The 60,948-nt window shown below is 46.9% G+C and overlaps 2 protein-coding genes and 1 long non-coding RNA gene across 4 annotated transcripts; 2 read left to right on the top strand and 1 right to left on the bottom strand.

Annotated features, from left to right (window-relative positions):
- Positions 1 to 12,378: 12,378 nt before the first annotated feature.
- LOC132654219 (uncharacterized) lies at positions 12,379 to 16,836 on the bottom strand. Its single transcript, XR_009591873.1, has 3 exons — positions 16,620 to 16,836; positions 16,141 to 16,346; positions 12,379 to 13,465 (listed from the first exon to the last, which is right to left on the bottom strand). It is a non-coding gene; the product is annotated as an uncharacterized LOC132654219 (long non-coding RNA).
- Positions 16,837 to 16,847: 11 nt separating this feature from the next.
- Copg1 (COPI coat complex subunit gamma 1) lies at positions 16,848 to 40,322 on the top strand. The gene is made up of 24 exons (XM_021638830.2): positions 16,848 to 17,019; positions 18,043 to 18,095; positions 18,434 to 18,514; positions 18,732 to 18,803; positions 18,966 to 19,045; positions 21,500 to 21,575; positions 21,750 to 21,842; positions 22,143 to 22,229; positions 23,272 to 23,429; positions 23,517 to 23,650; positions 25,215 to 25,282; positions 25,443 to 25,631; positions 27,726 to 27,821; positions 31,172 to 31,415; positions 32,205 to 32,280; positions 32,888 to 32,991; positions 33,747 to 33,872; positions 34,138 to 34,206; positions 35,308 to 35,450; positions 35,677 to 35,848; positions 36,412 to 36,509; positions 37,810 to 37,948; positions 38,228 to 38,326; positions 39,958 to 40,322. Exons 1-24 carry the CDS (start codon positions 16,983 to 16,985, stop codon positions 40,086 to 40,088), a joined length of 2,625 nt encoding a protein of 874 aa, XP_021494505.1. The 5' UTR covers positions 16,848 to 16,982; the 3' UTR covers positions 40,089 to 40,322.
- A 1,345-nt stretch (positions 40,323 to 41,667) lies between these two features.
- On the top strand, positions 41,668 to 59,413 carry Hmces (5-hydroxymethylcytosine binding, ES cell specific). Of its 2 annotated transcripts, none has more exons than XM_021638820.2 (7): positions 41,668 to 41,795; positions 42,442 to 42,645; positions 45,804 to 45,947; positions 49,244 to 49,369; positions 52,723 to 52,901; positions 56,485 to 56,677; positions 58,862 to 59,413. In XM_021638820.2, the coding sequence occupies exons 2-7, from the start codon at positions 42,463 to 42,465 to the stop codon at positions 59,096 to 59,098; spliced, it is 1,062 nt and encodes a 353-aa protein (XP_021494495.1). In that variant the 5' UTR covers positions 41,668 to 41,795; positions 42,442 to 42,462; the 3' UTR covers positions 59,099 to 59,413. The 2 variants fall into 2 exon arrangements, with proteins under 2 accessions (XP_021494495.1, XP_060239698.1); XM_060383715.1 differs by lacking the exon at positions 41,668 to 41,795 and adding an exon at positions 41,827 to 41,841.
- Positions 59,414 to 60,948: the final 1,535 nt, after the last annotated feature.

Raw genomic sequence — 60,948 nt, forward strand, 5'->3', positions numbered from 1 at the left:
ACGAGACCACTACCTGTCCCCTGGGACTTCGCACCCTCCTTCCTTTCTTACACGGCAGCCATTGTGACTTGCCTTCTGTTCAGAAGCGGAGTCTTTGTCAAGGTGACCTTTTACCTCCTTTTTGCCTTTGGCCTCTCTTCCTAGACATTCTTCCCAGGATCTCTGTGTGGCTAGCTTGCTCTCACCAGTTTGGCCTCAGCAAAGTTCTCTACTTGTGTTCCAGTGAACTGGTGGAGGTCCTTTGCTCTACTCAAATGGGAATTGTGGGGGGCTGAGGAGGTGGCTCAGCGGTTAAGAGCACTGGCCTTCCAAAGGTCCTGAGTTCAATTCCCAGCAACCACATGGTGGCTCACAACCATCTATAATGAGATCTGGTGCCCCTACTGGTGTGCAGGTGTACATGCAGGCAGAATACTGCACACATAATAAATAAATCTAAAAAAAAAAATGGGAATTGTGCACTCAATAAGAACAGCTCTTTTCTCTTGGGCAGTGGTGGTGCGCGCCTTTAATCCCAGCACTTGGGAGGCAGAGGCAGGGAGATCTTTAAGTTCAAGACCAGCCTAATCTACAGAGGGAGTTCCAGGACAGCCAGGACTACACAGAGAAACCCCATCTTGGAAAACAATGTCCCCCGCCCCGGCCAAAAAAAAGTAGCATTGTGAGCCCTTGAGTGCTGAAATCGTATGAAATACCGCCCTGCTGCAGCCAGCTGCCCAGATGCAGCCAGCATTGGCCTTCTCCATACTTCCAGAGTCCTTGGTTCTTGATCAGCTCTGCTGTTTTTGCTTCCTACCGCTTCCTGCCACTGCTGCTCCTTGGCGAGCTTCGGATGTGCTGTTATTTCAGTTCTTCTCATGATGCTCCATTGTATGTTACCAGCTCAACTGCTCTGCTATGGCTTATGATAAAACATTCGAATGGAAAGGTGAGTGGGAAGTTTCGGTTTCTTTGTAGGTTATGTGAATATGCTTTTGTTTTAATCCCAAGTGTGGGATTTTAGTTGGGTTATAGTTTGTCCACACCTGTTAATTATCTTGTGTGGAGCGGGGCTTTTGCCAACTGGTGAGGGCCTTCCACGTGCAGCACAGAGAGGGGCATGGTCTAGGGCTCCCAGAGTTCACCTCTTTCATTATATATATATAGCCATACATATATTACATGTGCTTGAGTCCAAGCACATGTGTAGCGGTCACAGGATAACTGGCAGGAATCAGTTCTTGAGAACCACTCTTTGGCATCTTTACAACACGGTGGGCTCACTTCCTCTTTGCTGATTTACAGCAGTTTATTTTTGTGTGGTAAAGGGTCTCCAGTGAAACACATTCTCTCAAGAAAGATGTACCCATTTTTGCTTCATGTGCATGAGTGTTTGCCTGCATGTATATCTGTGTACTGTGCCAGAAGAGGACACTGGATCCCTGGAACTGAAGTAATGGTGGAAGCTGCCATGTGGATGCTGAACTGAGGGGCAGGCCTCTGCAAGAGAAGCAAAGGCTTCTATCCACTGAGTCGTCTCTCTAGCCCCAGAGAGACTCTTGAAACAGTCCACTGGGGTCCTGAGTCACCTTGTAAAGATCTAGCTGTTACCATTGAGTTGGCTGGGCTTCCTCTGAGTGACTCAGACTGCAATCATGAGCATGCAAGCTAAAGCTCACCAGTGCTCTCAGTACTTGGGTCCTTGAGTGCCCAAGGCCTAGGGTTTGGGCCAGCAGAGGCAGAGGCTCACGGCCCAAGCCTAGAGAGCCAGCAGTCTATTGCTCCATACTTCAGTAGACCTCGTAGAAGTGAAACCAGGACCTGGCTCAGCAGCTGCAGCTGAAGTGGCCACTTCCACCTGTACAGGAGCAAAAGAGTATCTTTGTAATTTTTTTAACAACAAAAAAGAGGTACACATCCTTGGATGCCACTGTGAGGGTGACCGTTCTGTCCAAACTAACACTGAGTGAAATTGTGACTGCTACTTCTATCATGGATTTCAAGGTGGAACGTTTTGCACATTAGCATGTCACCTCTATGGGTGGGACAGAACAAGATCCAGTCTCACTGCTTCCATAACAGCCAAGGTTTTGGTTTTCACGGCAGACAGCAATGACAGAAGGCATAAGCCAAGGCCCACAAGGAGCTCCTAAAGATGCCGACTGGGGATGACCTCCGAGATGATGTCATTCTGGAAGAATGCCAACAAACAGCACTGTGAATATGGTTGGAGCCAGGGGCCACCTTGTCTGTGCTTCAGAGGCTGCGATGTCCAGGCCACCAATGCCATCATTAGGGACAGGGTCCATAAAATACTAGATAGGCTATTCAATCAACTCTGGAATTGGAACCAATTCCCCTACTCACACACCTCACTTCTCTAATTTGGCAAACATGAAACTCCTTTGGTCCTTGAGTGCCACAAGCTGTCTTCATGTATGAGTCAAAGTAAGGATGCATGAGTCATGGCACTGTGCTGGTACACGAGAAGACATAGCCTGCAGCCTGGTGTAGCAGAGGCAGACCTTGAACTCAGATCTTTAAGCCTGTACCTCTCAAGAATTTCCGTTTGTTTGTTTGTGTATCTATCTATCTATCTATCTATCTATCTATCTATTTATTTATTTATAGGTTTTTCAAGACAGGGTTTCTATGTATCCCTGGCCTCAAACTCAGAGATCTACCTGCCTCTGCTTCCTGAGTGCTGGAATTAAGGCGTGCCCCGCTGCCTCCTGGCAAGAGCTATCTTTTATTTTTTAATCTCTTTTTTAAAGATTGGTCTCATTCTTATTTGTGTGTGTGTGGGTATGGATTCCAGCAGAGGCCAGAAGAGGGTGTTGGAACTTTGGATCTGGGGTTACAGGCAGTTGTGGGCTACCCAACGTGGCTGCTTTGAGGCCCAAACTTGTATGTTCTTTAAGAGCAACAGCAAGTGCTCTTAACTGCTGAGCCATCTCTCTGGCCCCCTCCTCTCCCTGCCCCCCTTTTTTTTCCTGATGGGATCTCATGTGACCTGAGCCTGTCTCAAACTCATGGAGAAGGACTGAGAACTCTTGCTCTCTTCCTCTATACCCAAGTGTTGGGTTACAGGTATGTGCCACCATGGCTGGCACCGTTTTCTTCTTTAGTCCAAAAAATTCTGAGGAAGCTGTAGCTGTTAAATTTGCATTGGTGAAACCAGCCTCAGAACTATTTTATCTTACCGTTTCCCATACTTGAAAATAATCAGTCATTTTCTGAACGTTTTCAGCTTTGATCTTGAAAATCATTGTGCTTATAGCAATAAAAGATCTTTGACAGTTTGTTTGTTTTTTTGTTTGTTTGAGATAGGGGGTCACGTAGCCCAGGCTGGCCTCACACTGAGTGGGTAACCAGGGATGAAGGTTGAAATCCTGCTCCTCTTGCCTCCACCTCCCAAGTGCTGGGCTAACAGGCATGCACTGTCACAGCTGGATCGGGACAAACCATCTAAATGAAAAGGAGATGGAGGAGGAAGAGCCAGCAGGCGAAGCTTTACACGCTCAGGTCAGAGGCTCACTGCTTGTGGGTTTCCCCACCGTGGCCCTGCACTGGACAGCCAGCACAGCAAGCACTTGTGCTAACAGTGTGATTCATGTGAATGTCTGTCTTTGTTTTCCTGGAGCTTTGGGTGACGCAGGGTCTATTTAACCTATTGGGGACTGGGACTGGAGGCTCAGCAGCTAACCCAGCCCTTCTCTGTGGGTTATAGCACACCTGTGGTCTCACCTCTTTGCAAGGCGAAGGCAGGAGAATCACTTGAGATCAGGAGTTCTAGACCAGTTTGGACAACACGGTGAGTCCCTGGGTTTTGTTTTGGGTTCCTTTGGCTTTTTGAGACAGGAGTTGCTCTGTGTAGTCTTGGATGTCCTGGGACTCACTCTGTAGAACAGGGGAGATCTGCCTGCCCCTGCCCCCTGAGCGCTGGGATCACAGGTGTGCGCCACTACCACCTGGCTGGTAAGACTCTGATTTAAACATTACTTTATACCAAAACAGTGTGCCCCATCATACCCACAGCACCCTCACACATTTTGTGTTTATTGTATCTCTTAATTGCATTCTCAGGACTACAAAAAGCCTTACATAAAACAGAGAAAGAGGCCACGTCAAGTGAAGGACCTCCAGTTCCATCTGTATGAACACATTGCACGATGATCACACACACTGAAGGCCTCACCTAGCAAGGCACGCCCTTTGCCATTGTGATTTTACATGTCTTTGCTTGCCCGGGGTGACTGGAGTCATGTGGGCAAGGCGGTTGTGCTCTGAGTTGAGGAGGCCTGGACAGGAGCCAGCAGGGTAGAGGCTGCCTGCTAAAGTCCAGAAAAACAGCTGGCCATGTGGACTTTGTGTGTCCGGAAGAGGGAGGGCCGGGTGGATCCAGGTAAATGTGTAGGAAAAGGGCTCCTAGATATTATGGGGAAGGTTTTTACTGACCCACTTCCCACCTGAGGCTGTCCCAGGCTTCCGCACTCCAAAACTAATATTGCCATTCAAAGCCAGGAATATAGACAGCAGGCCTAGCAACACAAGCTTGTCATCGCAACACTCAGAGATGGAGGCAAAAGGATTGCTGTGAGTTTAAGGCCAGCCTGGAATACAGTGAAATGCAAACAACTACAAACCAAAAATAACCAAAATAAAAACCAGTGCTGGACTATTGACATGGCTCAGGCACTAAGGACACTGGCACTGCGGATGGGTGAGGTGGCACACACCTTTAATCCCAGCATTCAGGAGGCAAAGGCAGGCTGAGCAATATGAGTTTGAGACTCTACATAGTTCTGAAACTCTGGTCCCAGGGGACCCAGCACTCTCTTCTGGCCTTTCCAGGAACCAGGCATGCACATAGTGCACAAACATGTGTGCAAGCAAAACATAAATTTAAAAAATTAATAAAAAAGTAAAAAACAAAACAAAACAAAAAACAACAAAACAAAACAAAACTTTCTTCTGCGAATCCTCCTTGCGAATCCTTCACCCAGCAGACCACAGGCACTTCAGATCTTCTTTTTAGAGGAATCTCTTTCGGTGGCTTCTCTCTTTTCTTCCTTGTCTGTTTCACCCAGATTAAAGCCTTTAGCTTCTCCCTACCACACAGGGTTCGTCCCTTTTATACTCTCTCCAGAGAAGCCTTACCTGCCCATCCCACTGAGAAAAATTCCTAACCTCTACCATAAAATACTTTTTATCGTAACGGTTAATGTGCACAAGGTCTCACTATCTAGACCAGGCTGTCCTCGAACTCATAAAGATCCACCTGCCTGTGCCTCCCAAGTGCTGGTATTAGAGGCATGTGCCACCATGTCTGGCCCACATAGGGAAATATTTAAAATAACAGCATTAGCAGACTGTGGGCATTAATGAGGGCAGTGATCCTGTATGCACAGGTTGTTTCTGATCCTCATCATCCAGCACACAACCATGGTCCAGAGGAGGAATTCTGTGTCTATTTACCAAAGAAGAAAACAAGCCACACTAGTGTGTGTGAACACCAAGATACGATGTCCACAGTGCCACTCAGTCCTGGCTTAGGAGATTCGCATAGGCTGCAAGTAGGAGAACGGGTTTTCCATGTCTTCAAAGTCTCCAAGGCTGGAGCATGCCCTCCCTGCAGCTGAAGCTGCCAACCTTGGCATCTTGGAAGGATCTATCTCCAGGGAATCCCTGAGGAGTTGTGGATCTTCCTCCTCCAAAGAGCAGCAGGCCCCAGCCTCAGGAAGGCAACCGCAGCAGGACTCCGGCCAGAAGTCAGCATGTCTCCAGACTTTTCAGGCAGAGTCTAGCTAGCTGGGTGTGTGTGTGTAAATTAAGTGCAAGAGAAAGCACTTCCCTCCAGGCAGTGAAGGAGAAGAAGGTGCAGTCCTCAGGGCACCACAGTCTGCACTGGGCATCAGCAGCAGGGCTGCTGAGGTGACCTTGGCTTGGAGCCATCCTGCTGCCATGGCCCTTCTGAGATCACAGATGATCATGGGCTGTTCCAGATCATGGTTGTGGGCAGTCAAACACATTCTGTTCCTGGCTGCAGTTGCAGCTGGGAGTTTTCCCACACTGTTTATTTCCTCACTCCTTACTTCTGCATTGATGGCAGCTGAGAGCGCCTCCTAGCTCCTCTCATCAATCCTGTGCCGCAGTGAAGCCACTAAGTCTCTATACCCACCAAGGCAGCTACTTTCTTTTTAAAATATTTCTTTTTTCTTTTTCCCAGACAGGATCTCACTGTGTAGCTTTGGGTAGCTTGCTGTGTAGACACAACTGACCTTGAATTCACAGAGATCTGCTTTGTTTTGCCTCTCCACTGCTGGGATTAAAGGTTTGTGCCTCTCTGCCCAGCTTGCTGATTGATTGATATGCATATGTGTGCAGGTTTATGCACTGAGTTCAGAGACCCGCAGAGGCCAGAAGAGGGCATCAGGTCCTTTTTACAGCTGGAGTTACAGGCAGCTGTGAGCTGCCTGATGTGGGTGCTAGGAACTGAACCTGGATCCTCTGCAAAGGCAGTATATTGCCCTGTAGTAAAAATTCTGGAATTTTTGGTTTCTTTAAAAACACAGAAATGTAAGAGTTTGTCTTTATTTTAATCCCGGGTGCGGGGAAATGGGCTGCTTCATGGCAGCTGACGATGATTTGCCTCGTGCTCTAGCAGAAGCGTGGTTTTCTCCAGCTCTCAACTTTTTCCTAACTCTCCTGTGATCGTGGTCTTACCCAGCCCAGTGTGCTGGGCATCACACACCTGTACAGCATAATTCTCTCAGAAATGTCTGTCCTTCATTTTCTTTCAGTCCCTGGTATTCAGAGAGACCCCAGCCAGTAGTAACCCAGTGTTCTAATACTTCATATAAGCTAGGCCACCAGGGGCTGGCTTCTCATGCATTGCCTCAAATCATAAAACCCTAGAGAAGGCAGGGCATGAAAGAGAGAGAGAGACAGACAGACAGAGACAGACTGATCACTAAAAGGTTCACCGATGCATCCCTGAAGCTCCAGCCCCTCTGGGGAGTCTACTTTCTCACACGTTGTAACCTTGAGGAAGGACCTCCTAAATTTGTAAGTTAAAGGATATAGCAAAGTTGTACACTTCTTTTAATTTTATTAGATTTTATTGTTTGTTTGTGTGTATGAGTGTATTTGTGTGCACTCACTGGCACAGGAGCCTTGGCTCAAGTGTGGAGGTCAGAGGACTACTCTTGAGAATCTGTTCTCTCTTTCCACCATGTGGATTCCAGGGTTCGAACTCAGGTCATCAGGCTTGACTCACAGTCTCCTGTCTAGGTGAGCCCACATGTGTTGGCAAGCAAGGAGTGATAGAGGAAGATACCCAGTATCTTCTTCGGACCCAGTGCATGCGCAGGTATGTGCACAACCACACACGTGTGCATACACTCATACAGACACAAACACACATAAAGACACACACAAATTAATAAATCTTTAAAACAAAATCGCTCCTAATTAAGACATACCTTGCCTGAGCAAGGAAGGAGGCTCAGGTAGCTAATGGGTTTTAAAAGTCTCAGGAGGCTCAAAACGTTACAGGATTCCGGCTGGTAACATATCTCAATAGGTAAAGGCACTTGCCACCAAGCCTGGGGGCCTGCAAGTTGCCTCTGCCCTCCCCATGTCCCATCTTTACTTGCTTATTCTTTGAAGCAGAATACCCCCAAACCTCGGGCTGGCATTTTCTTGGCTAGGTTGGTTAGGTTGGAAGCCCCAGTGATTCTCCTGCCTCCACGGCCCTTGGAGCTGGGATCCCCTACATGCTGCTGGATGCCTGGATTGTCAGGTGGGGACTGGGTCCAAATTCCAGTGTTCTCGGCAACTGCTCCTGTCTGCTGGGCCATCTCTGGAACAACAGAATATCTGTTATTGTTTCTTCTTTCTTTCTTTCTTTTTTCTTTTCTTTTTCTTTTTTTTTTTTTTTTTTGAAACAAGGTCTATTGGCTGCATAGGCTGACCTCAAACTTGTGGCAATCCTCCTGCCTCAACCTCCTGAGTGGTAGAATTATAAATGTGTGCCACCATACACAGTTAATGTATAATTTTTTAATTATTTATTTATTCTATGTGTATGGGCCTTTTCCCTGTATGTATGTCTGTGTACCTTATGAGTGCCTTGGTGCCTGAGGAGGCCAGAAGAGGGCATCATATCCCCTGGGACCTGAGTTACAGAGGGTTGTGAGCCGCCATGTGGGCCCTGGGAGTCGAACCCAGGTCCTCTAGAAGAGCAGCCAGTGTTCTTTTAACCATCTCTCCAGCTTCTAATGTGTGCAGTTTCATGCAGCTACGTTAAGGACACTTTTTACTTATTATGTCATGAAGAGGTCTAATTTCATGTGGCGTGTTCCAAGGAGGGGGTGGTTGTTAGTTTCAAATACTTCGGAAAGGTGAAGCAAGAGAGATGACACAAAGTCCCACAGGATCACCACAGCCTGTGACCTGTGACAGAACAAGTCTCAGTGAGAACTGGGACAGGCATTGGCAGAAGAGAAAGAGGCAGGAACAGGGGACAAGAAAAAGCCAGCTATATTATCTTCAGGGATTGTCCTAAGTTCTTTGGCGGGGGGGGGGGGGATTGTGTTTATTTTTGTTGTTGTTGTTTAGTTTTTTGGTTTCGTTTTTTTTTTTGAGGTTTCTTTAAAAAAAACCCCAATTTGTTTTAAAAGATAGAAAAATAACCAGTTATTGGGGCTTAAGGAATGGCTCAGTGTAGAGCACTGGCTGCTCTTCCAAAAGACCTAGGTTCAATTGCCAGCACCCACACGGCAGGTCACAATTGTCTGTAATTCCAGTTCCAGGAGATCTGACACTCTCACACAGACATACATGGAGGCAGAACACCAAAGTATATAATTTTTTTTTTTTAATGAAAAGAAAAGAATAGAAAAAGGAAATAACCAGTCAGGTTTGAAATCCTGGGATGGGCTGGGCCTATAACCCAGACTAAAACAGATCCTAAGTTTATAAGGCCAGACACCCAGAATGCTTTAGTGGCTTCCCTAATTCAGAAACAAATTTTAAACTAAAGCTAGTAAGTTTAGCTACTGCTAATGGCACTACTTCTTATGGATAAGTAATCACAGCCACTGGGGAGGCTGAAGGAGGACGTTCTTTTGAATCCAGAAGTTGGAGACTAGTGTAGGCAACATAGCAAGACACAACTCTTTAAAAGAATTGAAACTAATATTGAGACAGATGGTTCCTGCTTTGAACCCTGTAGGGTTCTTGCACTGCCCTACCTTCTAAGAGTGAGGTGGACACATGCAGAAAAGGGCGAACAAACCCCAAAGTTGGGAGTCTGTAGAGAACAAGTTGCCTGTGAAAGTAAAAGCAGCCGATGGAGTAGGGACCAGTTTCCTGGCTCTAAGCAGCAGGTCACAGCTGAGGCAGGGATAACTTGCTCCACCTAGGAGTCTGTTGACAATGACCACTCTAGCCAGGGAGAGGCTGTGTGCCGGGCTTAGAAAGACTTTCATAGGCGAGCCCTCATTGGCTGCCTATGTGCAAGCAAAAAGGTGAAGGGTAAGGACCAATCAGTAAACGGCCTGTCAAAAGCAGGGTGGTGTGGGGAGAGTGTGCCCTGTATGAATGGGTCTAGCCATGTCAAGGACACCAGTGCCTCAGACTCAGTGTATGGATGCTGGCGATTGGCTCTTAGCGAAAACCAGTATGTGGAGAAAGTACCAACCACGGCTCCCTCATCCCCACAACTGCAGCCTGGGTCTGCCCCCCAGGAGAGATGAATGAACCCACCTCCTCATTTCTATGTCTGTAATAAGCCTGCTGGGTTTCTGGGCTGGTGTCTCCATCCCTATCCCAGCTTTACTTTACTTGTGCTGGTCATCAAGTGCCAAGGCCCTGAAGTTTGTGGCAGGGAATGTTCTTACTCAGAGCTGCTGTTCTGTCCTCTCAGCTCCCCTCCTTTGATGTTGGGAGAAAGGCAGGAACAAACCCTGCACTTTTTCACCTTCATTTCCAGCCAGCCCATGTTCCCTGCTGCTACTCAGGTAACAACCACGACCCCTCCCATACTTCCCAATACACCCGATACTGATTTCCTCCTGTCTTTGAAGAACAGGACCTCACTGAGGCCAAGCTGGCCTCAGCTGCCCGAGTGTTGGAATCACAGGAATGTACCGGAATGCCTGGCTCTGTTTTTCTTCTCTTGATGGCTACTTATGTCTTTTATGAAGGCTAAATCACCCTTTTTTTCTTCGATATTTTCCTTCTCTCCAGGCCCTTCTCTCTCCTTCCTTTCCTCTCTTCTAGTGCCATTTGGCTCAGATACAGACATAAATTTTTTGTCTTGTAGGCAATCTGTGTCTCTGTGTCTTCTCCCCAACGAATCCCATCAATTTATGTTGGTCTGTCTTTAGATCCACGGATGTCACATACAAGGCCTCTGATGGTGGTGGCGATAGTAGTTGTAATGAGAATTTTAGTTTTTACTTATTTTGATTTTATGAAACAGGGTTTCTCTGTGTAACCTGGCTGTCCTGGACTCCTTCTGTAGACTAGGCTGGCCTTGGACTCACAGAGATCCACCTGCCTCTGTCTCCCTGTGTGCTGAGATTATAGGCATGAGCCGCTGCATCTGGCAAATTTTGTTTTTAAAAACCCAGTTATGTGACTATGTTTTTGCTTTAGTCTCAGGTGTGGAATATGAGGCTGCTTCAGATTGTCCATAGCAGCTAACTATAATGTGTCTCCTGCTCTAGCGGGGGTGTGATTTTGCCAGCTAAGGCTAGTTGACATTTGGAATTCTGGAAATTTTTCAGAGGGGATAAATGCCAGAGCCCCAAAAGGAGCTTGAAGTGCTCTGAAGAGGCTGCCCCTGTTCCCCCTGCTGCTGTGGTTTGTTTTGGTTCGTCAAGTGGTCATGTGCAGAAGACTGGCTGTCCTGTCAGTGAAAATCAACTCAGTGCCCCTAGTCAGCAGGAAGTAGTCTAAAGAGATCTACATTCCCTTTCCCCTCCAACCTTCTTTCTCACTTACCTAGCGTTGGAGAACTGCAAAGGACTGGGGTGGAACAGGATGGTAGATACAGGAACCCAATAAAGTAGCCCAAAAAAGTAAGCCAAAAGGTGGCGGCAGCAGTGGTGTGTGTGTGCAAATTTGTACGTGTGTTTTCCCTCTATGCCTGTGTGTACACTATTTGTACACCCAGTGCTCTTGGAGGTCAGAGATGCTGTTGGATCCCCTGGAACTGGAATTACTAAGAGCTGTGAGCAGCCACGTGGGTGCTGAGAATGGAGGTCCTTTGGAAGAGTTAGCTGCTAAGTCAATGATGGCTCAGCAGTCACCACCTTTGCCAGTACACCCCAATACTTTTTGACTGAAAAACTAAAATCACCGCAGAGATTGACCTTTCACAGTATCTCCAAATCCAAGGCTCCTGCACAAACATCAGTGCCTCCCAGGAAGCTGACGGACCCGAGTCCTTGAAGAAGAAAATGTGCCCCTGCTCTGTCCACACGTCTGTGCACACCCCGGGGTTTCATGTATTTTTCTGAGGTGGGGTAGGGGGTGGGGGAGAGTAGGGGAACAACATCTGTCATGGGAAAGGCAGACTTGCTCCTGGAGGTCTTCTAACTATAAAACCCATGGACTCAGAGACAACCCAGTGTTGAAAGATCTCATGCCTGGTGAGCTTGGTGCGGGAGTGCCGTGAGCCTGGGAGACATAGTCATGTCACTCCCTTTAGTTTTATCTGACGTCCTGATTCTTCAGTTTGCTGTGGGCGGAGATGTTCCAAGCCCTTTCTACTTCACTGTCACCAGTTCCTGGTGAGTCACTAACAGCCCTTCCTACACCACCCCTCTTGCAGGGCAGAGGGAGGATCTTGCAGATGCTGCTTCTCCTCTGGTGGGTGCCATAGCAACAGGAAAGCAGCTCCCAGTAGCCAGCTCTGCTAACCAGCACACAGAAGAGGATGATGGGAGTGTTGGTGGGGGGGGGATTTCACTACTTACCATCTGAGGGCCCACAAAATACCCAGTTCAGGCTTCTTTAGATTTTATCATATGAAAGGAAACTCTCCATTTATGGAGATATTAATTTGACTTCTATGAATTTTTCCCTTCATGAAACTTCCCTTCTTTCCTTCTTTTTTTTTTTTCTTCCCAAGATAGGGTTTCTCTCTGTAGCCCTGGCTGTGCTGGAACTCACTCTGTAGACCAGGCTCGCCTCAGAGTTTCTCTTGCTCTGCCTCCTGAGTGCTGGGATGACAGGCATGTCCCACCACACCTGGCTTCTGAAGCAATTTCTCATTACAAAAATAAAATGGATAAATAAACCCTGGAGTTGTTTACCCCAGTGCTGGGATCTGGGTCCTGTCATTTAACTGCTATCTTTGGAATACCTACTGTGTGCCAGTTACTAGACACAGCACACACTCTGAAGGTGAGAGATGGCTTGCAATCGTTTATTTAAGATGCCAACTTAACTGAGCCCCGAGTGCGATATCTTTGGGCAAACATGATCTGGGTGTTTCTGTGACAGTGTTTCGGGATGAGGTTATTATTAACTTACGATACTGAGGAAGATGGGTGGGGCTTTCCCAGTGTAAGCTGGCTTCATCCCCTTAGGTCACTGAGGCATCATGGTTGTCCAACAAACAAAAATGATTTTCCACTTTGGAAAAACAAATCAGACTCCACTGAGATTTCATGTATGTATACTGGAGAAGAACATACAGGTCCTTAGTGGTGTGTAAACTGGGAGACTCACTTAGGAAAACTGTCAGCAACATCAGGAAGGATTGTAAACCTCTCAAAAACCCATCCTTGGGATGTGTATTTAAGAGGCAACACTGGGTATCTGCTTCAGAAGACAGCAGTCATATCAACACGGGTGTGTGTGTGTGTGTAAAAAGCTAGGAATAAGTTCCCAGCAGGACGGAGACAGGTGAGGGCATCTATGCTGTCAATTTCACTCTTTCATTTGTTTGCTTTTGTTTAATTTTAGAGTCTTACTCTTAGTCCTGTACTGTAGAATCCAGGCTGGTCTTGAACTCACAGCAACCCTTCTGCTTCAACCTTCCAATTTTATTTATAGGTGTGTATCACTATGCCCACCACACACATGCAGTTTCTGTGTATGTGTGTCTCTCTGTGTCTGTGTCTGTGTGTGGTTTTGTTTTGCTTGTTTTGTTTTAGAGAGACTTTCACATATTCCATGTTGGCCTCAAATTCACTACATAGCCAATGATGACCTAGACCTTCTAGTCCAGCCTTTGCCTCCTAGGTACTGGGGTTACAAGTGTGTTTCATCATGCCCAGCTTATGTGATAATGGGGATAAAATTCAGGGTTCCATGCCAAACAAGCATTTGTCTTAGGAGACTGGAGACTGCTCCTGAAGCAAGGCTGGCCCTGAGCCTCCTCGTTATACTGACAGGATGTTCAGGCTCTTTCCAGGTCGTTTTGGTGGACTGGCAGGGCCTAGCTTTCTATCTCATGTTCTGGCTTCTGAAAAACAAGACAGAAAGTATTGGTAGGGTTAGAGGAAGACATGAGATTCCTACAATACATTTTAGATTTTCTTTTTAAGTTGGAGACTATGGTGATAAAATATAACAATAACCATTACTTTTCTGACTTAATTTTTTTTATTTATGTATCTGTATGCACCTATGTGCACAAATGTGTGTGGGTGCACTGGAGGCCAGAAGAGAGTGTTAAATCCTCTGGAGTTGGGGTTAGAATCAGTGTGAGCCATACGGTGTTTGTCCTTTAGAAGAGAAGCGAGTGCTTGCTCTTAAGCCACTGAGCCATCTCTACAGCCCCTATTTTTTTTTACTTATTCTCTGACAATTTCATACAGGTATGCAATGTATTTTGACCATACCAAATCCTAATACTCCCCTCCCACTTCTTCCTGATTCCTCTCATATCTCCCCACATTTCATATCACACATCAAAACTACCCAAAACAGATCAAAGTATTAAACGTAAGAGACAAAAGTATAACGGAAGATGATCCTGACTTTAGCAGTGATTCTTGGATGTGACACTGAACGTTCTGCAATGAAAGAAGACATAAGTTGACAAATTTCCTTCCTTAAAAAAAAAAACTTTTACACGCTTACTCTTTCATTTATTAGAACTTTTAACTAATTAGAAAATTGAGTAATTTTTTCCCCAAGAGTCAGTTTCTCTGTGTGATAGCCCTGGCTGTCCGGGAGCTCACTTTGTAGACCAGGCTGGCCTCAGACTCACAGAGATGCTTCTCACCTCTGCCTCCTGAGTGCTGGGGTTAAAGGCGTGTGAGGACAAAAAATACACTTAAAAAACCCTGAATATTAAGGTAGAAGTAAAACAGTTTTTAAAAATCCAACATGTCTAATACAGACTGCAGAATGTCACAATTTAGAGATTCACATAGTATTTTATAGTACTAAGATGTTAATAGAATCAGTAATATTATCGATTAGTCCAAGATCTCCCAGTGTATAAAATGTCTAGGCTACTAGTTTAAGTTTTTGTTCTGTAAGGACAGCTATTTGTGATGGCGATTTGTGGTTGTCAACATAACTGTATCTAGAATGAACACAATCCAGAAATGGAGGGCACACCTGTGAGATTTTCTGCTTGATTTGAAGTGAGTGAATCCACTTTTCTAGTCTAGACCTTTGAAGTAGGAAGATTTTTTTAAAGATTTATTTATTCATACAGTATTCTGCCTGCATGTGTTCCTAAAGAGCAGAAGAGGGCACCAGATCTCATTATAGATGATTATGAGCCACCATGGGCTTGCTAGGAATTGAACCCAAGACCTTTGGAAGAACAGCCAGTGCTCTTAAGCTCTGAGCCTTCTCTCTAGCCCTGATATGGATCTTGAAGCTGAAAGATACACTCCTTTAATTCAAATTTGGAAGCACGGAGACTCATCTTTAAAATGGGCCATACCTCCTGTTGGAAGTCTAAATAAGGACACAGAACAAGGAAGCTTTTGCTCTTTGCCTGCTTGTCCTCCTCGCCTTGCTAGCACATTCATTCCTTCATTGGCACTGGAGCCTACTCCTTACTTCTTCAGGATACCAGCATATACAGAAGAGTAGCTGAGGCATCCATCCTCATGGACTGAGCAACTACTAGATACATGGACTTTCTGTTCACAGCTAGCCATTGATGGATTAGCTGTACTATAAGCCTGTATGTCATTCCAGTGTGTGTGTGTGTGTGTGTGTGTGTGTGTGTGTGTGTGCGCGCGTGTGTAGATAGTGAGAGAGAGATTCATTCCATAAGTTCTGTGACTCTAGAGAACCCTGACTAATATACTGCTATACAACTAAGTGGCTGTTGTTATGACAACGGAATCAGGAGGCAACTTTAAGGTTTCATCTGTACAGTTCTACAATGTAGCACTCATGTTTAAAAATCTACTTTGGGATATTTACTTCTCTACCTCCTTTCCACCAACCCCCCAACCCCAAGAAGGTTAGTGGGGAGAGAGTGTACAGACACCTTTATTTCTCCTGGGTCGGTGGGTCTTGGGGGATGTACCAATCTCCTATGTAGACCAGGCTGGCCTCAAACACAGACATCGCCTGCCTCTGTCTCCCTGAATGCTGGGATTATCTGCTTTTTTTTTTTTTTCCAAACTTTATTTTATGTGCATTAGTGTGAAGGTGTCAGATTCCTTGGAATGGGTATTACAGACAGTTGTGAGCTGCCATGTGGGTGTTGGGAATTGTACCAGGGTCCTTTGGATGAGCAGACAGTGCTTTCAACACTAAGCCATCTCTCCAGCCCCTATCTGCTTGTTTTTGAGACATAGTTTGACACCTAGACCAGGCTGGCCATTACTAACACCCACAATTCTCCTAGGTTTGTCTGGAGAATGCTGGGATTACAGGCTTTAACCAGCCAGGAAGGCAGCTAACATGATCCCCTCACCTTTTGTGGATTTTGTTTGTTTGAGACAGGGTTTCTCTGTGTAACATCCCTGACTATCATGGACTCACTTTGTAGACCAGGCTGGCCTTGAACTCACAGAGATCCCTCTTAAAGGATGTGGATGTGCCATAATTTCCTTTATCAAGCTGCAGCACTGAGCAATTTTGATTTCTTCTTTCGGTGCTTTCCTCTAGATAAGGAGTGCGGTCTGTATAGTAAGATAGTAAAACGGTAAACAGGCTTACTTGTTGGAGGATTTCACCTTGGCGCCAGACTCACCACCCTGCCTCAACCGCTGCCAAAGGCTGTAATCCATCACTCCAGCCTCGGCTGCCAACTGCGTTGCCGTCATGGAGCTGTGGAGTTTCACTCGAGTTTCTCTGAGCACACAGGGAGGCACAATCAAACACTCCATGTCCAAAAGCAGCGGCTAGGCAAATGCAGCCAATCTCTGCACAGGACGGGGCAGATGTGAATCTGGGAGCAATTCCATGCACTAATTCATTCAACAAGAACTTACTGAGCAACTACCAGGCCCTCCATCATCCACAGCAGTGCATGAAAATCAATAAAGCAAGAAATTAAAAATACAGGATGCTGGACGGTCCCTCAGACAGGAAGGAAAAACAGGAGAGGGGCTGACAAGAAGACCAGTTGGTGAGGCTTCCCGAAAATGACATCAAACTATGACAGGGACCTTTCATGGGGCCGGTATACCACTCACATCAGTGTCCTCTTTAAACTCTGCCAGGGGCAACTGCGAACACCGGGAACACGCGGTGGCGCAGAGGTGGAGCACCTTCAACTGCAGGTCCGAGTCCCCGCCCTCAATGCCAAGCCACTCCCCCTCGATCTCAGCCCTCCCCTTCCGCCCTGCTCCACGCAGCCAGGTTTCGGCAGGGTCCCGGCGCTGAGGGAGTAAAGTGGACGCGGTTGTGCGCAGGCTCAGACCACAGAGTGCGCAGGCGCAGTTTACAGCGCAGTGCTCAAGGCGACGTGGCGGGCGGAAGTACGGAAGCCGCTGGGAGAAGCTGCTCTCACCGCTACTCTGAGCATCTCCCTGCTGCGTGGAGCTTTTCCTGGCACCATGTTGAAGAAATTCGACAAAAAGGACGAGGAGTCGGGTGAGGGACCCTTGAAAGGCCTGGGAAGGTCAGGCCCTCGCGCAGATTCCCGGGACTTTCCTGGGCTTCCTTCTTCCGGGCTTCTGTCAGAACCAGAGCCGGGGCCCAAGAGGGGCAGGGGCTTATGCGCAGGTCCTTAGCTGTCCTCGGAGAGGACTGTTCTGCGTTCTCCAGCTCTGGCCAGGATTGCTGCGTGACCTTGTGTGGGTCACGCTCCTCTCTGGGCCTCACCTTCCCCATCTTGTCAGAGGAGGGTCCCAGGCTGGATGCTCCCTTGTGTTTCCATCCGACCTTTTAGTATTTGCCAGAGCTGCGTTGCCAATGTGTGTGTAACCAGTCCTGCAGCTAAAAACCCTGACCGTTTCATTCATTCAATAAATTGTATTTACCGAACATCAGTCACCTTACAGATCCTGACATTGCAGTATCTAAAGCAAGTAGGACACTCGAGGCCTGCAGTGGGAGTGTTAGAATGGTCATAAAGTGGAGGAGGAACCAGACAGTAACCATATAATCACACACATGTAACCTCTCTGTCAGGGAAACTCAGTCACAGGTTAGTCAGTGCTGGTCGTCCCTGGCACAGACTCACTTAATGAATGTGCGTGAATGAATGCAAACTGTGGCATCCTGAAAGGCACAGAAGGGGTGCTGACTGTGAGCAAATGGTCTGGGGAAGAGAGGAGTTCCCTTAGCAGGATTTATACACAGATTGTAGAACCTTGACTGCCGCTGATAGATGATGGAGACTTCTCTTCCCAGCGTTTGGCAGAATCTTGAATTTTAAGGTCACAGTTTGGAGAGTGCTTGCCTAGCATGCTTGAAGCCCTGTGTTTGATCCACAGCACCATATAAACCAGGAGGTGGAGGCAGGAAGATCGATCGTAGCTCAAGATCGTCCTCTGCTACATTCTGAGTTCAAGACCAGTCTCGGATACATGAGACTGTCTCAAAAAAAAAAAAAAAAGGAAAGAAATTAGTTCAGGATCAGAGCTTGTAATCAGTCTTCTCTGTTCATCATAGGTGGAGGCTCCAACCCCCTCCAGCACCTGGAGAAGAGTGCAGTACTCCAAGAGGCAAGTTCCATCACACCTGTTTGGTCAGGAATACCTGCCAGCCATGCTGTCAGAATATTAATGTACATAGAGTGCTGGTTTTAAAAGCTTGGGCCCAGAAGAAGAGACTTTGCTCATTATATTTGCTAAGTATAGCTAGTCAGTGGGGCAGCACAAGCAAAACTTTCAGGTGTGGCTGGTAGGTGAGTTAAAAATAATAAACTCTTCCCCTTTGAGAATATATGTATTTGGACTGAGTTATTAATGCACAACCTATGGTTCTCCATGCCCTTCATGAACTGAGGATGGCTATGGAAGGGAACTATACTGGGCTAGAGGTAATGGTTGGTTTTCTACAGGCTCGGGTCTTTAACGAAACTCCTATCAATCCTCGGAAATGTGCCCACATCCTCACCAAGATCCTTTACCTCATAAACCAGGTAACAAGATGAGGCTTGGCGGGAAGTACAGGGTGCTGTGTAAATGGGGATGGACGCTTAAGCCTTTGACAGCTGTGTGCTTGGAACCAGCAGTCCAGCTCTGTATACTCTCAAGTTTACAGTTCTCGTTTGTTGCCTGTGCTCAAGTCCCTGCATTCTTCCAAGGTCTAGCTTGTTGGCCTCCTGTCTAAAGCTGAGGCTTTTATGATTACCACAGGGGGAGCACCTGGGGACCACAGAAGCAACTGAAGCGTTCTTCGCCATGACCAAGCTCTTTCAGTCCAACGATGTAAGTTCACCAGTCCCTGCATTTTTGGAGATGTGACACCTGTGATAGGGTGGTGGGAGGACCAGCAGTCAGCATGGCCTGCCTGCCTCTGCAGGCTCCTCCTGACTCTGAACCTCTCCCACTGAGCAGGACTGATAGGGCCTTCTTCATGTTTTTTTTCAGCCCACACTCCGTCGCATGTGCTACTTGACCATCAAGGAGATGTCCTGCATTGCAGAGGATGTCATCATTGTTACCAGCAGGCAAGCCTTGGGCAGGGGTGGCTCCTCTGGTGGTATCCATTGGCAGAGGCCACATGTACAGCAAAGGGTCTTGGTATATGGCCAGTGCCCCTTCCTCCTAGGCCCACTCTGTACCAGCCTGTAGAGTGCTCTGCTGCCTTCTCACTGTTCTGGCCTTGCTTCTCTTCCTCCTCCTTAGATAACACAACCAGCATGGGACTTTTAGAAAGTCTTTAGTGAGTGCTAAGGGAAAGAAAACCAGAGTGCAAGAAGTTTATGAGCAAGTCTGCTGGCCAAGTACTGGTTTCTTCATTAGGCTAAGTAATTTAGGGACAGATGTCACTAATACATACTCTGTGTCCTTGAGTATGTATTATCAAACATGGTGTATGTTTGATACACCATGAGTATGAGTATCAAACATGGTGGTACACACGTGTACACCCAGCACATGGTAGAAACAGGAGAATTTCTGCTAGTTTGAACCTGACTGGGTTATATAACAAGATATCTCCAAAAATAAATGAACAAACAAATAAATAAAAGCACAACAACAACCCCCCCTGAGGCCCAGTTCTCTTATTTCTTCTTGACACTGCTATGCAAAGGGAGGCCTATGCAGCCATTTTCAGGTGCATTGTGATGACATTTACTGGGGCTGGCAAGATGGCTCATTGGTTAAGAGCGCTTGCTAGGAACCATACCCAGAGGACCTGAGTATGGTTCCTAGCACCCTCGTCAATAGGCACATCTCCAGGTGCCGAGGAAGCTGATGCATTGGAGGACACATGCAGACACAGACACCTGTATGTTACTAAAACTAATAAAAATAAATCTTAAACTTTATTTTAGAAAGATAATGCTGAACATTTATCAGTCCATGCATGGTTCTGGGAGTATGGTAGTGAATAAGGAAGCAATGGTGTGTGAGGAAACTTTTCCTGGGGAGACAAAACATACAATGTCTGCTCATCCCAGATAAGGAACTCACGACAAACCAAAGTACATATACCACCGAAGTCCACTTTGAGCCATGGCTTTTATTCGGGTTACTTACAGGAATATGGCTAAGGACTTAGAGTAGTAGAAGTGACTCAAAGACAGCTACGTCACCAAAGCTTACCCCAGCATGGGTGAGAGCTCACAAAGCTGGAAACTTGGAGCTCACTGCACAGCACACTGCAGGCAGCTCAATAGGGGGGAGAGTGTCCTTTCCAGTTGTCTCAGTTGGTTTAAACCTCTTCCAGGCAGCCTGGTAGGTCTCTGCTTCTTCCAGGCAGCCGGTCTGCTCTGAGGCTCTTTCGTACAACTAGGTTCTTGTTTTGAGAGTGACTCTCAGCTTTTATTGCTTACTCTGGCAGGGAAGGAGCCTAATGAATCTGGTCAGTTTCAGGTACTTCCCGAAGCTATTGTGAGTTGTTTACCTTCAGCTTAAGGGGCTTCCCTGCAGGAAGGAATGCTTCAATCCTGGAAGAAACTGTTAATACAACACATGCCTCTGCACCCTCAGGATTTATGAGCAAATGACAAGGCAGCTGGGCTGTAACATGGTTTATGGATGTGTAAGGGAGTGAAAGCAGAATGGAAGGACACTAAAAGGAATCAGTATTGGCTCAAGACCCCCAAGACCAAGTTCTCGCACAAGGGGATTTATTCATCCCAGAGGGACAGAGGGCAAAAAGTAAGAGACAAAGACAGGAGATAGAGGATGAGGGAAAAGAGGAAGGGAATAAGAAAGAAGGGAGGGAGTATTTGTCAAGTGGTGTGGACAAAAGACTGCCTCTGGACAGAGAGGAGACAGACATGACCTATAGAAATAGCAGTTTATAAAGGTAAAGGGGGAAAACCCATGTTAGGGTGAGGTGTTTACTTTTAGTCGAACAATTTAATTAGGTGAGCGAAAGGGGGCTTTCGATTGCTAGACTACAATATTTTGATAGCTGGACCTTAATAGTCAGCCTCAGGAGGAAGAAGTGGTCAAGTATGGGAACAGACCTTGGTGGCTGGCTTTAGGAATATAATCTAACATTTTTTTATCAAGGAAGAAGGAATGGGGGAGAAGGGCAAAGCCTTCCAGAGCCGTGCTGACCCGAGTACCTGCAGATAATAGCTTGACTTTGACCAGAAGAGGCCTCCAGAAAGGTCTGGATTCTGAGGGAGTGGAGTCCAGGCTGAGCATCCACATGTGAAAAGGCCTGCAGAGGAGGCTGCTCTTTCTGGTGCTCTAGGAAGCCTTGAGTTCATGGTGATCCTACTGCCTTTACTTCCTGATTGCTGGGATTACAAGTGTGTGCCACTATGCCCCACCCTGTTTTGAGTTCTGTAAAACTCCCTGGAGCCGCTGTTTGGGTTAGAGTTTGGCTTGAGGGGTGAGGTTAGAGGGGAACAGTAGTTAGGAGATGGTGTGGCAGGTGGACTAGCGGAGAGGGATGGCCTGGGACCCTGCTTGTCAACAGTGCCTCCTTTCCCCGGCAGCCTGACCAAAGATATGACTGGGAAAGAAGATAATTACCGTGGTCCCGCTGTGCGAGCCCTCTGCCAGATCACTGACGTGAGTTCTTCCACCCTCTGCCTGCTTCCCAGGCTCTCAAGTGAGACCTCGCCCCACTGCAGCTCTCTGAATCAGGTGGAGGCGTGGGGTAGGATTGTCGCCCAGGTGCTTCTGAAATGCTTGATTTGCTCGACTCCCCATCGCTTCTATGCCTGAGCTCGCCTTCTCCCACAGAGCACCATGCTGCAGGCTGTCGAGCGCTACATGAAGCAGGCGATTGTAGACAAGGTCCCCAGTGTCTCCAGCTCTGCCCTTGTGTCTTCCCTGGTACGTAGCAGTGACTGGGGTGTGCAGAGGTGGGTTATGTAGAATAAAATGTCTGAGAGTCTTGTCAGAAGAGAACAAGACACTCTGGGCTCATTGGGAGACCTCGGGCGAGTGGCTTTGACCCACCCCTTAGTGGCAGATTGTTTGGACTGGGGAGGATGAGGATGGCAGCTGTGCTGTCTGTCTGTGGTCTTGGGATCAGGACAGTCAGGAGGCCCTGACTACATCTGAAACAGGACAGGGGTGTGACAAGAAGGAAGCCCTTGCTTTTGATCACTTAACAAGACCCACTGTCCGCAGCATCTGCTGAAATGCAGCTTTGATGTGGTCAAGCGCTGGGTGAACGAGGCCCAGGAGGCAGCATCCAGTGACAACATCATGGTACAGGTAAGAATGATGCTGAAAACAAGCAAGTGCACGAGACACTGTCATTGTCCATGCTCCACAAGTCCTGGTGGCCTCTGGCCAGGGCAGCACATGGTGTTTGGGGAAGAGTTTCTTACTGGGTGCTGCTGAAGTAGCCAAGCATGTTGAAAGGCAGGTGAGACTGTTTTGGAATACAGGCTATTATAGCCCACCTGGCTCAGGTGATGGTCATCGCAGTCCAAACTGTTGCTGAGCTGCCTCTGTAAGTGACATGAGGTTTCCATCTGAGAGACTTTCCTCTCTAACCTAAACCTGGTCGGCCTCCCTCTGAGTCTCAGTTTCTTTGGAAAGTTGGAAGAGCAAGGGTTAAATGAGAAAACACACATAATGAGGGACAGGAAAGACAGGCTTGTCCCTTTCCTTCAGTGGTGGTCATTCTCCTCATTCTTCATGTGGATCTTGCCTTTGTGGTCAGCAATGATGCTTTAGTATATCTCTAAGGGTCAGAGACACCACATGGAAAGCACATGCACCTGCCATACGTTGGCCCTCATATGCCTCTTGACTAAGTAGGAACAGGAAAGACAGGAAATGATCTTGGTAACTTACATCTCTAAAAGTGGCGTCTCTGGCCTTCTAGACCTCCAAAGCCAGCTTGGCCACAAGTGGGACAGAGAAGCAGGGACAAGCAGGCCAGTCCTCTGGGTGTTGGAAGGGTTTGTGTGCTGTGCCCCACAGGACCATGCTCAGGTCTTGCCCCCAGCTGTCTGCTGCAGCTCTTTCTGTTCTGGTGTCTTCTCCCTCAGTCAGGATGCCTGCAGGGCCCTTGCCAAAACTCTGGTGCAAGTGAGAACGTCATATATGTGGTGTGCTGAGCAATACACCAGAGCTCGTTATGCAGAGTGCTTGGGGGAGTTGTTGCAGCCCCTCTGTGTGCATGTGATTGCTACGCTCTTCTTAAAATACGAAGGGTGAAGCCAGAGAGACACGGTGGCCTTGCCAGTGCTGCGCGGCAGCAGACCTGGCCTGATGTGTCTGTTTCCCATGCTTTCCCTGTCCTCAGTACCATGCACTAGGACTTCTGTACCATGTGCGGAAGAATGACCGCCTGGCTGTGAGTAAGATGATCAGTAAGTTCACCCGGCATGGCCTGAAGTCCCCTTTTGCCTACTGCATGATGATCCGAGTGGCCAGCAAGCAGCTAGAAGAAGAAGATGGCAGGTGAGAACACTGGTCCGCTGCCAGCTAGGAGATGCCTCGAGCATTGCTGGATTGCCCCCAACTTCTTGTTGCTATGTTCTTTTGTAGCCGTGACAGCCCACTATTTGACTTCATTGAGAGCTGCCTGCGTAACAAGCACGAGATGGTGGTATATGAAGCTGCCTCAGCCATTGTCAACCTGCCAGGCTGCAGTGCCAAAGAGCTGGCCCCCGCCGTGTCAGGTCTCCATACGTCCCCTTTCCTGATGCATGGTTTGTCTACAGGGCACAGGCCCTGAGCCAGAGGTCTTTAGATAGGCTGTGATATAGGTCTCTCACAGGCATTACTTTTAAGGTGGGCTGTTTTCAGTTCCATCTTAGTGCTGGAGTGGCAGGTGTGGGGTCCACACCAGCACTGCTAGGCCACCTGGCTCCAGAGGAAGACTGGGGTGGGGCCTAGGACCTGTAATATTTAGTGTGTTCATGGGGTAGCACTGGGGCCCACAGCTGGATTCACTGGCACTGCTCTTGGCAGGTAGGCAAACTGCTGTCCTCTGACCTTCTTCTCCAGACCTCACTGCCCTTCTGAGACACAGCTGACCTCTGGCTGTAGGTGGTAAAGGCTGGATCTGTTCAAGCTACTCCTCCTAGTATAAGACATAAATATGGATGCCGCCTGTGTGTTACTGAGGAGAACCCAGCAGCTTTGAATTGTTTCTGCACTAGCCCTCTAGCCAAAGCAGTGTCTTGTCCACTGCGCTAGGCCGGTGTTGGGATGGGAGTAGGGAATATGCACCCGGGGCATGGAAAGCTGGAACAGAACAGCGCCTGCGTTGAGAGTTCAAAGGGTCTACACCGGATTCCGAGAGTGGCAGAGAGGGATGAGCACTTAACCTAGGACCAGCCCAGAGGCAAAGAAGTATGACAGGAGAGTTGCCGTGATTGGGCTGTTTTTCTTGAGGCCCCCACAATGGTGATATCAAGCTGGTAGAAAGATAGGGTTCAACTGGATGTGTAGTTTCCCTTTCTCCATGGGGAAAAACAAACATGCATTCAATTGCCGTGTGGGGACAAATGTCCTCCTGTGATGTCCCCATATTTCCAGAATAATGAAAGACATGAAGTAGAGGCTTGAAAAGGTAGTTTTCCTATTTTAATAGGACAGTTAGTTAGTTCCAAAAACTGACAGGCAAATAAAAGCTAAGCAATAAAGAAAAGGACTTGGAAATCCAGAGTATAGTCACATTCAAGACTGTGCTTGAGCACAGACTTGAGCTGCGAGCTGTGGAAAGCCAGGCTGAGGGACTAGTGTGGGCCCTAATATACACAGCAGGGGTCCACTCTTTGGCACTGTCCTAGAGAGAAATAAACTTGGTCCTTGAGGGAGGACTTAGCTCCCTAGCTTGGTGATGTGGGATGCTCACTGGGTCCTGTGAGCATGGAAGGAGAGAGTTGGTTGTGTGCGTAGGCTGTACATGTGGGTAGCCCTTAACCCTGCTTCTGTCAGGTGGCTATTCACTGAAAGCCGCTGGAGTTGATTTGCTCTCTTCCCTGGGAGTTGGGAGAATCATCAGGCATGTCACCCATTCAGCAAGGGCCTAGCATGTGACAGGTGGTTAGTATATAATAACCAATGACATCCACAGGGCCCTCACTGACAAGGTTTAGGACAAGACAGTTCTGCTGGCCTCAGCTAAGCAAAGAGCTTGTGTGACTGGCCTGAGAGCTTGTTCATCTGCTCCCCTGGGACCCCAGGATCCTACTGCCTGGCACCAAGGGCAGCCTGACACATGTCTGTCTCCTGCAGTGCTCCAGCTTTTCTGCAGTTCGCCCAAGGCCGCTCTTCGCTATGCTGCTGTGCGCACCCTCAATAAGGTAAGAGCTGGGAGTGGGGCTGGCTGGTAGGTTTCCTCCCTCTGAATCCTGGGAGAAGGGGTAGACATAGTCCCCAAAGGACCTCTGGCCAGGCCTACCCTGGAGGTGAAATGACAGAATTGGGTACTGCCAATTCTGTGTCTGTCCTTTCTCTCTGTAGGTGGCCATGAAGCACCCATCAGCAGTGACCGCCTGCAATCTGGATCTGGAAAACCTGGTCACAGACTCGAACCGTAGCATCGCCACATTGGCCATCACCACCCTCCTCAAGACAGGGAGTGAGAGCAGCATTGACCGCCTTATGAAGCAGATTTCTTCCTTCATGTCGGAGATCTCAGATGAGTTCAAGGTACCAAGTGCCCTCATAGCAGTCCCCAGGTCAAGGGAGATGTTCTGAACCTGCTGCCATGCCACAGGCTTGGAGTGCTCAGTCCTGACTCCAGGTCTTTGACCCTCTGTGCCCTTGATTTTTAAGAACAGTACTTTGTAGGCCAGGAAGGGGTTTGAAGTTTTTATTGTGCTCTTGCTGTCCTAGAGTTTCAGGAGAGTGGGCAGCAGCGGGTGGGAGAGAGAAGCTTTAACAAATGAACAAACATGTAAAGGAGCAGCAGCTTGAGCTTCATCGAGGAGCTGGCACTGCATTAGCAGCTGCTGGGGAGCAAGGCAGCGTGAGCCAGGGAAAAAGGGCAGGAGTGGGGATTTGGAAAGTACCAAGGAGCCTGTCTCTGCCTCCCAAGTAGTGGGATTACAGGCATGCACCACCACCGCTCAGCTCATGATAAAGTTTTAATTGTAAAAAAGACATTTAGAAAGCGGTGGTTTGGGAATTTTTTTTTTTTTCTGTGTTCAGATCAGGACAGGGTTTTTTTACCTAGCCCATGCTGACAATGAACTCAAGATTCTCCTTTAACACCTTCATTGATATATTAATACCACCGTGTCTGGCTTGTAGTAGCTAGCTAGCTTTTCTTTCCTCTTTCTTTCTTTCTTTCTTTCTTTCTTTCTTTCTTAGCTAGCTTTTCTTTCCTCTTCCTTCCTTCCTTCCTTCCTTCCTTCCTTCCTTCCTTCTTCCTTCCTTCCTTCCTTTCTTCCTTCCTTCCTTCCATCCATCCTTCCTTCCTCCTTTCTCTTTCTTTCTTTCTTTCTTTCTTTCTTTCTTTCTTTCTTTCCTTCCTTCCTCCTTCTCTCCTCCTTCCTTTTTTTTCTCTCTCTTTCTTTCTCTTTTCTCTTCCTTTCTCTCTTCTTCCTTTCTTCCCTTTCTTTCTTCCCTTCCTTCCTTCCTTCCTTCCTTCCTCTCTCTTTCTTCCTTTCCTCCCTTTCTTTCTTCCTTTTTTCCCCTCTTTCTCTCTTTCTCTTTCTTACCAAGGTTTCTTTTTGTAGCTCTTGCTGTCCCGGAACTCACTCTGTAGACCAGGCTGGCCTTGAACTCACAGAGATCCACCTGCCTCTGCCTCTTTAATGCTAGGATTAAAGGCATATGCCACCATCACCTGGCATATTTTTTAAACTTTACTTTAAAATAATTCACAGGAAGTTGCAGGTAAATAAAAAGAAAGGTCCTGGGCATTTCTGTCGACTCCAACGCCTATATCCCACATAGTCACAACACAGTATTAATGAAGAAACCAGCAATTGTACCATCTAGAGAGCTTACTCAGATTTCACTGGTTACGATTGCTGCCACGTTCAGATTTAGTATCACTAGACAGCACCCATGCACTTCATTCCCACCTCCTCATGCCTGATTCTTGACAGTCACTAATCTTTTCTTATTTTGCATGGCTAGATTATGTCAGTGTTATATAAATGGAGTCATGAAATGTGTCACTGGTGAGTTTCCATCAGAGCAGATAATAGTAGGAACAATTTTTGATATAGCAGGAGAAATTCTAGAGTGTGGGTTGTATAAAGTGGGCAGAAATCTATTCATATAGCTTGTGGGCTATATGGAGGCTTATTGAATGATGATGTGATAAGATTTGCACAGGAAAATAACCCTTCTGGACAGTAGAGGATGAGTTTAGGAGACTTGTATCTCAGAAAATGAATTGGCTTAGGAGCAGGCAAGAGGGGTGCTGTCACAGCCATGGAAGGACTTGAGCCAGTTGAAGAAGAAAAAGAAGGATAAAGCAGAGGGAATAAGGATGCCAAAGAGACCTTGAGAAGAGAGCGGCATGGAATGCTGGGTGAAAATGTGGAAGGCCGGAGAGAAGCAGACCAGGGTTTAAGGACTCAGATCCTCACTTGGGCTGCTGAGACTGCCACGTTCCACTTGCCTTGGGTGGCTCAGGGCTGTGTGCCCCAGCATGGAGAAGTGTTCCTTCTGGCTTCTTGCTCTAGTGTTAGGCCTAAGGCATGATCTTGCCTAAGGAGGGACGTGTGGCATTTAGTGAGCAAGTCACCGGGACTGTCGGGTCGCTGCTCACACATGTCTCTGCCCCAGGTGGTGGTTGTCCAGGCCATCAGTGCCCTGTGCCAGAAGTACCCTCGCAAACATGCCGTGCTCATGAGCTTCCTGTTCACCATGCTAAGGGAAGAGGTAAGACGGGGGCCACTCTGGCCTGTGAGCTCCTGAAACAGAGGATGGCCTGGCTGCCCAGACCTTTTTCTTGGTATTAAGCTCAGAACACTGCTAAACAGCTAGTTTCCTGGTGCCCGAGGCACTTTAAGTACCTCGCACAGATGGTGCAGCAGCACCAGCCGCTTGTAATCACAGTAATAATGCATGACTCACCAGTATGGCAACAGGCCCAGCAGGTGCCCCAAGGCCGCACTTGTGCAGAAAGGAGCATGCATGGGTTCTATTACGAAGTCTTGCATAGAAGGCTGCAGTGCCTTTCTTGGAGAACTGGGGCTAAAAACATGACATTGGTTCTGGGTTTTGTTGTTTTCTTTTGTGACGGGGTCTCTACATAGCTCTGGCTGTCCTGGAACTCACGATATAGCCAGGCCAACCTTGGATTGACAGAGATCCACCTGTCTTTCCCTCCAGAGGACTTATCATAAGAAATAAACTTCTGTTGGGCATAGTGACACACGTCTTTAATCCCAGCACTTTGGAGGATTACCGTGAAAACCTAAGGACTTGATTTTAATCCCTGAATTCCATGGTGGAAGGAGAGAATCAACTCCTGAAAGTTGAACTCTCCCCTCCATATTTGTGATGTGTCATGTATAGGCTTGAACTTACACACATATATTTCACATGCACAGAGAAGGATAATGTGTATGCGTGCACACGTGTATGTGTCTGTCTGTGTGTATGTTTATTTTTAAAAGGAAGTCCTGGAGAGAAAGCTTAGGAGTGCATACTGTTCTGTTTAGCAGCTCATAACTGTCTCCAGCTCCAGGAACTCCAACACCATCTTGGCCTCTGTGGGTACTTAGTGTACTTATGTGCATGTACCCATACACAGGCACACACACACTTTTAAAAAAAGAAAGAGAGAAAAAGGGATTCTGGGAGACTGCTTGCCTAGCATGCACAAAGCCTGATTTTGATTCCAGTACTGTATAAACTGGGTAGGTGATACATACTAGCACTTAGAGGTAGAAACAAGAAGGTCAGGAGCTCAAGGTCATCCTTGGCTACATAGTGATTTTGAGGTTAGCCTGGGATACACTAGACCTGTCTTAAAAACACAGAAGCTGAGGCTTAGTGTGATTTGAGTGGAATGACCTGCCTCCATGTTACTGTGAAGAACAAGGAGAGCACTTTGTGGTATCTGAGCCCAGACACCTCTGGTCCTCAGACACCCCAAGCTTTGTCTCAGCTTTCTGGCTGCCTCCCAGAAAGCTACTTGCTTGCTGTTGCAGTCAAGGTTATGAATGGCCTTCACTGAGGGGCTGCAGCACTGAGACTTGAGAACTTACCTTTCTCCTGCTGCCATTTGTCACCTAGTCAGAGCAGGCGGCTGGCTGCAGCGGTGAGGCTGAAATATCATTTAGGGTGTGTAGTGTACGGTCCCTCACTGGCTGTGACTCCCAGCGAGCAGACGCACCTTCTTTTCTTTTCCCCTTGAGATTAGTTCACTGTGTCATTCTGACTGGCCTTAAATTCAGGATTGACCTGCCTCAGCATCTTGAATGCTCGAATTCCAGGTATGCACCATGCCTGGCATTTTCTTTGTTCTTCAGAACACAAATGGCTGAATCCCTTAAAGGTAAAGTGAGGGGTCAGTGAGGGGCCACCAAGCCTGATGACCAGAGACGGGTTTGATCCCTGAAACTCAGAAAGCAGAGAGAGCCATGACCAGAGGGGAGAACTGACTTCTACCAGTTGTGTTCTGACTTCCACATGCTCCAGTGCATGCTCAGGAGCACACACAGGCTGATGGCTCATCTTCTCACCAGCAGCCGAACCAGCCCATTCCTGTGCTGGCACAGTCTACCGAGCAGAAAGTCGGGATGGGCGGAGGGCCTTGTTCCACTGATCTACACCCTACCTGATCTGGGAATCTTCTTTTTTTAAGTTTTAAGATTTTTCTACCATTAAGATTTAATAGCCAAGTGTGGGGGCACATGCCTTTAATCCCAGCACTCAGGGAGGCAGAGGCAGGTGGATCGCTGTGTGTTGGGGTGTGTGCATGTGAGTTGGAATTAGTCTTGTACAACTGTGTCTAGCTCATCTCATAATTTCCAGTTTTTTAATTTGTTTAAAATTTTATCTTTAGGTGTGGTGTGTGTGTATCTAGGTGTCTAGGTGCAGGGTAGAGTGGGTGTTGGATCAGCTGGAGCTGGAGTTACTGTGAGCTGCCTGATGGGGTGCTGGGAACTGAAGAGCAGGTACTCTAAACCACTAAGCCGTCTTTCCAGTCCCCTTAAATTTGTTTCAGTTAGATTTATTCATTTTATTTTATGTTTGAGTGTTTTGCTTGCATGTATGTATGTATACCATGTGCATGCTTAGCACTCTCAGAGGTCAGAAGAGGGTGTGGAATTCTTTGGAACTGGAGTTAGGAATGGTTATGAGTAAGCCTGTGGGTGCTGGGAATCAAACTTGAGTCCTCTCTGTATACAAGTGCTCCAAACAGTGAGCCTCTCCATCCCCAACATTTTAGTTTTTAGCCAAGGTGCTGTGCCTGTTAAACACTAGCTCCTCGTCTGCCTCTTGTCGTCTCTTTATCCACAGTTCTTTCTCTGTGACTGACTGCTCTAGTTACCCTGTTTGAAGGGAATTAGACGTGTTCTTTCTCTGTCTCCCTTATTTCACTTATAAATGTCTTTGGGTTTCATCTGTACTGTAACGTATGTCAGGATTTCTTTTTCGATGTTGGATAACATTCCTTTAAACTTCAGACTACATTTTGTGAACACTCAGGTTGCTTATGTTCTGTCACTGCTGTGATCTGTCCTGTTGCTGATGCCCAGGAATGGAATGACTGGATCAGGTGGTAATTCTGTGCTTGATACTTTGGCGTGTCACCCATTCCAGCTTCTTTATGTCTGGGTATCCATGTGGAGCACGATCTCCCATAGCCAGGCTTTCCATTTCAAGTGAGTGTGAGTCCATTAGGTGTATAGCAAGCAGGAGAAAAGGAAGAAAACTGCCAACTGCAGGTAGATGGTTGGGGTAGGGAGCAACCCTTCCTCCAGAGCCAGCTTAAACAGAACATGAGAACAGAACATTATATTTACTAATATAATGTATCTTATACTCAGCAAGCGAACTGGTCTGAACTGTTTCCATCAAACTCTCCTGTTATTACTAGAAGGCCCTAGTGAACTTCAGGCCAAGCCTTTTGTTATATCCAACAAAGAGACAGAAGCCTAGGCTCCTGCTTCCAGGCTGTCGGTGGAGCAGTGTCTCTAGACCTGGCTAGGCTCTGGTCCTCCACTGGTCTCTAGAGGATGTGAGCTCATTGCTCAGCTAGACCTTTCTCTCTGCAGGGTGGCTTTGAGTACAAGCGCGCCATCGTGGACTGCATCATCAGCATCATTGAGGAGAATGCAGAGAGCAAGGAGACAGGGCTGTCACACCTATGCGAGTTCATCGAGGACTGTGAGTTCACGGTGCTGGCCACCCGCATCCTGCACTTGCTGGGCCAGGAGGGGCCCAAGACCAACAACCCCTCCAAGTACATTCGCTTCATCTACAACCGTGTGGTCTTGGAGCATGAAGAGGTTCGGGCAGGTAGGTCTGAGCTGGGGTGATCCTGGGCTCTTAGTTTCTTTTGCAGTGAATTTGCCAGCAGAGGGACCTAAGCCCCCAGGGGAACCAGCACACTGGGCACATGGCCTCATTAGCTGTTTTCACATTGTCAAGAAGACTTTAGATAAAATCTGGATAAAAGATTTTCTACATTTAAAAAATTTCCACTGTATATTCCTGTTTAGCATTGTGTTTTTGTTTGTTTAATTTTTTGAGACAAGAGTTTCTCTGTGTAGCCTTGGCTGTTCTGAACTCACTTTGTAGACAGGCTGGCCTCAAACTCAAGAGCTCAGCCTGCCTCTACCTCTTGAGTGCTGGGATCAAAGGTGTGCACCACCACACCAGGCTATCTTGTTTTTAATTCATCTTATTTTCCATATTTTTACTTCTATGTCCCCCATAGGCAAATTTTCTTCTTTTGGCAGTTAATCATTGACCGATAGTTTATTGTCTCATGTTATTTTCTCTCTCAGGTGTAGGTACAAATGAAGCTGTTCAGAAGTAAATAGCCTGACATGGTAATAATTTGAAAGTAGCCCCTAGCTCCAGAATAGGAGCCACTAATCTGCTCACCCCTTTCTCTAGTTACTGGAAGAGGAAGTTGAGGCCTGGGTAGCACCAGGATCCACTTGGATTGCACAAGAGCTGTTCTATGATTCGCCCTCTAGCTCTTCTGCATAAATTCCCATTCTGAGCACTATTAGGCATCCCTAGCACTCTGGCAGGTGGGCCTGAGGGGCTGTTGGTGAATCATATTTTCCTTGGAACTAGGTGCAGTGAGTGCCCTGGCCAAGTTTGGAGCCCAGAATGAAGAGATGTTACCTAGTATCTTGGTGTTGCTGAAGAGGTGAGTCTTGGCTCAGAAGCTACAGGGCAAAACAGTATTCCCTTAAGCCCACTTCACCATTTTTGCCATTAAAAAAAAAAAAAATCATTTGCTTGTTTGTTTATTGAGGCAGGATTTCTCTATAGCCTTGGCTATCCTAGAACTTGCTATATAGACCATGATGGCCTTGAACTGACAGAATTCCACCTGCCTCTGCCTCCCAGTCACTGGAATTAAAGGTGCGCGTCATCATGCTCAGCAAAGATGTAATTATTTTTATCTTATTTGTGTGGGTGTTTGCTTGTATGTATATTTGTGCACCATATGTGTGGTGCCTCGTACCTGCCAGTACCGAGTACCAAGTCCAGAAGAGGGTGTAAGTGTGTCTCCTCCGGGCTCAGGGGTCCCTCTGTGTGTTTTTTTCTGGTGGTGCTGTGTGAAATGTTTACTGGAGAGGTGTACCACTGAGAGGCACCAGCCCCTTGTGTTTTCTACTGGCATGTAAGAGCTTCACCCTTGGCGTTCAGCTTTGAGAGCTCTGCATTGCCCTGCTGTCCACATACAGCCCTGCAGGGCCTCTGACACCCTTGCTGGGCTCAGTCAGGAACACCTTGTTTCCCGGCTGCAGGTGTGTGATGGATGACGACAATGAAGTGAGAGACAGAGCCACCTTTTATCTGAACGTCCTGGAGCAGAAGCAGAAGGCTCTCAATGCAGGTTATATCCTAAATGGTAAGTCTTCTCTGGGCCAGGACCTCCAAGACCGCACATCCTTCCCTGGACTTGTGTAGCAATCTCTTGGATTGATAGAATCTCAGAAGACCCAGGGTCACGTGGCTTGGAACCTGTCGCTGGAAACAGCGAAATAAGTTAAAGTACTCTCTTTGTGTATTACTCTGGCTTGAACCCAGGGCCTTGCACATGTTTGCTCAGTTACCAACACTGTGCCATGTCCTCAGTCCAAAACTTTTGTTGTTGTTTTGAGATAGGGTCTCATTACATAGCTTAGGCTGGCCTGGGATTTATGATAATCCTCTTGGCTCAAAGTCCAGAGTGCAAAACACTCAGTAGTAAAAACTTTTAGGCCTGGTGTGAGGCATACTTCATCCCAAACCTGAGGAGGCTGAGGCTGGAGGATGGCGAATTCCAAGTCAGCTTAGGCTACATAGCAAAACGACCCGTCAAACAAATGAAACAATAAATAAAATGGAAACTTGTATTGTCATAGTAACTTTTAAAGTTTAAAAGTTTTAAACTTTTAAAGTTTTAAACTTTTAAAGTTTTAAACTTTTAAAATTTACCTACCCACCAACCCTGTGGGAAGAAAGATGAGGATGAGGAATAAAGCTCAGAGGTTCCATAATTTTCTCAGCATCAACACATCTAGTGTTCATAGCAGGGGACCCAGACCGCTCTCCTCCCTAGACACACACGCCATGCCTGTTTGTCATGCCAGCCAGGCAGAATGACCTCTCTACCGGCTTTAGGTCTGACTGTGTCAATCCCTGGTCTGGAGAGAGCCCTGCAGCAGTACACACTGGAACCCTCCGAAAAGCCGTTTGACCTCAAGTCTGTGCCTCTGGCCACTACCCCTATGGCAGAACAGAGACCAGGTGAGGCCCTGTTTGTCCCCAAGGCCCATGTGTTTCCCTTGGCTATAGGGTGGACAAGGATGGGTGGGTGTGCTGAAAAGAAGGAGTAGTAGCCCTTGCCACCTCTTGGAGTGGGGACAGCCATGCTAATAGGATTGCTCCTTTCCTTGCATGCTTCTCTGTCAGGAGAGTTGGCATTTATAACATCCAAATAAAAGCATGGGGTCAGCAGCACCCGCTGCCTGTGAGTAGAGCTGTGGGTTACCAGGTATGCTTGCTCTTACAGAAAGCACCGCCACTGCAACAGTCAAACAGCCAGAGAAAGTAGCAGCCACTCGGCAGGAGATTTTCCAGGGTGAGTAATGGTCAGACTTCAAAGCCAGCCAGCTGCTTATCACACGTGCCTCAAAAGCAGAGTACGTAGCTGTGTGTCTTCTTTTATTTTTTGGTTTATCAAGACAGGCTTGATAGCCTTGGCTATTGTGGGCTCACTTTGTAGCCCAGGATAACCTCGAACTCATAGATATCCATCTCCCTCTGCCTCCCCAAATGCTGGAATTGCAGGCACACGCTCTCTGCTTGCATGACTGACACCTGCATCAACACATTTCAGCGAAGCACCAAGAGTTTTTTAAGAGAACTCTATTGGTTCTCCTGAGCCCTGGGTGGTTGAGAGTGCTAGGGCTTTTCTTTCCTTTTTGATTCTCTGAGTGCTCATGGCCTGGGTTCCAGAATGTCTGAAGGAGCGTAGCTAGAGTTCAGAGACACTGGTGCTGTGCTTTTGATTTTTTATGTGTTCAGTCCATGTTACCCTATAAGGTTTGTCTGCTATTAAAACACTATTTTTGAAACAGACAATAGTGTCAAGATGAATTCAACTCATCTCCAAACCTCTTGTTCCTTGTTGCTGCTGTAATAGTTCCTCAAGCCTTGTGATTGAACTTTACTGACCAGAGAGTTGGTAGCTATAACAGTATGCACCTCACCCTTACAGGCTTTTTCTAATCTCCACCTTCTTATAAGAATCCTTGCTAAGGGCTGGAGAGATGGCTCAGCAGTTAAGTGCACATGCTGCTCTCGCAGAGGACCCAAATCAGCTCCTATCACTGGTGTCAGGTGTCTAGCAGCTATCCCCTCCAGTCTTGAGAGAAAGAGACAGAGAGAGAATCATTGATGAACTAAAGGTGAGGGTCCTCAGATGGATTAGGTCTAGGACATTGGGGTTTCTACTTAGTGCTTCAGAGAACTTGATAAAGACAGAAAGGGTCTTCCTAGAGGATCATACACTTGAACCAGAGCTGAGAGATATGCAAATGTGCTGAGGAAGAGTGAGCAGCCGGTTGCACATGCACATGTCTCTCTCAGGGAGGCTATGGGGCCAGGGGTGGTAACTAGAAACCAGCACAAATTGGTGTGGAGATCCAGAAACCAAGTGAATATGGCCTGTGGATTTCAGAGCAGTTAGCAGCGGTACCTGAGTTCCAGGGGCTCGGGCCCCTCTTCAAGTCCTCACCTGAGCCAGTGGCCCTCACTGAGTCGGAAACTGAGTATGTCGTTCGTTGCACCAAACACACCTTCTCTGACCACTTGGTGTTCCAGGTAAGCAGGGCAGCCTGAGACCAGGTGGTGAGTATTCACAGGCTAGAGAGGTCCTGGGCAAAGAGTGATGAGACACACCATCGGGTTGTGCCCAACCAACTCAATGGCAAGCCCTACAGGACCCATCAGACCTGTGAATGTTCAACCATGCAGACAGCGTGGGAGTGGGGGTGTATCTTGGCTCATCCCATATAGCAGCATCTGAACCCCACTCTGCCTTATCCAGTTTGACTGCACGAACACCCTCAATGACCAGACCCTGGAGAATGTCACAGTGCAGATGGAGCCCACGGAGGCATATGAAGTGCTCGCCTATGTGCCTGCCAGAAGCTTGCCCTACAACCAGCCTGGGACCTGCTACACACTAGTGGCTCTGCCCAAGGAAGACCCCACAGCTGGTGAGCTCTCTGTAGTTAGCACTAAAGCTTCATGGGAGTTTGTGCATCAAGAATGGTACAGAAACTCCTTGACTCAGGTATAAGAATTGCTCAGGCCCAAGTTCTTCTCGTATGTTATCTTATTTCATTCTCACAGCAACTCTAAGGGGGTAAGTACTGCCTGTTGTTGTTCGTAGATGAGGAAACTGAGGCTCAGGTTAGGTGGGTTGTATTAAGTTTAGGATCAAGGCCTATTTGGTCTTCAGACAAGTTAGTACTCTTTCACGATAGCACAGTGTCCCTGATAAGACAGACACATACATGCAGACATCTCAAATTCACTTCTCCAGTGATATCCACCACAGACAGTGGCCTGCAGCTGTGGCACGGTCTCAGCCACAATGCATTGTCTCTGTTTATTTGGCCTTTTCTTTGGACCTGTGACTTGACAGTCCTGTCCTGTAAGGTGCTGCCTTTGCCCGGCATGGTGGGGTTGATGGCTATTCCTAATGCTGCCTGAAGGGCAGCTTGTGGCCAACTGACCTTGAAGGAACCTGTCTTCACCCAGCGCTTCTTCTCCACAGTGGCGTGCACGCTCAGCTGTGTCATGAAGTTCACTGTCAAGGACTGTGACCCCAACACTGGAGAGATTGATGAAGAAGGCTATGAGGATGAATATGTGGTAAGAGGGTAGTGTCAGGGACTGAAGAGACGGCTCAGCAGTTAAGAGCACTGGTGCTCTTCAGAGGACTCAGGTTCAATTCCTAGCACCCACATAGCAAAGAACAGGGGTCTGTAACCTCAGTTCCAGGGAATCAGATGCCCTCTTCTGGCCTCCACAAGCACTACATGATTGTGGCACAGACATATATACCTGTGTAGAAATTTTTTCAAATGCATTTCTGATTTCTTTCTTCGGATAAACTCCTAACTGGCTCAAAAGGCAAGCAAGATTTTAAGACTCTAATTGCTCTTGTCAAATTACTTTATAGAGCAGGACTTTCTGGACCCACCAGCTAGACATGAAGACTTACTGATATTTATAATAGTTTAGATAGGATAGCTGGGCAGATTCTGAACTAGTCTAACCTGACTAATGCTGATCTGCTTCCTGCCATGTGACCCATTACCTCTCTCTCACTCAGTCTGGGCACCTGTTCCTTTCCCATGTCATGCTGTGAGTCTCCCACATCTTACTCTTCTCACAGAGACCCTTTCTCTGCCGGGAAGTCCTGCCTTTCCTCTCTTGCCTAGACTCTTTCTTTAGCCATTCAAAAGGTGAGAGAGTAAGAGTGTTGACAAAACATGAGGCAGGTGATGATCCATAAGAATAACATTATCAAAGTCCAGACAGTATTCAGCTGTCGGTTTAGCAAGCCACAATTGCATATACAAAGACAACCTTCACGCGGTGCACAAGATTACTCCAATATTTTTCTAGGTAAACTGGGCCTCTTTGCTCTCTGCTAGACCAGAGTTCTTCAGTTACTAGACTGCATCTGATGTACCCTTGTGTAGCATAAGGACCTCAGTAGAGAATGGCCATTCCTGAGCCAAAATGACTGCAGCAGGAATCATTTTAAGACTTCCCTCCTCTGGGGAGCTGTGGCTGTGTGCACCATAAACATCCTGCAGGTGTTAGGACAGATTTCTGGGAAGATCTGTTGGAAGAATGAACAGAGGAGCCTTCATGTGGACACAGCCTGTCAAAGCTGGCTGAATGGATGTATTAAATGTCAGATTCACAGCCGAGATGACAGTAGGGTTCAGCCTGTGTTGAGTCTAGAAGACACAGCTAAGGTGCTGCTAATGGCACTTTGATTGAGAACCTTGGGGTGGGTCCTGAAATAACTGGTGTCCTGAAGCCCACCAGGTTCCCACACTGGCAGCAGGAAGGGATAAATAGCTGAGTTCAGAATAGATTTCTAAAAATGTGGAACAAGTATCTTCCTGAAGTCTAACTCTGTTCTTTGTTTCTCCAGCTGGAGGATCTAGAGGTTACCGTGTCTGATCACATCCAGAAAGTCATGAAAGTGAACTTTGAAGCAGCCTGGGATGAGGTCGGGGATGAGTTTGAGAAGGAGGAGACATTCACCCTGTCTACTATCAAGACACTTGAAGGTAAAATGCCGCTGACCCTGTCTCTGGTCTGGTTGCCTTTCGGGACCCTTGTATACTATAGCTGAACAGTGATTCCCGCCAGAGTCCAGGGCCATCTCTGGAGCACATCACTGAGCGGTAGTGCATAGAGGGACACCTGGCTTGGGGCTGGGCTTGTGTCTCAGTGAAAAGTGCATACTTAGTATGCATGAGGCCCAGGATTTGACTAGCACCCAACTAAATAAACACACACAATCCTCATGCACCATGACTTGATATAGCTGGGCTTTCTCCCTACAGAGGCTGTGGGCAATATCGTGAAGTTCTTGGGAATGCACCCTTGTGAAAGGTCAGACAAAGTGCCAGAGAACAAGAACACTCACACGCTGCTGCTAGCTGGTAAGAACCATCTCCTGTGGCCCGAGTAGCTTCACAGGTGGGAATGCCCTGGGTTTTGTCTGCGCCCTCCAACTTCCCGCACAAACACACCTGTGTGAGCCTGTAGTCCTGGCAGGCCCTTGGTCTGTATCCTCTGAGACGAGCTGCGAAGGGTGTGGCATGATGGCTCAGCATTTCTCCCGTGGCTGCTGGTCTGTTAAAGCAGCAGGTCCGTAATTCAGTGTTGGGGATCCATCTCTCCAGCCCCCCGAAGTGGTTTTAATGTTTTTGCATTTTGAATGAAGGTAAGTATCTTCCATTCATATTTCTTTTTCTGTGACTTGTCTGATGTTTCTTTGTCTAATTATCAACTTTATTGGTTATTTTTTGTTTTTGTTTTCTTACTAAGAAGAATGAGGATGGGGTCTGGCCTGGTAGCTCACCCTGTAATTTCAGCATTTGAGAGGCAGAGACAGGAACTTTTGTGTAAGTTTAAGGCCAAGGGCTACATTTTGAGACTCAGTCCCCATAAAAACCTAAGAAAAGCAAAACAAAAGAATAGCTCAGTGGTTTAAAGCACTGGCTGTTCTTCCAAAGGAGCCAGGTTCAATTTCCAGCATCCACATGAGAGTTCACAACTGTTTAAGTCTAGTTCCAGGGCAACTGATACCCTCACACAGACATACATACACGCAAAACACCAATGTGCATAAAACAAAAATAAAGTTTAAAAATGGCCATCTACATTTCATCTTGGAAAATTTCAAATTTAGAAAAAAAGAAAATAGCGCATATAACGAACATTAACTGTTCTTCTTCCCACATGGTAGCACCTGTGCCCACTCTCCTCCCTAGAGCATTTTCATGCAAATTATTTTGTAATTCATAGGTAAATACTTGTTATCCTGTGTTTAACTCAAAAAGGCCCATAGCTTGTATTGCTCAAGTTAGTTGTGAAAATGGAGCTGGGAAGGGAGCTCAGTGATTGAGGCTAGGCTAGGCAGATTCCTGAAGCAGAACCTGACTGTATAGCCCAAGATTCCTTGAACTTTTAAGTAATCCTTTTAATCCTTTTGCGTCAGCCTTCAAATAGCTGCCAATCCTTGCTTTTTTTCCCTCTCCTGTGCTGATAATCAGTTCTGGGGTCTCTTGCCTGCTAGGTAAGGAAGTGTTCTACCATTGAGACAAAACAAACCTTAGGTGTTGGGGGGGGCTGGTTATTTTTGGTGGAGGTTGGGGTGTGTTTACAAACAGGTTGGGATGGTGTTCTTGCTTCAGCGAGTGCTCACAGCTCACCACCACCATCCCTCTGGCCTTGATGAGGAAACTAAGTCCCCTGGGTCTGTCATACACCTGCTTTGTGGTTTTTACTTATTAGGGTTCTCCTCCTCAGCACTCTCAGATTCAGCGGCCATGTGTGAGCCTCTAAGGGAGCTTACACCTTACATACCCAAGCTACCTGAGTGTCACCTGAGCCTGGCAGGAGCCAGACACAGTTACCGAAGCCCTTTGTCCTTAAGGGTTCTGGAGCTCAGAGAAGCAGTGAGACTTGCCCAGGTCTCCCAGCCTCGGCATGGGGGCCACTTGAGCAGCTGGCACATGTGCCTCCACAGCCCTTCAGCCTCATGGAGCTCTGCTTTCTCTTCCACCAGGTGTGTTCCGAGGTGGTCATGACATCCTTGTGCGCTCTCGGCTTCTGCTTTTGGACACAGTGACAATGCAGGTGACAGCCAGAAGCTCAGAGGAGCTGCCAGTCGATATCATCTTGGCATCTGTGGGTTAAAGGTCTGGCCTGAGCTCTATTCCTACCTTTTCCAACACTACATCGAAGTTGCTTCTTCCCAGTGAAGCCAGTGGAAACTCTTCCCCACATCTCTATCCAGAAACAATCAAGAATCAATACAGATTTTTTTAAAAATTGCATCCTATCATTCAGGAATGCTAGGGTAGATTTCATCACCCTGTCTGCAAGGAGACCTCATAAATGAATAAAATGTTCAGACTTCTCGGATATTTATCCCCAAGGAAACTGACTCATTCCTGTAATAAGTCAGCATGTAGTTCTTAACTGCTTCTTCTGCAGGCTTGTGCTCAGGGCCTCCACCCCTCCTTGAGGCCTCCCCTCACCAAGAGGAGCATGCGCTTATCCCCTTGGGACTGTGTCGGTGCCAAGCTTAGGATGTTTTAAAGGCTAGCTGAGTGACAACAGCCAGCAGGTCTGACAAGCCATTCTTCTTCAGGCATTTATAGATGGTTCTCCAAAGGACCGAGGTCCTTCGCCTGGGTGTTACCCGATCATCCCTGGCTTCGAGGGTGTCCAGAGGTTCTGCTCTGGGCCAGTCTGTGAGAACATAGACTGACTTTCTTTGGCTGGAGAGTAAGAAATTCTACAGTATGCCTCAAGGGTCTTGGGCTTAAACTCAAATCAGGTGGTTATAAATTGTTGCAAACACCAGTAGAACTTGTTTCTAAGAAGTGGGCCTCTGTGGGGCTACTGAAATGGCTCAGCAGGTAAGAGACTACCTACATGGTAGGAGAGAACCATTTCCCAAAAGTTGTTCCCTGACACATACACATACACGTACACAACAGAACATAAGTCTGCACCTTTAGGCCAACCCCGTACCCTGAAGAGATCAGGCCACACTTGAACATAGTTATGAAGCTGTCTTTGCTATGGCCTAACAGTATTCCATGATTTATGGACCTGGCTCCTCCATGTGCTTGGTCATGTCTGCTGTGTTGAACTAAATCATGCGATGTGAAATTTCCTCTCACCCCTAAAAGGTTATAAAGAGTCAAGTTTCTCGTTTGTTTGGGGGGATTTGCTCAGGAAGGTGCCCTGAAGGCTGCTCCCTACAGACATTCCTCTGACCCCCACCGGCAACCCCCTTCTGGGGACTCTGGAGCCGCTCCTCTGGCCTGGCATCTCTTCCCTCCTTCCTTCCAGTCCTTAATAAAGGGCCTTTCCAGGCTTTAAAGGAAAGCCTGGCCTTCCTTTTAAGGCCCGGCTTGCTTAGACCTCCACCATTGTGTTCTTTCCGCCTAATACCCTCCCCTCCTACCCCATTCCATTCTAATAAACCTCTGGAAAGGGAATTGTGTCGGCCTCCTTTTGTGAAGACCACTGCTGTTCTTGTATTTAACGGCGTACACACAAAACAAATGTTAAAAAGGAAACAGGGCGGGGCTTCCTGACATTTAAAGGGTTCTGTGGAGAGCTACAAGTCTCTTTCTGGCTTCAGAGTCTGGCCTGGGAAGGAGGAAGGTGGGACCTCCCGGAGTGCGTGTCTCAGGAGTGTGTTGTTCGGCGTTACAGCCTCGCACCTAAGGCCTTCGGTGGCTTCCGCTTCCGCTCACCGCCTAGCCACACCCCCGCCTGTGGGGAGGAAACCCCGATGGCGCCAACGTCACGTCGGGGGCGGGGCGGGACGGGTGTCCCTGCGGAGGCCGCGGGAAGCGGGGAAGACGGGACTTAGAGCCGCTGGCGGTGAGGAGGGGCGGTCGCGCGGGGATGGCCCGCCGGCGGGAAGGGGGTGTGAAGAGGGCCTCGCGAGCGGCTGGGCGGGCGGTAGTGAGGAGGGGAGGTCGGGACCCGGCTGAGGGGGCGCGGCCGGCCGGCCGGGCGGAGGACAGAGCCCCGCTGACGGGGCGCGCCCGGCTGAGGGGGCGGGCGGAGGACGGGGCCCCGCTGAGGACGGGACCCGGCTGAGGGGGCGCGGCAGGCCGGGAGGAGGACGGGGTCCCGCTGACGGGGCGCGACAGGCCGGGCGGAGGACGGGGTACAGCTGAGGGGGCGCGGCCGGCCGGGCGGAGGAGCGCCCAGGGTCTTGGCTTACCGGGCGCCTCTCGGAGCAGGGCGGTCGCGCGGTCTCCGCCGCTTTCGCGGGCGTGACTGCGGAGGGCGCTCGCCTTCCCTTGCTGAATTGTTAATCCGCCGAAATAAACTCGGGGGCTGGCTCTGCCGGAAGCACCCGAAGCCAGGCTCCTGCACTGCGGGCCCTGCGGTCGCCGCGCCGGCCGCCCCTGGCCTAACGGAGCCGCCGCGGGAGGTGTGGCGGCGGGGATCCTGCGCACGTCGCAGGGAGGACGCTGTGGCCGGGGGAGTGCGAGCTTCCGTTTTGGTGACTTTACAGGTCTGAGGGGCAGTGCTGAAGATGTGCGGGCGGACGTCCTGCCACTTGCCCAGAGACGTTCTCACCAGGGCCTGTGCCTACCACGACCGGCAGGGCAGGCGGCGGCTCCCGCAGTGGAGGGACCCGGAGAAGTACAGCCCCTCCTACAACAAGAGCCCTCAGTCGAGCAGCCCCGTGCTCCTCTCCCGGCTGCACTTTGAGAAGGTAAGGCAGTGGGAGCCAGTGGGAGCCCCTGCTAGCTTCTGGCCCAGCCTCGCAGCTCTCCCGACGCCTCCGGTGTCTGCCCAGCTGAGGGGCAGTGACCTTGAAAGCAGCCCTTACAGATAGACCCAGGCCCTAGTTGAAAATCGATCTGGGCCTCAGTAAGGAATAAGTCGGTATTCTTCAGGCGCAGTCAGACTTTTAATGCATGCCCAGTTTATATGGACCTCCTATTTGAATACATTTAAAAATTCTTTTGAGACAGAGGAACTCACTATTTAGGCCAAGCTGGCCTCAAGCTTGCAGCAAACCTCCAGCTTCTGTCTCCAGAATCCTATTACAGGAGTGTACACTCTGCCTAGCTTGTTGGTTTTTTTTTTTTTAAGATAGCAGCCTTTAAATATTACTGATTTATCGGTGTCATCTGAGTGTGGTTAAAAAAACAAACAGGTGTGGTACGCACTCCCAGCATGAAGGAAGCCAGAGGAAGGCAGATCACTGTGAGTTGGTGGCTAGTCAAGGCTGCTTAGCAAAACTCTGTCTCAAAGAAAAGTGATTAGGGAGCTTGCAAAATGTCTCAGGGGGTGAGCGCATGCACTGCCAAACCAGAAGGCAGAATTTGATTCCGAAAACTTGCAAGGTAGAACCAGCTTCTGCAAGTTGTCCTCTGTATTTCCTTCCCATTCTGTGGCGGGCATGCAAGAGAGTGAATGCGTGCACACAAATAAATGTGATTGGAGCTGGTGATGTCACTCGGGGATTGTACAACATTTTTCATATGCCCATAGCCTTGGGTTCAGTCCTAACACAAGAAATACATTTTTTTTAAAGCTTAAACAATTTTTATGTGTACAAATGTCTTGCCCGCATGTGTATGTGTATGTATACTAGGTGTGTGCCTGGTGCCCTCGGAGTTAGAGCTTCAGATACCCTGAAACTGAAGTTACAAACAGCCACCATTTGAGTGCTTGGAATTGAACCCAGATCCTTTTCGAGAGCAGCAAGTACTCTTAAGTGCTAACAGACCACGGTCCCTGTCCCAGTGGGTGGATCTTGGGGAGCAGGGATGGGGAGATGGAACCGTCAGCAAACATAGCTCTCTCTTTTGGGGCATTTGAGTTTGCTCATGTTTGCGTGCACATCTGTAATGATTTATTTTGGCTCCTAGGGTTTCTTAACTTGGCAAATATTTGATACTTCATTTTTCTCTCTTTTTGCATTTTTCTCAAACCTGTAAATTCTGAAACAAAATGAGCATTTCAGTGTTTCAACTGCCAGCATGTAAGTATAGAAAGCAATATTTGTATTGGAAACCACTGATTTGCATAGTACTTCCTCATCTACCACAGTGCCACCAGCTGTGCTGGTCCAAGGTCAGACCCCATACAGGAAGATGACTAATACCGACCAATAGTTTCAATACTTGGCTTCTCAGCCACTTTGTAATCATCACTCTCTTGTTTGGGGTTTTGTGCAGTGATGAAAAACAGACCAATAGGATTGTGAGAGCAGGATTTCTTAATGAAGACATCACTGACATTTATATATATGCATAGGTGTTTTGCCTGAATGATTGTCTATGTACCACATAGACATTGTACAATATCTGTGGAGGCCAGAAAAAGGTACCGTTGACTTCCTCCCCCATCAACCTTACCTGCCTACAGCTTTTCAGGGAGGGCTAGAGCTTCACGAGCAATCTTCTATTCATGGTGGAATGTTGAATGTTGAGAGCCCATTCTTGAGTAGGTCTTGTCAGGAATCCAGTACTGCTCTTGAGTTCATGGGTGCAGCAGCTACGTCATTTCCAGAAGACAGTTTCACTCACAGCAGTCCTTCTGATCGTTCTACCTTTTCTGTTTTGTTTTGTTTTGTTTTGTTTTTTTGAGACAGGGTTTGTCTGTGTGTCCCTGTCTTGGAACTCTTTGTAGATCAAGCTGGCCTTGAACTCAGTTCTACCTGCCTCCCAAGTTGCTGGGATTAAAGGCCTGCACTACTATGCCCAGATTAGTCCTTCCACGTTTATATTCTTTTATATTCTTTCATTAATTTTTTAACAATTTTATGTATGAATACAATGTACTGTGATTATTCTAACTTGACCATTACTTTCCAGCCCTATCTGCTATTCTTTTCTTCATCCTTCTACTTTTCTTCCCTTCTTTAACTTTTTCATTCTTTTTATTCTCTCTTCCCTGTACCTTACAGGGATGATATAGGTGTCCATTTAGAACTGAACACTTAAAAGTCATAATTCTCAGAATTTTGGCCAGCTGTGAGCCTCTTCATCACCCTCCACGTTCAGAAGCTTCCAGTGCTCCAGGTTAGCCTGGAGTTCACACCTGCACCAGCTCCCAGGTTGTTGGGGTTGCAGGTGTTTTCTACCCACCATTCTTGAGCCACTTTTTTTTTTTTTTTTTTTTTTTAATGGAGACAGGGTCTCGCTATGTAAGTTAGGCTGGCCTTGAATTCACAGAGATCTATCTGTCTTCCAGATGCTAGGATTAAGAGCAGGCACTACACTGCTCAGCTGACTTCTTCCCCCTTAATAACCTTGTATTCTTTGTATATAGTAATTATGGTCTTTCTGCTGTATCTGAGCCTGTTTAATTTTATTTTTGTGTCTTGCTCAACCAATTTTGTTTTAAATTTATATATGTGCTCATGTGTCTGTGTGAGTGTATGTCAGTGGGAAGAGGTCCTCAGATTCTCTGTAGCTAGAGTTACATGCAGTTGTAGCTGCCAGACATGGTGCTGAGACCTAAGTCAGGTCCTCTATAAAAGCAGCACGTGCTCCCAACCACTGCATCATCTCTGCAGCACTTGAGCAGGATTTCTCTGTCATCCAGGCTTGCTTGGGACTTTTTATATAGCCCAAACTAGTCTTCTTAATTAATTTTTTTGTTTTTTGAGGCAGGGTTTCTCTGTATAGCCTTGGCTATCCTGGACTCACTTTGTAGACCAAGCTGGACTGGAACTCACGGAGATCTGCCTGCCTCTGCCTCCCTGAGTGCTAAGATTGCAGGCATGTGCCACCACACCTGGCTCCCAAACTGGTCTTAAATTAGCAGCAATCCTCCTGCCTCAGCCTTTTGAGTGCTGGGATTACAAGTGTGAATCACCAATTTAGATGCTAAATCTGAACCTTTTTTCAATGGCAGGATGCAGACTCATCAGAGCAGATAATCATTCCCATGCGATGGGGCCTGGTCCCGTCTTGGTTCAAAGAAAGTGACCCTTCCAAGCTGCAGTTCAACACGACCAACTGTCGGAGTGATACCATATTGGAGAAGCAGTCATTCAAGGTAGGTAGCTTGTCCAAGGAAAGGGCACTCTAACGTTGTTTAGTATGTTGTATCCCTGAGAAATACGGCTCCAAAAGATATTCCCAGGGTTTTGTTGTTGTTTTTGGTTTTTTGTTTTTTATTTTTCTCAAGATAGTGCTCTCTGTAGCCCTGGCTGCTCTGGAACTTGCTCTGCAGACCAGAGTGGCCTCAAACTCAGAGATCTGGCTTCCTCTGCCTCCCAAATGCTGGGATTACAGGTATATGCAGCCACCACCCTGCTAAGATATTCCCAGTTGTTAACGTTGAGTTCTGTTCTGTTTATTGCTATGTTCTAGACCAGTAATGCCCAAACTTACTGGTTTGGGTGGTTTGAATGAGACTGGCTCCCATTGGCTCATAGTAACTTGGTCCCCAGTTGGTGAAACTGTTTAAGAAGGATTAGGAGGTGTGGCATGATTGGAGGAGGTGTGTGACTGTGGAGTGAGCTTGGAGGCTTCAAAAGCCCATGACACTACCAGTTAGTACTCTTATTCTCTGTCTGGTAATTGTGCCTCAAAATACAAAACTGTAACCTCCTGTGAAACCCTTTCTTTGAGTTGTTTTGCTTGGTGTCTTATTACAGCAATTGAAAAGTAACTAGGACAGTGGTTTAAAACTAAATAATTGGCCCAAGATGGTGGCACCCACTTTTAATCCCAGCACTGGAGAGGCTGAGGCCAACAGATCTGCGAGTTCAAGGCTAACTTGGTCTACTTAGTGAGCTTCAGACCAAGCAGAGGTATACAGTGAGACCTTAATCTCAAAATGAGGGTGGAGGTAGCAAACAGAAAGTTCCCTGGGTGAAGCAGCTGCTACCAAAGCTAATGACCTGACATCAACCACCAGAACACACTTGGTAGAAAGATAGCATCAACTCCTCTCGAAAATTGTCTTTTGACTTACACATGCCCATGGTGGCCTAATCAGCCCCTTTCCCACCAAAAATAAATAAAAATAATAAAATTTTAAAGGCAAAAAAAAAATTATCTCATGTACTGTGGAGTAATTGTGCTCAGTGAGGCAGTTTTTACTGGCAATGTTTGATGTACTTACCTGTCTGAGGATAGATACCTATGGTAGTTGTACTGGTTAGTTTTTTTTGCCAGATTGACACAAGCTGAGCTCTGCTGGAAGGAAAGAACCTCAACTGAGGAAAACCTCCCATCAGAGTAGCCTGTGGGCATGTCTGTGGGGCATTTTCTTGATCAGTGATTGGTGTGAAAGGACCCAGTTCACTGTTGGCAGTATCACCCCTAGACAGGTGGTCCTGGGTTATATGGAAACGAAACAAAACTGAGCAAGCTATGTGAAGCAGGCTGGTAAACGGCATTCCTCCAAGGCCTCTGTTTCCATGCCTGTTGCTGTTATTATTGTTGTGTGGACAGGGTCTTTATGTAGCCTTGGCTGTCTTGGAACTCACTCTGTAGACCAGGTTAGTCTCAAACTCAGAGATCTACCTGCCTCTCTCTGCCTCCCAGGTGCTGGCATTGAAATCTACCACACTGGGTTCATCGACTTCAGTTCTTTCTTGAGTTGCTGCTCCGACTTCCCTTCATGATAAATGATAAACAGAGATAAAACCTTTCCTCCCCAAGTTGCTTTTGGGCATGGTATTTTGCAGCAGCAATAGAAAACACACTAAGACAAGTAGCTTCTTCATACCTAGCTGATAACTTAGGTGGTATGTCTGGAACTTAGAAGCCTTTCTACATTCCTAGCATGCGTGTATCTTAGCCAAGCTTCTGATGTGGCACCTCATTTACTGCAGTGCTCATGATTCAGGAAAGCAGAATAGAAACTACAAAATCTTTGTGACCTGGTCTTGTCTGTCATATATAGCATTGCTTGTGCTGCATTCTATTTGTCATTGAGAGCCAGCCTAATTCAATCTGGGAAAGGATGAGACAGTGTGTGAATACTGCAAAGCCTGGTCTACTTGGAGCAAACTGGAGACAGGTTGTTGGCAAGCTTTAAACTGGGGACATGTAATTCATACATCTACTTACCCCTAAAGAGGAGCCCAAGACAGACAAAAATTCAGCTTGGTGAACCACTGAGTTTTTATTGGTTTACTAAGAGGAGTATGGGTATGGGGTCACTTACAGGAGCAGGGATGACTTAAAAAGCAGCTTCATCACTGACAGCCACTTCAGCACTCAAAAGCTGCCACTCTGAATCTCTCTGCAACTGGATGGGTCCTTCCCTAGGAGAGCAGTTGTTTACTACTGTAAAGCTGGGGAGGTCCTTTCTAGAATCTTGCAGGTTTTTACTTACTCATACATATGTTTTGTTTACCTCCTGAGTCTCCCCTTTCCTCTTGGAGAAAAATGCTATGCGGCACTAGCTGCCATGTGTAGCTGTTCAGGGGGAAAGAGCTTTTTGCCTTTATGTTCAGTCTTTCTTTGCCTTTTGTTTAATCTTTCAACATCTGTTTAGTTGAGTGGTGACTTTATATATAAGAAGTGATATGGGGCTCTGTTAGATGGCTCAGTAGGTAAAGGCTGCTACCAAGTGTGAGAGTCATCCCTAGGGCCCATGTGATAGGAGAAAACTGACTCCCCCAAATTGTCATTTTAGCTACAAACATGTTCTGTCATACAGAGTAGTTATTTTTAAAAAAATGAATATGCAAGCTGGATGGTAGGGCAACGAACACCTTTAATCCCAGTACTTTGGAGGCAGAGGCAGGAGGGTCTCTTGAGTTTGAGGCCAGCCTGATTTACAGAGTGAGTCCAGGACAACCAGGGCTACACAGAGAAACCCTGTCTCGAAAATTCAAAATATCTAAAGCCAGGTGTTGTGGCATACACCTTTAGTCCCAGCAGTTGGGAGGCAGAGGCAGGCAGATTTCTGTGAGTTCAAAGCCAGCCTGGTCTACAGAGTTTCAGGACAGCCAGAGCTTCATAGTGAGACCCTGCATCTTTTTAAAAAATGTCGTAAGAGATTTGAGGTGCAGAGAAACTAACTTCTCTGGGTATGTATATGTAGCTCAGTGGTAGCATACTCAGCTGAGTTCAGTCCTTACCCAGCACTTTAAAAAAGGCAAAAGGTAACTCCTCCGGAGCCACACATGAAACCTGAGTGTTGTAGTTAGTATATGTACACACACACACACACACACACACACACACACACATTTGATCTGGTTCTGAAGGTGAAACCTATGGCTTTGTACTTGCTAGGCAAGCCTCTACCACCAAAGCACAGTGCTGAACATAAAAGTCCATGTAATGGAACCCGTTCACTATGACCATATCCTGTTCGTTTTCTCTCAGGTTCCTTTGGGAAAAGGACGGCGATGTGTTGTTTTAGCAGATGGATTCTACGAGTGGCAGCGGTGTCAGGGGACAAGCCAGAGGCAACCATACTTCATCTATTTTCCTCAAACCAAGACAGAGAAGGTATGAACAGTTGTGTGCACAGTATGTTTGGAAAGACAGAGGAACAAATCAAGGTCATAGAGCAATAGGACACATATCTAGTGGTGACTCTCACTGTAAATACACTCCTCACTGTAAGTACAAAATGAAGCCTGTTGCCACATTGCTCAGAACTATCTCCATTAAGTTGCATGCCTATAGTTTGTTTCTGAGATTATGATTGCAACATTTCACCCTTTCCTCCCTCCAAACTCTACCATATACCCCCTCTCGTTCATTGGCCTCTTTTTCATCATTATTGCATGCATAGATGTATGTGTATACATACAAACATACACACACAATGTCCATGTAATGTTACTTATGTGTATGTTTTCAGTGCTGACCTCTTGACACTGGACGCCAGCTGGTGTGCTCTTCCCTAGGAATGATTATTTCTCCCACTCTCTGTATTTCTCATTTGTTGTATTTGTATAGGGTTGAGGCCTTGTGGGCTTTTCCCCCATCTACTTTTGCTTATGCTTTGGTGTTCCTGTTTAGCTCACATTTGGGCAGTCATGTTGGTGAGGCTTTATAGGTTTAGCTTCTGACATTGTTAGGAGACACAACCTCACAGCAAACTCACTGATCCTCTGGCTCTTGTAATCTTCCCACCCTCAGAACACCCTTCTGCAGTGTTCTCTGAGCCTCAGGTGCAGGAGTGTTTTTTGTAGCTGTGTCCATTGAGATTGTGCTCCACAACACTTCATTTTGATTTGTTGTGGTTTTCTGTAATGGTCTCTGTTGCAAAAAGAAATTTCCTTGATGAGGGGTGAAGACTACACTTACTGTGGCATGAGCACAAATGCTTAGATTGTTGTTAGGGATTATGCTATTAGTAAAGTAGTGGTAGTAGATTCCCCTCCTGCATCTATGATGTCACTAGTTAGTAGGTTTCCAGTACCAGGCATGGGTTCCCTCTTGTTGACTCCAATTAAAGAGCTATTGGTTACCAGGATTATCATGCCTTGCTGGTCATTGATGTGGTTCATAAGCATCATAATAGGTAGACTATTGGTTGCCTCCTTCTTTGGAAACTTGCAAAGTGCCTTTTGGTTCCATAAAAGCTAGCTCTAAGGGATTTGGCATTTGAGTTAGTTCCAGCTCAGGGAAGTTTGGGCCTTGTTTCTGAAGTGCGTGGTATATTCAGCAAACAAAAAAACAAGTCATTATGTCAGGACAATTATTTTTTTAAAACCACCAAGTTTCCACCTTTTTTTTTTTGGAATGATGCTGCTATGAACACTCACATGCAGGGAAGGCTTTGTGTGAATATATATTTAGTACAGTTTGTTAGCATATAGGCAGCCGGCTTCTGGATTGCCTACTAACCTATGATGTCATCACACGCGGTCCACCAGGTGTGTGGCAGTCGCAGTTCAGCTGTGTATGCACAAGCATTAAAAGACCAACCCACTACTTTGCCTCCTCTTACTCTTACTCTCTCTGCCTCAATTTCTTTCCCTCACCATGTCGCTCTCATTTTCTTCTCTCTCTCTACCTCCATCCAATAAATCTCTTTCATATAATATCTTTGGTGTGTGCAGCATCATTTTTAAATGAATACTAACAGTTGGTATAGTTGCTCACATGGTAATAATAAAGCCCGTCATTTCAAAACCAAATTGAACTGAATACTTTCACTTTCTTTCTTTCAATTATTTTTTGTCTGCCAACAGCCTTATTAATTTCCCTTCTTTGTATTTTTTAACTAAGCCTCTACAGACCAAGCTGGCCTTGAACTCAGAGGTCCCTTGCCTCTGCCTCCCAAGTGCTGGGATTAAAGGTGTGTAGCACCACTGCTAAGCAACCTCTTGTTCTCTTGCTTGCTTGCTTGCTTTTCTTTCTTTAGTCTTCTTTTTTTGTTGTTGTTTTTGTTTTTTGAGATAGGGTTTCTCTGTGTAGCCTTGGCTGTTCTGGACTCACTTTGTAGACCCTGAACTCAAAGAGATCTGCCCGCCTCTGCCTCCCTGACTGCTGGGATTACAGGCATGTGCCACTGTACCGGCACATAACTTTTTGCTCTCTTAAGGGGGCACTAATGCCATTTTTGTTCCAGGCACCCAGATGCCCATGGCTCTGTGTGCTTATTCAGGTAGAGGCCAGAGTTTGATGCTGCATGTCTTCAATTGTCCTTAAACTTTTTTTTTTTTTTTTTTTGAGACAGGGTTTCTCATTGAACTGGAAGCTCATTGGTTTGTGTAGGCTGGCTGGCTGGCTAGCAAGCTCCCAAGTGGTAATAGGCACATTCCACCATGTTGTCCAATTTTTTATGTCAATATACTGGGCATGAGAACTCAGATCTTCATGCTTGTGTGGGAAGTACTTTACTGGCTTGTACCATCTCCCCAACTGCTTTTTAATTGATGGGTTTCGTTTTGTTCTGGGTTTCTGGGGTGGGGGGTGGTTTTGTTTTTGAGACAGGGTCTCTCTATTATGTAGCTCTGGAACTACTCTGTAGACCAGGCCGGCCTCAAACTAACAGTGATCTGCCTACCTCTGCATCCTGAGTGCTGGGATTAAAGGCATATCCCACTAAGGCCAGCTCAAAGACTGGTTTTATATTTCTGAAAAAGCATGTATTTATATATGTTAGATGTGTTATATTATTTGATTTGGTACATAGTTCTTGAATGTTACCTTCTGAATTTCTCTTTTTTTCTGTGTTTAAGTTTGGGTATTGTTCATTGTTTAGAGGGCCTTTAATATATTGACTAAGTCATCTGGGAAATGTAATCATGCCTTAAGTCTGGTTCTGATTTCTCTTGGCAGTGGATTCTTTTTTCCTAGGCTGTGCATCTGCGTGTGTGCATGCGTGTGCGTGTGTTTGTGTGTGTGTGTGTGCATGTGTTTTAAAATTTTTGTTGTTAAGTCAGTATATAGGGCAGAGACCAAAATTAATAATAATTATTCATGGGAATGTTCTATTATGCCTTTATGTGTTAGATCAAGTCACTCTCATAGGAATGGAACAGGGCTTAGATTTTGCTATTTTCATCTTTTTTTTTTTTTTTTAAATTCAGCACAGGCTTTTATTTTATGGTGAGCAGTGACACACCAGAGGGTTTTTCCCTGTAGCCAGGCTCTTCTTGGTAATAGGCTCTTCCTGAGCTAGATTTTTTGGAAACTTGAAAGCCAAGTGAAGGTATTAAATTCTAAAAGTATTAAGAAGCCATAATCTGCCACTTCAGTGGACATTTGCCATGAAGCCTCTTGGTGTTGAAGATAATGGTTCAGACAGGGTCAAAAGTAGAATGAGCCGAATTGCTTCCAAGCTAGTGTATTGTCAGGTCTGAAGCAGCACTGGGCATCTCTAACCAACCTGCTCTTTCCAGTCAGGTGGGAACGAGGCTGCAGAGAGCCTTGACAGCAAGGAAAAGGTCTGGGACAACTGGAGGCCGCTGACCATGGCAGGGATCTTTGACTGCTGGGAACCCCCAGAGGGAGAGCGCTTGTATTCCTACAGCATCATCACTGTGGACTCCTGCAGAGGCTTGAGTGACATCCACAACAGGCAAGTCCTGCTTTTTCCCAGGGAGAGGTTGCTCTGAGTTTAGAGAGTAGAAAACTAACTTGTGCAAATTATAATCATTTTTTCCAAAACATGATATGTATTCCCCAGAATGTTACCAACTTGCATACAAAATTTACAGTGAAAAACACATGAAATAATTTGGATTTCTGAGACTTTAAAATATTTTTAGGGACTGGTGGTATAGTTCATGGTTGAATATATACTTAGCATGGCTATGGACTTACTAGGCAAGTGGTGTATCACTGAGATTTACCCCCAGTTCACTGGCTCAGTGAATTAGAGCAGCTCTGGTTACTCTTCCAAAGGACCCAGCTTTGATTTTTAGGCGGCTCACAACTGTCTATAATTTCAGTTCTTGGGAATCCACTTCCTCTGGCATCTACAGATACCTGCAGCTTACATGCACATTCCCACATACAACACACACTTCTACACATAATTATAATATAAATAAATCTTTTCAAAAGTACATATTTGTTAAAGTTAAAGCATTGGCCTGTTAATATGTTTATACATTTGTCTCCCTAAAATCAGCTGTGCCAGTCAACCAGTAAAATGTGTGCCTGGCCTATAAAACTAGAAGCTGATATCCTGGTTTGCTTTCTGTTGTTGTGATAAAGACCATGACCAGTTGAAACTTGAGGAGGAAAGGGTTTCATTCCCATCCTAGTCCATCATGAAGGGAAGTCAGGGCAGGAGCTCAAGCAGGAACCTGGAGTCGGGAAGTAAAGCAGAGGCCATAGAGGCAATCTGCTCTCTGGTGTGCTCAGATACTTTTCTTAGATAGCCCAGGACCATGTGCTCAGGGGCAGTACCACTCACGGAGGGCTAAGCTCTTCTCATCAACCAGTAATCAAGAAAATGCCCTGCAGACATGCCTATAGGCCAGTTTGAGTCAGGCGCTTTCTCAGCTCTTCCCTCTATCTTCCCCAATGGCTCTAGCTTATGTCCGCTTGACAAAAAGTAACCAGCACAGGAGAAATAGGGTTGAGAAGACAATACTCTTAGTGCCAGTTGTGGTGGCACAGGCCTATGAACCGAGCACTGGGAGGCAATGGTGAGAAGCTGCCACAAGTTTTCACAAGTACTGCATAGCAAGAGCCTGTCTCAGATAAGACAATTACCAGTGAAACATCAAAGAATAATAGTATCTGCTTCTGGGAGCAAATCGAACATTTTATCAAATGAATAGTCACCTTCATTTACCTTCTGTGTCACTGCTAGGATTCCGTGAGTCCCATATTCACATGCATTTGTGGCTTTTTCTTACTGCAAAAAGCTTTGGGAAATGTAGCTGTATTTGAAACTACAAAATCAGTACTGGCATTAAATAAATAATTGTGCTTACGCTTTGAAAAAAGTTCCAGCATTTTTTGATGTTGCTCCAGATATGGACCTGTATTTTTACAGCATTGTCACTGATGGGTTTTACTTCATAGCTGTTGTCTTGGAAATAATCATGTTCTCATTTTTATTTCAAAATGCTTATCATTTCTAACTTCTCAGTATTTAAAGTAGTTTTATTTGTATACACAACCTAACATGTTTGAGGCAAGAAACCTAGGCATGTTTGAGGTGTTAAATTGAGTATTTTCTGTTCTTCTTTTATATAAATCTTTTTTCAAGCATATTTAATGCTTTGCATGTATGTTTGTTTGAGGGTGCCAGATCACCGTGGAACTGGAGCTATAGTCAGTTGTGAGCTTCCATGTGGGTGCTGGGAATTGAAGCAGGGTCCTTCGGAAGATCTCTCCAGCCTCTGAGTATTTTCAAATTATGTAAAAATTATCAAATGCAAAACAGTAGCAAAGTACAGCTTGAATGTGTGGTCAACAAAATAGCTGTGGGTGTCTGAGAAGGGATATGTGCATGTTTTGTATATTCCTGAAAAATCAGTTCCACTGTGGGCAGTTTTTTGTGTTCACCCTATTTTTGTTTTATTAATCTTATTAAATCTTTTATGTATATGAGCTTCTTTTAAAGTCTCAAACACGTCTTTATTAATCACATATAAACCATTATAGTCCACACATTTTTGTCAATAAGAAATAAATTTATTTCTATAGCATAAAACTGAGCTTTGAAGTTTGACACACTCTTAGAAAGCATTTTCTGCATCTTCCTGAACATGGTAGTGTTTTGTCTGCTAATGGTTATGAAAACACTTAAAGTAGTTGGTAAGAAATCAGGTGAATATAATGGATATGACCTTTTAAAGCACTAGTTGTGAGATGGGTGGTTGGCTGTTGTCACAGAGAAGGCATTGCCAGAAGAACTGGTCCTTCTCTATTAGTCATTGCTGCCTTCTGGCATTGCAGTTTTGGTGCATCTCAGTTTGCTGAGCATGCTTCTCAGATGTAGTGGTTTTGCTGGGCTGCAGAAAGCTGTAGTAGATGAACTGGTAGCAAACACCAGGCAGTGTGAATTCTTGGGAACTCTTGTGTAGTCATAAGAGGATTAGCTTTATTGATTAGTCATTGTTGACTTTTGGTGACTGGCACCATGCTCATCTTCAAGGCTCTCATTTTCTTGGCAGAACTTCTTGACCCATCTCGGCCTTCTCACATTTTTTCATGATTCTTTTGTCTTTCTACATTTGTAGATCAAATAGCAGGTAGGGGTAGCCTTGCCTCAATATCTGTTCAGTAACAATGATATTGATCATCTCCTTTCCACTTTTGACTTTAGTTCGGTGGTGGTTTTCATAACATAGTGTAAGAGGGTTAGGGTTCGTGATAGAGAACAAAGGCTTGGTGGCAGGAGCAGTTAAGAGGTCATATAACTTAATCTGAAAGTAGGAGTCGGAGAGAGCATATATGAGTGTTTTGCCCGAATGTGTGTGTGCACGCTACATATGCATGCCATCTACCTGCTGAGGTCAAAGGAGGGTATCAAATCCCCTGGGACTGTTGTTACAGAGCCACTGTGTAGGTACTGGGAAAAAGACCTGGGTCATCAGCAAGGTCAACAGCCAATAAAACCAGTTCTCCAGTCCCCACTCTGTGTTTCTGTTTAGTGGGAGTGTGATGGGAGGATTCAAATAAGGTCTCTCTCTCCCTAGCCATGACTGTGTGCATGTGTTCCAGCATGTGTTCCAGACTGGTCTTGCTCACAGACATCCACCTACTTCTGCCTTGCAAGTGCTGGGATTAACGGTGTGCACCACCATGCTTCCCACCTACTGCTTCCTACTGATATTTTGCATAAGCAAATGTAAAACTTGCTGATATGTCGGAGGCACTGCAAACAGGTTGGCAAATTTAAAATGAACACTAAGGTCAGGTCTGCCGTTCCTGCTGCTAGGAAGGTGAAACAGGAGGATTGATCTTGAATTCAAGTCTAGCTTAAGCAACTTAACCTTGCCTTAAAAAGAAAAATGAGCCATGAAATTTCATCAGTTAATGAATGTTGACTCCAGTGCACTATCAGGTTGTATTGGGAACTTGGAGCCATGTGAGGTAAGAGGGAGGACCAGTAGCCTCTGTGATGCCTTAATTATCAACTGACTCAGTTTCTTTCCTTGTGCTACCCTTATCTACCTCTTTATTGGATCCCTGGCCAGGATGCCTGCCATACTAGATGGAGAAGAGGCAGTCTCCAAATGGCTTGACTTTGGTGAGGTCGCCACTCAGGAAGCTCTGAAGTTAATCCACCCCATAGACAATATCACCTTCCATCCAGTTTCTCCAGTGGTGAACAACTCCCGAAACAACACTCCTGAGTGTCTGGCTCCTGCTGATTTGGTGGTTAAGAAGGTAGGGACTGTGAGCTAGTCCGTTCTGAGACTCCTGCGCATCATCAGAACTTTAATATTTATCTCGTTTGATTTCATGTGATTTGAATTTTAGGGTCTCACTATGTAGCTAGTCCTGCCTAGCCTGGAACTTGGCTATGTAGACCTCAAAGTGGCCTCAAACACACAGAAATCCATCTGCCTCAGCCTCCTTATTGCTGGTATTTACTGAAGCCATCTACTACCATAACTGGCTTTTTTGTTGTTCTTTTTCAAGATTGGGTTTCTCTGTGTAGCCTTGGCTGTCCTGGAGTCACTTTGTAGAGCAGGCTGGCCTCGAACTCACAGCAGTCAGCCTGCCGCTGCTTCCCTGAGTGCTGGGATTAAAGGTATGCGCCACTATGCCTGGCTATTGTTGTTTTCTAAGTTTTTTGTTTGTTCTTTTTGTTTTGGTTTGGTTTTTTGTTTTGTCTGTAGATTTATTTTTTGAGCACATACCTATAATCCAGGATGCTACAGAGAGATGAGAGCTGCTTCCACATGTCAGTGGGGCCAGCTCTCTGATGTGGAACTTCCCTTCCCACTGCAGGCATTTGCCCGTTCATGTTCCTTTAATCCCCTGCATCCTTGCTAAATGCTGAGAAGTTACAGAGCATGTGCACCTGTGTTGAGAGGCCAGAGAACAACTTCAGATACCATCTTGAGAAACACTGAGTCCACTGGCCTGGAGCTCATCAGTTAGGCTAGACTAACTGGCCAGAGAACCTTAAGGATCCTGCTCTGCATCCTAGCTCTGGGATAAAATGTGTGTCACCATGCCTAGCATACTTATGCATACAGATGCTAGGGATGGAACTCTGGCCTTCACACTGCAAAGCAAGTACTTTACTAACTGAGCTGTCTCTCTGCCTCCCGGCTGTGATTCTTTAATGTACTGTTTTCACAACTACAAATTGGAAGAGCTCCAGTTCTCATTCTCTTCCAGAGCACCTGAGAGCATTCTTGCAATGCTCTGTAACTTCTCGGCCTATAGCAAGGACCCAGGTGATTTGTTTTTAAGGAACATGAATGGGCAAATGCCTGCAGTGGGAAGGGAAGTTCTGCATCAGAGAGCTGGCCCCACTGACATGTGGAAGCAGCTCTCATCTATTCGGCATGCAGGGGCCAAGAGCAGCGTATCCCTTGGTGCAGTGCTGGCGCAGTCTCCGAACTGAGGACCAGCCAGCCTCCTGCCTTGCCCCTAAAGGCTCGTTTGCCTTACTGATGGTCATTGTCATTGCTTCTCCTCTGAAATATTTTACAGTTCTGACCCTGGATTTTTTTTTCTCTAAAAATTTAATTATGGGGTCAGCAAGAGAGCTCAGCAGGTACAGGCAATATTTGTCAAGCCCGACAACCTGAGTTCTGTCTACAGAACCCATACATGATTCTCTTAATCCACTCCTGCAAGTAACCTCTGATCACCATATTCAATTGGTGGCATGTGCATACCCACAGAGGTGTACATACATAAGAGATGTAAAACTTGAAATGTAGTTACATAATTCTCCTTGGACTAGACAGATCAGACAGGGTTTCTCTGTTATAGCTCTGGCTGTTGTGGAACTGTATCTGTAGACTAGGCTAACCTTGAATTCAGAGATCCACCTGCCTCTGCCTTCTGAGTGCTGGGATCGAAGGCATGCATGCACTACCACTGTCCAACAATAGTAATTTTTTTTATTGTCACAGTGCTGTTTGTTTATATCCTCATTTCAGAGGATCTTCATCTCTGGACTCCCTCAGTCTCTAGAAGGAGGATATTGAAATTAAGTCCTATCTTGTTCTAAATAAATTTTGTTTGATAAACCTGTGTGTTGGGTGTGGCACACAGGCAGCAGAGGGAGTAGTGACAGTCAAGAAACCATTGAGCCTGAGTGTGGTGGCAGCTTCACTTCCCAGCCTCCCATCCCCGGCCACTGATCCCTGAATTTCTTAGAAGGCACTTCATTGCCTGCATGTTAGGAAGATTCTCCAGCTCCACACTGACTCTTGTGCTCTGATCTTTAAGCACCCTGAGAGCACTCAGCAGCCCTCTTTTATCTGCACCCTTAGTAACACTATGCAAGCATAGATTGGGGGTGGGGTAGTACATGCTTTCTCCTTCACTTTATCTTCCCTCTGAAGATCCAACCTGGATGCTGTGAGACTTCCCTCTCTCTCATAGGAGCCCAAGACAAGTGGAAGCAGTCAAAGGATGATGCAGTGGTTGGCTACAAAGTCGCCCAAAAAGGAAGTCCCTGAATCACCCAAAAAGGATGAATCAGGCTTACCCCAGTGGTCCAGCCAGTTTCTACAGAAGAGCCCATTGCCTGCTAAAAGAGGTGCCAGCAGCAGCTTCCTGGATCGATGGCTGAAACAGGAGAAGGAGAACGAGCCCATGGCAAAGCGGCCTAACAGCTAGTTACAGACTCCTTCACCCCAGGCCACAGCTGTTGTCACCAGTTGACTGGATTGTATCCATTTACTTGGGAAGGTGGTAGCACAATGTCAGCTCTCTGCTGTGGGCATAAGAGGACATGGCTACTGTGGGACAGCCTAAGGAGAGGGCTGGCTGCAGTGGCTAGCCCTGTGGGCCCTGCTACCCCTCAGGCTCAGCTGGTAGTCTCTCTGCCTCCCTGCTGGGAGCTTTCCTGTTCCTGGTGTTCCTATAAGGAGGACCTTCTTAGAGATTAAGTTCTTAAAATGTATTTTGTTCTAAATAAATTGTGTTGATAAACCTTGGCTGGCAAAAGTTTTTTTCCTGGTATTTAAAGAATGTTTTACCACAAAGGGGCTGGCCACTGGGCCTTCTGAGGGGGAAACTATCGAGTTAGCTTAGTGCCAGCTCCTTCCTTGTACAGCCTTTCACTTTTTTTTTTAAAGATTTATTATGTATACAATGTTCTGTCTGCATGTACACCTACCTGCCAGAAAGACACCAGATCTCATTATAGATGGTTGTGAGCCACTATGTGGTTGCTGGGAATTGAACTCAGGACCTCCAGGAAGAGCAGCCAGTGCTCTTAACCTCAGCCATCGCTCCAGCCCCCAAGCCTTTCACTCTTAAAACTTCAGAGTGCTCAGTGTTTAGTTTTTAATCCACCTGCCGTACTCTGAGTAATTTGGTCAAGACGCTGCGCTTAGCACAGAAAGAGTGCCTCTAATGCTGCGCAGGAGTCTGAGCAGCAGGGCTCCGCAACTGCAAGTGGAGCCTGAGTCAGAGGCACTCTGGGGGAGGAGGAGGGGGGTGCCAGTTTGTTTGGGATGCTGTTTCTCTTGGGTAAAATCCCTGAACGCAATGACTTCCACTCGTTTTCTCCTTTTGTTAACAAGAGGTCAGAGTATTTGACCGGGTGCCGTTCATTTAGTCGGGTTGGTCCAATGTCGGTGTAACTGCTGCCTAAGCGAGCGCAGGTGCACGGGTGCCTCCATGTGTGCCTACACTACAGCACACCTAAAGTGCGCGGCCCAGGAGCGCAGGAGGCCTACCCCTGCCAGAGGATGGGCCCTCTAGGAGGCCTCTCGGCGAAGCCCCTAGAGAAGGTGCAGAGACTAGGGCAGTTGGCGCGGCTGGCTCCCAGGAGGGCCCCTCCCTCGGGCATAGACAGGGACATAAACCAGGGCTCCGCTCTTCCGAGGCAGCTGCCGCTGGGTGGGACCCTGCGGCGCTGGCAGGGCTGGCCTCCGGCGCTATGCAAATAAGGGATCCGGGTTTCCACCAATCTCGTACCGATCCTCTGTTGTACGAGCGCGCGTGTGGCGCCCACCCAGTGCAGGCGGGTCCTTGGGGGCGGAGCCAGGTGCGTGCAGGCCCCAGCACCCCGGCCTTCCCCGGCTGCCTTTTCCGAGCATGGAGCTGGCTTGACCCTAGTAATCACGGTCCAGACACCATGTGCTTCTCCTGTGGCCTCTGGTTTACGGAGTGAGCTCATTTCTATGAGGTTTTTGTTTTAAATCCCACACCCGGCTGCTTTTCTCTAAATAGCTCCTGCCTTGAGTTCCTAGATCCTGCCAAAGGGCTCATTTGTGGTTAGGGGGAGGGCTTTCTCCCCTATAGGTTGCACAGCCTTTCTCTGCTCTGAGGATGGAGCAAGGAAGGGATGGAAATCCTGCAACCTCATTCCCTGCTGGAGTGTTTGAAAAGCCTTTGCCAGCTTGTCCTGAATGCTTGAGAAGTCCTTTGCCGTCTCGGAGATTCAGTTAGACCCGGGGAGCCACAAGAGTGGGCCAGTACTCACAACCTTGTCAGCACCCAAGAAGAGCAGGTGTCAG

Source organism: Meriones unguiculatus, chromosome 5 (genome assembly GCF_030254825.1).
Source record: "Meriones unguiculatus strain TT.TT164.6M chromosome 5, Bangor_MerUng_6.1, whole genome shotgun sequence".
NCBI lineage: Eukaryota > Metazoa > Chordata > Mammalia > Rodentia > Muridae > Meriones > Meriones unguiculatus.

What these genes read in the sequence shown, in the direction of transcription:
- Copg1 (XM_021638830.2), top strand. Translation starts at nt 16,983, where the DNA reads ATGTTGAAGAAATTCGACAAAAAGGACGAGGAGTCGG. An exon ending in CAAAAAGGACGAGGAGTCGG is followed by an intron (nt 17,020 to 18,042) that starts GTGAGGGACCCT and finishes TGTTCATCATAG; the next exon opens with GTGGAGGCTCCAACCCCCTC. An exon ending in TCACACGCTGCTGCTAGCTG is followed by an intron (nt 38,327 to 39,957) that starts GTAAGAACCATC and finishes CTCTTCCACCAG; the next exon opens with GTGTGTTCCGAGGTGGTCAT.
- Hmces (XM_021638820.2), top strand. Translation starts at nt 42,463, where the DNA reads ATGTGCGGGCGGACGTCCTGCCACTTGCCCAGAGACGTTCTCACCAGG. An exon ending in CCCGGCTGCACTTTGAGAAG is followed by an intron (nt 42,646 to 45,803) that starts GTAAGGCAGTGG and finishes TTTCAATGGCAG; the next exon opens with GATGCAGACTCATCAGAGCA. An exon ending in CTGATTTGGTGGTTAAGAAG is followed by an intron (nt 56,678 to 58,861) that starts GTAGGGACTGTG and finishes TCTCTCTCATAG; the next exon opens with GAGCCCAAGACAAGTGGAAG.